Raw genomic sequence first — 60948 nt, 5'->3', positions numbered from 1 at the left:
TGCATCTCTTGCTGAGGAGAGCTGGTGCCCTGAGCACACCCCAGTCCATCTAATACAGTGACCTGCCTCCATTTACTGAATTGATTTGGCATATGAATGTTTACACTGCTGAGTGTATTTAAACTAATGGCTGCTAAAGCAGCTTATGTGACTTTTTAATCTAGCTTTTCCATAGAGTCATTTGTGGAATGACTGTTTGAAAGGGAAACAGACAAGAAACTGGGGCAAAACATACACTGACAGACTCTGAAAATGGGATGATGTGGCCACAGCAGCTACACAGGCAGATCTCTGGCTTATTCGTTACCAGCAGACTGTTTCCCACAGCTGAGCTTTTCTACAGGCCACCTGACCAGAGGCAGAGCCCACTGCCTCAGGCAAGCCCTGGACAGTCTGGACTTTACAAATTTAATTTCATCTTCTGAAGCAGAAAATAGAAATTCCCCTTTCTCCCTGAGGAAAGGGGCTGGTGGGGAATGTGACCAGTTAAGAGAGGCCCAGCTGGGTGGCTCATTCCCCTGTGCTCTCAAGGGTTTGACTTAATGATCTCCAAGATCTTTTCCAACCTATTTTATTTTGCGACTCACAGTTGGAAAAGAATTCTGTGTGACTTACAGTGGACCTCAAATGTTGCCACAGATAATTCTGAGTGGCTGTCATTAAACACTGAGCCAAAAGGACCATTGGTGCCTGAAAGATAGTTTCAGGGGCTGCTGCAATGTACAGAGACTGGCTCTGATCACAGATTACCTGATTTATTGAGCAGGTGTAATATTCTGTGTCACTGTATGATGGAAGTTTCTTTGTGCCATTTTCCCTTAAAGAACATAATGTTGATCTCCTGCAAAACACTGAGATCTGTTGATCTGTCACCAAATACATCTGTATCATACTATTTTCCTTTCCAAAATCTTCCAAACCTTTTATAGTTATTAAGCATGCCACATCAAAAATCAAATCTGTGCAAATCATACTGACCCCCCAATACGTCAGACAACTCACGTTCTTTCAGCATATGATGGAAAAAGTGAATCAAGGGACACAGTCTTTACAGGTGTAATAATTAGATTTACTTCTCCTAATTCCTTGCACATGATCTTCTGATTTGCACTGCAGGTTTATCTACCCACCACACTACAGACCTGCAGACAACACAGGACCAAGTCTAGGTATTCTATATTACCCAAAAATCCTTCACAGGCCCTCTTTTAGGCATTGCCACTGCTGTTTCATATATGATCAATAAATTGATATAATGTTCATTTTAAAATGAGCACTGTCTAAGCCTGCTATTCTGACACTGATATATCCTTACCAACATTTGGTACAAACATTGCCTCAAAATTAGGGACAACAAAACCAAAAAATTCCTTTAAGAGGACTGGTGCCTGTCCCATCAAACATCTCCACCTGCAGATGTCCCCACAAGGCCAGGAGCTGGGACTGCTCTCACAATCACAGATCCCTGGTGACTGTCCCACTGCACTCACAACTCTTCTCAAAGCAAAGTGTTGGTGATCCAAGATACAGCTATAGGAAAATGAGATGGGAAGGGATACATAACACAATTATGGTTCCCATCTTTAGTTTTCTGAAGGAAACTCTATTCCGTCTTTAAAGGTGAAGAGTCAGTTCCCATCACCTGTCACAGCAAGAAAAGAAGAAATCACCTTTGGGTAATCTCATCCTGTGGATAATCATGTCAGCTCAGCCTGACAGCCACTGCAGATCTGAGAAGCAGGAGGAACACATGCAGCATGATGTGGCCAGCCAGGCTCTTTATGAAAGCCACCTTCTTTCCTGGGTGGTTGAAGCCATGCTCTGAGCAGGGATTCCACTTTTCTGGGTATCCCACCTCCCCACAGCAATGGCAGCACCTGAATTTTGCCACAGCATACAAAACTTCAGAAGGAAATGATCTCAAACCAAGATCCAGTGGATTTCTGAGTGATTATCACACACCTCAGCTGCCCCCGGACTTTAATCACCCAGGAAGTGTGATAATCCCCAAAATACACACCCTAGAGTGTCTTATCAGTGGCAGAAATTACAGTGGTGCATGAACAATGAGTTGTGCTTTCCACATGAGCTTGGTTCTGCCATGAATCCCCAGAGCCAGCCCAAGCCCTCTGGCTCAGGAGAGGAAATCCCTCTCCTTCCACCACTGCCAGCCCAAAGGCACTCCACAAGGTCATCTTCAAACACAGCTCATCAACAATTTGCTGGCTAGATAGTGGGATTCACAGCTGGGAAATGAAAGGTCATTCAGCACTGTGCCTGCTCTCAAGAAATAACATTCCTGGGAAGAAAGCTGCTGGATGCAGATTGCCAGCCCCAGCCTGATGGCACAAAGGGGCAGAAAGAGGAGCAGTGGGAAGGGAAAGCCACAGCACCCTGTCATAATTATATCTTCAGTTTCAGAAAGTGCTTTGATGTTCTCTCAACAGGGGATAGCTTCCATTTCCTTCAGTCTTTGCTGAAGCTTTAGAAACATGGGCTGTTTCTGTTGGATTTTTAATTAGAAGTGGACTATACAATTTCCTTCCTCAACACCCATTCAGACTGTGTGAAAAGAGAGGTTGGATAAGTAAGACCAGAGCCAAAGGGGTGCCTGAAATTACAGAAAATATTCCCTGGAAGAAGCAAAGACACAGAGGTGCATTCAGGCTGTAGTTACAAAACAGTGGAAATCTCTAATAGCCTGGCCAGCTGCTGCATGCAGCACCTTGCCTAAGGAGGCAGGCTGTGGCTCAGCCTGTGGTTTATTTTAGGCTGGCAGGATAGAGCTGGCTGTGACATGGGAGGAGCACTCCTTAGGGGTCTCCTGGGGCCGATAGGCACTGGCAGCACACACTCCCTGCAGCTTAATCAGCTCCCAGCAGCCAGACAGCAGCTGCCACAGCTCTGTGCTCCTGCAAAAACACTGCAGATCTCTCTGAAAACAGCATTTGACAAACTGGGAATAAATAAAGATAGCTCATGGTGATACACAGCCATCTGAGCAGACTGCCCATAATGGTAGCACTCAATGGTACACATACTCTGCCAGGAAGAAATTTGTTTCTTGTAATTTTAAGATCAATATTTTTTGCTTGCTGTTCACCAAACAAAGCATTTGAACAGCATTAATCTCCTAACCCATCTTCACTGTCATAACCTTAATGCATTACTGGAGTTACAATACACAGAAATAGGAAAAAACAAAAGGCAATGTCACAAGTGAATTAATATTTGACCCACTGATCATAAAACACAGTGCACACATCCTTGGAGAGAGGAAGCTTTTATCAGGATCCTCTTGAAATGTTTAGAGTACAAAACTAGGACTTCCTCCTGCAAAATGCCTGTTGAAGCCAACAACTTTAAGGTAGCTCCTAAGTGAGGAAAAAGTTGCTAAATGTTCTATCAAGCACGAAGATACCAACATTACTCAAGGAATGTTTTCCTTTTTATCTCAAATACACTGCCTTGTACTTCTTAATTCCTTTCAAACAGTTTCAAAATCCTTTCAAATACCACCACATGCACCATTGGCCTATACATAATCTAGTGAAAACAGATGACATTTATTAGCAAATTGTCTAAACATATAAAACTGCCACCAGAGTCTGAGAGAAATCAAATCAGACAGCTGATGTTTGTGTGCAGAATTCAGTGTCAGCATACACCAGCCAAGAACACTTGCTAAAGCAGGAAATCAGGGTTTATAGTGGCAACAGAGAATAAAGTTTATATATCAAACCCTCTAAGAAACAAGGGGAAACATTAAATAAGGGCACTGTGTCATCCTGAAGGTGGAATTAATTTTTTTGTATGCCCCAATAACTAAGTCCCTTCTCACTTCAGAAAAATGTGTTTTTTACATGCAGAAGGTGGCATCAGATCTTTGTGAAAGGAATAAAAAGGCAAAAGTTGCTCCATAGCTCAAATGAAATGAAAACACGAAAATAAAAATTTTCCACCAAAAAAAAAGACTTGCAGAAATGTTGTGCTGTCAATAACAATAAAAATACTCTCTAGAAAATAGAAATGAGCTACAGTAAATAGAGAGAACCACATTCCCTGCCACGCTGCATCTCCTGCAGCAACTGGCATATGTGCAAAGTGAAATTAGCCCAAAACCAACCAAAATCACAGGAAAAATTGTCCAAAAACTCCTAAAATCTGTACTAAAACACCTAGAATCTGCCAAAATTCCAAGAATTGCTGGGAAAAGCACCAGGGAAAATCCAGGATAAATTCAGCATGAAATACCAGAGAAGTTCCTAAATATTTGCACTAAGATGCACAAAAATCACTTAATAATCTCAGTAAAAATGGCCCAAAAACTCCTGAAGTCTATACTAAAACATGTAAAATCTGCAAAAATTCCAAGGATTGCTGGGAAAAGCATCAGGAAAAATCCAGGAAAAATTCAGCCTAATAAAACAGAAAAATCCCTACAAATTCGCACTAAGAAATGCAAAAATCCCCTAAAAATCTGCACTGAAAATGGTCCCAAAAAGTCCTAAAATCTGCACTGGAACACCCCAAGCCTGTCAAAATTCCAGGGATTTTTGGAAAAAAAAAAACACCAGGAAAAATCCAGGATAAATTCAGCCTATAAAATCCAGAAAAACTCTCAAAATTCACAGTAATTAGCCATTAGGAAAATTCTATCAGATAATGCTTGTCCACCTGCTGACACTCTGCATCATCCATGTTCTTTCTACTCTGTGGTTAAAAGGTTTCCTAGTCTCTAGGCACTGGGTAAAGAGATGTGGGGCTGAGCTGCAGAAGAAAAGGGTTTTTTCCCCCAAAACACACGCGATCTTTGCACCCTCTGCTGGCGAAACAGCCACGAGCAGATAGAGTCTCACACGGAGATCTTCCTGCCATCTCCCAAATGTAACCAGAGAGGAGCAGCTTTAGGTCATTTTTCGTTGTTTTTTTGTGGAGGGGTGAGGCTTTGTTTGGGCTTTTTTGTTCTTTTTTGGTTTTGAATTTGTTTTTGGGTTTTTTTTTTTTTTTTTTTGTAAGGAAGGAGTCCCCTTGTGCTGAGAAGAAAGGCCATTTAAATACCAAAAAAGCCCTAGTAGCAATATATCACTAAATAACATGTCCAGGGGACAAACAGTTGCTAGCTACTGAAAATGGAACCTTTGTTACTGGTACACAGAAATGTGGCAGATTTTCTGTAGTGAGGTTGGCGAGCCCTTGTCCAGAACCTTGACTCTCTAAGGTAAACAGCAGATCACAATATAATATTTTTGTTCTTATCCTTATTATATTTTTCACTAATATAAACAGCAATCCAAGGGAAATTTTTCATGTCACTCGGTAGAAAAAAAATGATAAAATAAAGTTATCAAAGAAAGCCGCCAAAAAAATTAGGTATTAGCTATGCCAGTTTATCCAAGGCAGCAATAAACCCTTTAAGAGCAGCTCTGCTGTTACATTTAAAACCAGAAGGTGGCATTGAATGGCCACAAATCTGCTCCCAGTGTTCTGAACTGCTGCCTGCCAGAGTCGAGCAGGGAAGGTGGGTGGGTCCTGGTCACTTCACGCAGATTAAATCCGAAATTTAGGCTCCCATAAACTCCCTGGAACAAGAACGATGTAGTCAGGAACTAATTCGTGTTACAGTAGCAGGAAAAATACTTTATTTCTTCTCTCCTGTCTCCTCCCTTTGTGCAACCAAGCCAAGGCGTAGCTGCTGTGGCTTTTTGAAGTCCCCTGAGAGCACAGGACTCAGAAGGATCGCGCTCCTGTTAGCGTGTACAGCGTGTGCAACACTCTCATGTGGAGCGGGGGAGCAGAATCACAAAAAATCGGGAGAATTTCAGAGGAACGGGCTCGCTCATCCACATCACCTCCCATGATAAAGGTCACACTAGAGACTGGGGTGTGCCTGAATCCTCAGCTGGTTTCCAGCAATTCCGAAAGCCTTTCCGACAGGGTTTCTGAATGACTTCAGAGATGCGCTTCTATCGATGGCCCGGGCAGCATCTTGCCAGGTTTAACCTTGGACAGTCCTCTCAGGAACTGGTGCACGGACAGGAGCCATGAGAAAGCTCCCCAGTGCAAGGGGTGCACATCGAAAGCATCTCTCACCTGGCTGTAATCTCGGGAAAACAATCCGCACACGCACAGCGGCACAGAGAGCCGCAGAGCCCGGGTTCCCTGCGCCGGGTCAGCGGAGCAGCAGCTCGATTCCCCCGCCTGCTCCGATCCCTCCGCTCCCTCCGGGGACACGGGCACACCCTGGGCTGGCACCGCTCCCTGCACCCCACCTGGGCGGCACGGCCGGCAGAGCTGGCCGCGACTCGGCACAGCCGAGGGTCAGGGGTGCTGAGAATAGTCACTGAATGTGCTGCTCAGAGCAGCCCCTGAATGTGCTGTTCCAGAACAGCCCCTGAATGTTCAGCTCCAGAGCATCCCCTGAATGTGCTGTTCAGAGCATCCCCTGGATGTGCTGCTCCAGAGCATCCCCTGAATGTGCTGCATCCCCTGAATGTGCTGCATCCCCTGAATGTGCTGCTCCAGAGCATCCCCTGGATGTGCTGCTCCAGAGCATCCCCTGAATGTGCTGCATCCCCTGAATGTGCTGCATCCCCTGAATGTGCTGCTCCAGAGCATCCCCTGGATGTGCTGTTCAGAGCATCCCCTGAATGTGCTGCTCAGAGCATCCCTGAATGTGCTGCTCAGAGCATCCCCTGAATGTGCTGCATCCCCTGAATGTGCTGCTCAGAGCATCCCCTCAATGTGCTGTTCAGAGCATCCCCTGAATGTGCTGCTCAGAGCATCCCCTGAATGTGCTGCTCCAGAGCATCCCCTGAATGTGCTGCTCAGAGCAGCCCTGGCCCCTGCAGTGCTGGGGACACAGCACAGGCTGCCTGGCTCTGAGCTGCCCCTCAGCACAGCAGCAGGATCTCCAAGAGGACTGCAGCAAACAATTATCTCAATGAGCTTTGACCTTATCTCAAACTTTATGTGTAGCTTTGCTTAGGAAAGAAATTAAGATAAAATAATATGTATTTTATTCCTCTATTTCAGATAAATAATTCAGAGGTTTCTGAGTGTTTGGAAGTTTCTTTGTTTTGAAGAGAAGGGCTCCAATGATGGACATTTAAAGAAGAGATCAGCTTTGTCAACCCTCATGGCAGCCCAGACAAAATGAATATATACATGCAGAGGGAAAGCAGAGAAATAAAATTCAGGGTTGGAAGAAACCTTGCCATTTGGGCTGCCAGTCATCTGGATCAGCAGAGCCCCCTGACAGCCTACAAATCTGCATTTCCTTTTCCTGGGGCTTGGTAGCTGAAGGACAGAGAGAACAGACTGAAACCAGCTCCCAGCATGGCATGAGCTCAATGTGGTCCTGAGTCACACCTGGATATACAATATAAACGTGGTGTGTGCCTCTGGGGGGTGCTTAGGTGTGAGCTCTGTCATTGCTGCCTCACAAAAGGTAAGGCAGGGAAAGGCTTGGAGTGAACAGTGAACAGGTCGATCCAATCAAAAGCACAGTGATGCTCAGCTCATAGCACATGAAACTGCTGAAAGATTGAGTGCTCAGAGAGACTGAGGGAAATGCAAACAGAGCCCCCGGAGGGGAACCATTTTTCAGCAGGTCATGAGCAAGCCAATAATGATTTCCACTTCATTTGTATGTGTGCTAAACATACTTGGCATTACTTCAGAGACTGGGGTCAAAAGTTCGATGATTGCTGAAGGCATTGTGCTAGAAGATGCAGCTGGATAGCTGCTAGGAGAGGGTAAAAGCCAGGTTTGCACTAACCCTTACCCCTGCCTTGTCCTGGTGGGATTTCCCAACTGAGATCCATTATATATGCAAGTGGCACACTGAAAAATGGCCACAAAGTTTATCTCGCATGGTACCTCACTGCCAGGATGCTTCAAAACAGCAAGCAGAAAGCAGAGCAACTAGGGCCAGCATTCCTTTTGCATCTCTCAATAGCCTTTCCATGCTGCTGGTCTTCTGGGCCAGCCAGAGTCTTGCTTTGCTCATGGCCCTCTTCAGCATGTCCACCAAAAACAAATCTAAGCACAGCACACACAAAAATTGAGTCATGCACAGATGAGCTGGGGCAGCAGCTCCTTCAAGCAGCCATTGCCACAGCCCTCTGGCAGTGGAGGACTCTGCACCATCAGCTGCTCACTGCTGGCTTTGCTGTAATGCAGCAGCAGTGCCAGTCCCAGAACTGCCTGATGTGCCTCAAGCCAAGAGACACACTTAGCAAAGGGCTGGACTGCCAATCACTTAATTTATTGGAGGCACCACGGCGGCATTTAGCATCTCTTCAGGCTTTTTTGGTCTGGTGGGCTGACAGTTGTCAACATTACACACTCTGAGATACATGGTGGAGTTTGTCCCCCACCTCCAGAAAACTCCTTGAACTCTGTGACCTCCTCATGCTGCTCCTCATGGTTCCAGTAACTCTTCACTGTGTTACTTGGGGATGAGTGGAAAAGAAAACAAGCACAGGTTTCTCTGCCTGAAGATGATAACAAAGCTACAGAAAAGAAAAAAGAAAAAAAAAGGTCAAGTACACAAACACAATGCTGCAAGTACCCCTTTCCACCAGCTCTCAGTTTCTTCCTGCCTTTCTCAGAAACATACCTGTGTGGCAGAGACTCTCACACCTCCCTGAGTTTCAGCATACAGTTTGACTTTCTTTGCACTGAACTGGCAGGAAAGGAGGAGATTTATGTTGGTCCCAGGTACATTACATTGACTGTGTTTTCCAGGCACAAGTAGCCCCATGGAAAAGAAATCTTCCAGGAAACAATGAGCAGACCCAAGGGAAATGGAGGAGCAGAGGCTTCCACTAACACATAGGGTGTGGCTGAACTGCATTCAGGTACTGAGTATAGGCTGGGGAAAGCAGAGGCTCAGTTTTCAAAGCCCCTGTGCAACTGTCTTGAAGTAGCTTGCAAGGTGTGCTCTAAGACTGTAAGCCTGATAAATATGCATTGCCAATTTGACTTTTCCCAAGGTGGGGAGGAGTAAAGGAAACAAACCCATATCTTTTTTTAGCAACTCTCCCCTGCCTTTTTCGTAATTAAATTCACCATAATGACCACTGTACTAAATCTAATAAGAAGTCTGAGTTTCTGGTTTCCACTGGCAGCCATTTGCACTGCTCAATTTAGGCAACTCACTAAAGCATAAGGACAGTACTGCAAGACAACCTTCTTGAGTCAGTAAGTAAGAAGAAAAGCTTACCTAGACAGTATTAAATCACTAAAATTGATTGCACCCTATTGCTTATGCTCTGATTCCACTGGCAGGAAGGCTCTGAGCTGGCTTATTTACACATGCACTAGTGAACTCATTCACACACAGCTGCTTTCCACCTCAGAGTGATAAAAATTAATAATAAAAATAATTAAACCTCATCAGCCTTCAAGCATTTGGAAACCCCAGAGTCCCATTGCCAGATCCTCTGAAAATGCAGCAGCCCTTCCCTGAGAGAGACTGGGGCTCAATTCCTGCAGGGACTGGCTGCCAGAACTACCATGGCGCCTGGGCGTCACACTCCAGCAACAGATTATTCCCTGCTATGACCCCCCTGCTCTGGGTTAATTCTTTTAATTGTCTCACCACATCTTTTCCCATCAGGCTGATGTAACTTGTTTAAGCATACACAGATTGATTTATGCCAGCACTAGGGATGTTAATCTGATGCCTGCTCTCCAGTTAATGCACGCTCGGTGAGAGATGCAGGACAGCAGTCTCCCATATGGGAGCTCCAGCCTTTTGCCTTGAAATCAAAGGCAGCCTCCCAGCAAGAGCAGAATTACAGCACTCCAAGAACAGTGGCTTCCACTGGAGCTATGGGTAAGGCAAGGTCACTGTGTCCTGCTCTCAATTCTCAAGTGCCATCTTCTTTAAATATAGCAGCAATCAAGGAAATGGAAAATCTCTTTAAAAGTTCACTGTTAGGAAATTACTGGAACTCGCTGAATTCCTAAAATCTTGTCAGGAGGTAAAGAGTTCCCTTCAAATGCAACCTCATTTGTCTCCAATTAGAATCAGTTTCCTTCACAGTGTATGTTCAACATCCTTTAGTTCATTGCTGCACGTTTCCTGCATTTCCCTTTTACTCAAGGGATGTGCACATAGTACAGAAACCTGCAGAGAGCAGCCTTCTGTTCTACACATACAGTTTAGGTCATTAAATGAACAGAATACATATTATATATGTATTCAACTCATATATGTTTTTCATACTCATATATATGTTTTTCAACTCACATACTATGAGTTGAAAAACAGAGTTCTCAACAGTACCAATAAACCAAAGTACTTTTCCATTATCTTGCCATGTTCACAATTAAAACAATTGGGTACATTTTAAAAATTTAAGTTCATCTGCAGGTGACACCATCTAATTGTAAATCAAAGAAAATTTTCCCCATAATTTTGTGCTTCTGGGACAAAAAAAACCACAAAGAAACAAAACAACCACACAAAAAAAAATACCCACACATCCACTGTGACAAACTTTAAGAAAACTGAAATTCTTCTTCTGAGTCTAACCTACATAACCAAGCATTCTTTGGGATTACAACTGGGACACCACCAGTCCCATCACATTTTGACAGCAAATCCCATGCATTCTCCCACCAGCAGGAGGGCTCAGAGCAGGAGCTCTCTCAGCTATTTCTCCCAAGTGTTCCTCCTGCTACCCACTTGGTCCTGCCTTGGTTAGTAGCAAATGGACTTCATCTCCTTGGGTTTTCAAATCCTCCAGAGAGCTTTCAGTACAATTTCTAAACACAAACTTATTAGATGTGCTGTCAAATCTCACCACTTCTTATGAAATTTATCCCACTTATGATCTATTCTTTGCAGTTTGGGGGGCATAGACATGCTCAGGCTGAGACACTAATACTAATTCCATGTGCTAATTCCAAGCAACATGAGGTGCTCCACCCCTGAGAGCCAGTCAGTGGAATCCAGATTTCTAATGTCAGGCATCTCATTCTTGCAGCAATTTCTTGGAGAACAACCTTCATGCTAAGAGCAACTTACAGTATTTTCAACCATGAGACAACTGTACAAGTACCTTCAGATGGTTCGTGAACAAAAGGAAAAGAAATAAAAAAGTCTAATTATTCAACTTTATTCAAAAATAGCAAAGGCTGCCTTGATAGATCTAAAAGCACCATCAGGAGTCACTGCCCTTTGCACCTTGCAAAAAGCCCCCAGCTGGCAAAGGCCACATATGGACCATCCACTGCTCTGAAGCTGCAGTGGCAACTGAGACTTCAGCAGATACTCCCAGTGACAAAAAGCACCACAAAATCACTAACTTCACTCTTCTGCCTCTACTGACAACCAGTTCCAAGTTTTCACTCCAAGAGCAGCTTCACAGTGACACCAGCTCATGCCATGCCAAGACCAGCCTCAGGCCAGCAGGCTAAGAATCAGTCTTGTAACCTCCAGAGGTGGGAAGCATGATGCAGCCCCGATTTCCCTTCCTAAATCTGTGTGAATACTAATCCCACACACGTGTAAGGACATTCAAGGTGGCTTCAGTCTCCACTGGCTTTGTCTATGCTACAGAAAGGAGGATTTCTCCCCTTCTTTACCAGCAGTTAAAATGCCAGAGTTGTTAAAAATGTTGGCAGAGGATGAAAGCTACAGAAACATAACTTTATGAACTAAACAGTACACTGGGAAGAGATGGGCAAGTCTGGTGGCAAATGCTGCCACAGACAAACCTAGCATATAATATATGCACATGAGTAAATATCTAAAGTTTAGCTATTTAGATGCATCAGAAGAACATGAGTAATTATCTAGGTTTATATTTCTGATTTCCTTAGATCACATGGAAAATTAAGATCCACTACAGGATCCTACTTAGCAGGAAAAAAAAAACCAGGAAAAGAAATTTCAGACTGAATATTGGGAGACTACTACTCAAGCCCTGAATTTTATTGGACAGATAAGTATTCTCCAAGAGGGAAAGTGGAAATTCCATTCACTGAGCTATTTTTATGTTCAGAAATGACTTTGTCATAGAGAATACCCTGTACTTTTAGAACTGGAAGACACACCATCATTTACTAGCTTTCTTTTAACTCTCACTGAAGAATTGTTTGTTACAACTATCAAGAATAACAACACTGCTAGGACTGACATAAACTTAGACACAAATCCTTCAATTGCTCTTTCTCTTATTTTTCCTATCTTCATCTATTTTTCCTTTCCTTGAGAATTACATTGACAACAATAACTTGTTGGCTGCCATTTGACAGCCTGACCATTTTCTGCACAAAAATGCATTTGAAATTTAGTTTTTTAAAATGGACCTTGACTTCTATCCCTTCTTTTTTCCTCTACCACACTTCCAAAGATTGTAACATACTTGTCAAACTAGATGATCCTCTTTTATTTGGCAGAATCAGATTAGCAGGTCTTTTAATCAAAAAAGAAACACATAATTAGTTTAGGACTAAGTGCTAAAAAGTATTGCCATATACTGAAGAGGGCAAGCTCTCTACTGCAGACACTAAGTACTCAGGCTATTAAGAGTATTAATATCTTGCAGACCTGTAGGACTCTTAACTGTGACTCACTGTGTTTGGACACCTCTTATGAAAAACTTTTTCTCCTGTGAAAGAAAGGTTCCTAAGGATGCACAATTAACTCAGTTTCATTCCTGACAGCAGAGTGCATCACAGCAGTTGCTGCTTCTCTCCCTCTCTCTCTCCCTGTAAAAAGGCCCTGATGCAGCATCAAAAACAACTGTGTCATTTCAAAGCACCAGGACTATCAATTCAGTAGGACAAACATGAGCAGGCTGTACAAAAATAATTTTATCTGTTTAACTACTTATATATGTTTTGATGTTTGGAGACAAACCTCTCTCATTTTTCCAAAATTTCCAATGTAGGTAGGTCTTCCTTTTTAAATGTTAAAAATGTGATCAACTGGTCATACCAACCCCCATTTTACCCTTATATTCAACTTAAACATCTGCAGACATGAAGGTTTGTATGCTCATATATGTTATATATTTTCTAGAATTTTTTCTGAAATCTTGAAGGTCCTAAGTATAATTTCTCTGGGACATGGGTTTTTTTTGATTCAATAATAAATTCCTTTTTATTGCCAAACAGTCATCCTGAGCTACTTTTGCTTCATCTACAGCCTCTAGAACAAAGAAAGTGGTAAAAGTCCTGGTGCAGTCATCTCTGTTGTTTACACAGATCCAAAGTCTTCTCTATCTCCTTGGCATTAATGGTGGTTTTCCAAACCTGCATGTTCTGCACTGGAGGACAAACGAAGCACATCCCCTCCTTGGCATTCCTCCTCTCAAACTAAATAATCATCAGCACTCTGGGCTTTGGGATCAAAGCACAAAATGTTTTTTGTCATCTCGTTTCACCTTAAAGTCCCTTCCCAAATATAAATTTCTAAGCCAAACACCAGGGACACTTTTTTCTAACTTTAATTTACTGTGGGTCCATCACTTTGATCACACTGGAAGGTACATTTTCTCCCCATTAGTTCTGTCCAGTCAAAGAAACTCACGTAGCGATGACGCATCTCTTGCAGATAAGGGTATCCGCTGATTTGATTTACTAAGGAAGCTAAATTTATTATGCAACATTTTACAAGTATAATTCTGCTTTCTCTTGATGGTAATAAATTCGATATCAACTCCCATGAGACAAGAGAACCAGTCCTTTTATTATCCAGACATGACCCCCAGAGCCAGATTCCATTTTAGAGACGGGAAATGACCATATCTCTGATTAAAAGGGAAACTTTAATCAAATAAAGTGCCTCATCAAGCGAGAGCCAAGATTCCAATACTCCTGACTGCAGCACAGCAATGATCCAAAGTCATATCTGCCCCCAACCCATTACTGCCTACTGCAAACGTGATGTCCATCCCAAACAGGAGGCGCATCCTTCAGCCATTTCCTCATCTTCTGGGTACTGCTCCTCCCATGCTCACAGTCCTGTGCAAACACGTTCTCAAGAAGCTGCCCCAGGGTCTGTTTGAGGAATCAGAGGAGGATGGACTTTGTAGTGTTTGGTTTGATTTTTTCCCAACTAAATCAATCTCACAGGTGACAAGCATCTTGACACCGTGCAGGCAAGTGCAGCAGCCTTGGCTTTTAGCTCAGTACCCTTCCTGTTAAACTCTACTATTCCTTCAGACACTTTCCTTCTACACCCTGAAATTAGCTTTTGAAGCATTTAGGATAATAGCTTACTTAGAATCCCAGGTCAAGAGCTTTATCCCGATTTGTCAGTGGTGCATTTCTGCAGTTTTACAGCAGGTAACAACGGTAAATTAATGAATAACAACGGTAACAATGACAGCATGAATGTCTAGGGGTATTGTTATTTTAAATATGCTCTAGGGCCCCACTTCTGTGGATCTGTATGCTACTCCATGCAGGGATCCATCTTAAAGCCTTTCTGGCCATCTAGAATGTTTTCTTGCAACAGAGCAAGATACAGCAACTGACAGACAATTCATCTCCCTTTCAGCTGTGGAAGCCCTGCTACGCAAGCAAATGAAGTTGCCCAAACTCCACATCCACTCAGGAACCGCTCGGCTGAGAGATGGGATTATTCCACACAGCCTTCTGCAGAGACCCTCCTTGGACCAGCCCACACGTCATTTCTGCTACAGGAGTAATGATGCGCTGCTCTATGCTAAGGAACAATTCCAGAGCCTGTCACCGAGCGAGTCCCCTCGCTCCGCAGCGCTTCCAGCCGCCGCACCGACCCGGCAGAAAGCGGGCAGTGTGACACAGCCGCACGGGAGGATTATTTCCCTGGGGTTTGTCCGAGTGTTAGAAACACGCTCGCACGCAGGAAGACAGTTACTGTGATGCTCTCTGATTTCCAGTGAAACTCCCGTGGTCTCACGCCTCCCCTGAGATGGGGCAGGTCTCAGGCCAGCTCCGCCAGCCCCGTTCCCGATTAGCCCAAATCCCCCCGGGTGTCCCCACACCCTGCCCCGGTCGCTACGCGAGCGGGGGACCGAGCAGCCCGAGCAGCTCTCGGGTTAGACGGCGGCAGCACAGCGGCACGGCCCGTAATCGCCGGGCTCCGCTGAGGCAGCGGCGGCGCAGGGCTGGGAGCACACGGGACGCCCCGGCCCAGGGGGAAGCAACGGAGAGCTCCGGGAGGCTGCCAGAGCCGGAGCGTGCCGGAGAGCCGGGCTCGCTTCCAGCGCCAGCCGCGCCGTCGGGCCGGCGAGAGTTGCCGTCGGGCCCCCGCCCCGGGGGCGGTGCCGCGTCCCCACCGCCCCCCAGGCACACCCCGGGGCGGGGAGCCCAGGCGGCACCCCCGCCCCGCAGCCCCTCACGGCGGCGGGCAGCGCTCGGTCCCCGGCGGTGCGGCGGGGCGGAGCGGGGCGGGGCGCGGAGCGCGGGCGGGCGGGCGAGCGGCGGGGCCGGCGCGGCGGCGGGGGCGGGTGGGGTTTCGTGCGCGGCGCTTATTAGTGTGGTGATGGAGGAGCGGCCCCTCGGAGCCGCCTGGCAGCGGCGGCGCGGGCTGACGGCGGCCGCCCGGAGGTGAGCGGCGGCGGTCGGGGCCGAGCGGCGGGGCCGCCCCCGCCGTGCCCCATGCGGGCGGCGGGGCGGCGGCGGCGCTGAGGGCCATGTCGGAGGCGGGGGGCGCGGGCCGGGCGCGGGCCGCCGTGGAGCGGCTCTCGGAGGCGGTGGGCGAGCGGCGGCGGCAGCTGGGCACGGCCATGGGGGAGGCACGGCGGCAGCGGCGGCTGCTGCTGGGGGTGGTGTGCGTGGCGCTGCTGCTGGACAACATGCTCTACATGGTCATCGTGCCCATCATCCCCGACTACATCGCGGCCATGCGCGGCGGCGGCGCCGCCGGCCCGTCCGCGCCCGCGGGGGGCAACGGCAGCGGCGGCGGCAACCGGAGCCTTCTGCCTGCGCGGTACCCGCCGGCCTCGGGGAGCAACGAGGACGTGCAGATCGGGGTGCTGTTCGCCTCCAAAGCCATGCTGCAGCTGCTGGTGAACCCCCTGAGCGGCACCCTCATCGACCGCGTGGGCTACGAGGCGCCGCTGCTGGCCGGGCTGGGCGTCCTGTTCCTGTCCACCACCACCTTCGCCTTCGCCGAGAACTACGCGACGCTGTTCGCGGCGCGCAGCCTGCAGGGGCTGGGCTCTGCCTTTGCGGACACGGCCGGCATCGCCCTCATCGCCGACCGCTACGCCGAGGAGCCGGCGCGGAGCCGCGCCCTGGGCACGGCGCTGGCCTGCATCTCCTTCGGCAGCCTGGCCGCCCCTCCCTTCGGCGGCGTCCTCTACGAGTTCGCGGGCAAGCGGGTGCCCTTCCTGGTGCTGGCCTGCGTCTGCCTCCTCGACGGGCTGCTGCTGCTGCTCCTGGCGCCGCCGGGCGGCACCGGGGCGCGGGCCAACATGCCCGTGGGCACCCCCATACACCGCCTCATGATTGACCCCTACATCGCCGTGGTGGCGGGGGCCCTGGCCACCTGCAACATCCCCCTGGCCTTCCTGGAGCCCACCATCGCCAACTGGATGAAGGAGTCCATGGGGGCCAGCGAGTGGGAGGTGGGCCTCACCTGGCTGCCCGCCTTCTTCCCCCACGTGCTGGGCGTCTACGTCACCGTGCAGCTGGCTGCTGCCTACCCACACCTGCAGTGGTTCTACGGGGCCCTGGGCATGGCCATCATCGGCGCCAGCTCCTGCTTGGTGCCGGCCTGCAGGAATTTCGGGCAGGTCATCATTCCCCTTTGCGGCATCTGCTTTGGCATCGCCCTGGTGGACACAGCCCTACTGCCCACCCTGGCTTTCCTGGTGGACGTGCGTCACGTCTCTGTCTATGGCAGCGTCTACGCCATCGCAGACATCTCCTACTGCGTGGCATACGCCCTGGGGCCCATCGTGGCCGGCCAGATCGTGCACACCATGGGCTTTGCGCAGCTCAACCTGGGCATGGGGCTTGCCAACGTGCTTTATGCCCCTGTCCTTCTCTTCCTCAAAAATGTCTGCCAAATGAAACCCTCTCACTCGGAGAGGAACATCCTCCTTGAAGAAGGACCTAAGGGACTCTACGACACCATCAAAATGGAGGAGCGCAGAGGCGTGGGCAAAAGCCTGCAGCCGGCGGGTGAGATGGATGAGAACGGCATGGGCTCGTACCACAGAGACCTGAAAGGGGCTTCTGAGGAGGACTCCTCAGACTATGAGTACAGTTAGGTTCCCCCACGTGGCCCAGACCCAGCAGCGAGGAGAGACAAGTGGGAGAGAGGCAAAGCGGGGGATGGAAATGTTACTGCATTATGTTTCTGTACTGATGTGCAATATCTACAGTTTAACCTTTGTCATGATGTAATGGCTTTCTTCTAGACTTACGTTTAATCGGTATTTCCCTCAGCGTTCTGGCAAGGTGGAGGGGGTGGGAAATGGGAAACAATGAAAAAAACATTGGAGTAATCATTAGCAGAAATCTGAGGGGATCTTTCAAAAAAAACACCAAAAAGAAAACAAAAACCCAACAGCCTCATAGCTGTGGTAAAATTGTGCAGTGTTCTCAAACTGAAACTGTGTGTGACATACTGTATATCTCTGTAAAAAATACAAGAAAAGCAAAAAAGTATGTGTAAAATTTCAAATTGTGTATTCAGGGACTTAGTAAATCTTGTGTACATATACTCAGACTTTCAGTTGGTTTCATATATTTAAGAAGAGCAACAGCTGTCTCATTTTATTCTTCCCTGGGAATAAACTGAAGTATTGTACCTTTTTTCTTTTTTTTTTTTCTCTCTTGTGCTGCTCTCCGGTAAGTGCAATATGCTGTATTATGTTGAAGTCCAAGTTACAAGAATAATACGATCTAAATAAAAAGAATCGAAGGGGATCAATTGTCTTTTGTTTTGTTTTTGGGGGCTGCTTCAGGTTGGGAGCTGGTTGTGCTCAGTGTAACCCCTAAAGTAACGATTCCCCAGAGCACAGTTCTCACTAGCTACCAAAATGGCACAGGAGAAAACCCCAGTACAAAATGTTCTCAATCATTCTTCACAACATAATGAGTCTGAGCGAACGACATCACACTGCAACCGTGCTACTGCTTGCTTAAAAACAGCTCCTCGAATTCTCATGGGAATTCCATTTTCATGCCCCACAATCAGGAATTTCAGTTTTCTAATATTTTAAAAATTGCATTATCAGCAGCTAGAGGTATAATACTGGAAGGTGCCTTTCTCCGTGCTAAATGCTGCTCCAATTTAAAGGCACCCACCTCAGTGACTCGACAGGGATTTAACAAAAACAAAAGATGGGTGAAACGCTTCATTCAAACATTTGAAAAGAGTGGATACCTTTAGTTCATTCACAAAGAAACCTGACTGCATAATTTGCCCTATAAATTTCTCTTATTATAAAATAAAATCGTTTATTTTAATTCCTAACTCATTAGGAAACAAATTATTTGTAATCGCAAGAGGGGGGGTAAAGACATTTGCAAGCGGCCATAGCACCCATTCAAGGTCTCCCACCCGTCCCCGGAGCTCCGGGCTCCGCGGAGCAGCGGCCGCTCGGTCCCTGAGCTGCGCGGGTCGCGCCGCTCCGCAGCCCCCGGCCGGCCGAGCGCGGCTCGGGCACCGCAAAACTCATGGAGACAGCGGGATGGCGCTTTGGCACGGGGGCTCGGGAAGGAGAAGGGCCACCGCGGTGGGAGGTGAGCCCCACTTCCCTGGACCGCAGCCGCTTCTTTGTGGTAAGCGGCAAAAGCGGAGCCTCCTCCAGGGCACCGCCCGCGCTGCCGCCCCGGGCCGCTGCTGCCGCCGACCCTACGGCAGCTCCTCCGAACCGGGACCGCCCCGGCACTGCTGCTGCCGCCGGCCCCACGGCAGCTCCTCCGAACCGGGACCGCCCCGGCACTGCTGCTGCCGCTGGCCCCATGGCAACTCCTCCGAACCGGGACCGCCCCGGCACTGCTGCTGCCGCTGGCCCCACGGCAGCTCCTCCGAACCGGGACCACCCCGGCACCGGTGCTGCCGCCGGCCCCACGGCAGCTTCTCCGAATCGGGGCTGTCCCGGCACCGCCGCCGCCCCGTCGCGGCTTCCACCCCTCCCAGCCGTGCTGCCGGCAGCCACCGGCAGCGCCGCCCGCCCCTTTGGCCACCGAGCTTTCAGGAGCCGCAGAAGCGACACTTCTCGGCACTGGCGACAACCCCAGTGGCACCGCGGGTCTGCGAGCACAGCAGCCCCTTGGGGCTGCCCTTGCCGCTGCCGAGGCTGACCCCGACGGCCGTAAGAGCGCCGGTGAGCCCGGCCGTGCCCGGCTGTGCCCTGACGGTACGCGGGCGGCACGGGCACCGCGGGCGGGCGGCAGCGCCTGTTGCGCGCAGCGGGAGGGGCGGTGGGGCAGGGCCGGGCCGGGCCGGGCCGGGCGGCGCGGGGCGGGGAGGAGCCAGCGGAGCGGAGTTGAGCCGCCCTCCGCACGCCCCCACCCAGAGGGGACCTGGCCGCGGAGGAGGCGGCGGTACCTTGGACAGAGACGCCGCGACTCGCGGAGCCCTCCCGGCAGCGGCCCGAGCGCCCCGACGAGCAGGTACGGGAGAGCGGGCTGCGCGCCCCGCGATGCCGCTGCCCCGACGGCGCGGCTGCGGGAGAGCTGGGGCCGGGCAGAGCGGGAGCGGGGCGGCGGGTCCCGCGGAGCGCAGCCGAGCGAGCCCCCTCCGCCAAACTCGGGCTGGGCGGCACCCGCGGGGTGTCCGCCGCGACGGGCGGTGCGGGAGGGAAAGGGCTCCTTCGGGGAGTGAGGCTTGGGAAGGTGTCGGGACGTGCCAGCCGCCCCCGGCGGAGTGTGAGCGCTCCCCGACGGCTCCGGCGCTGCCCGGGCCCGCAGGAGCTCACTGCCGGCGGCAGGGCGGCTCCGGGCTCCGCTCGCAGCGCTCACGGCCGCGGCAGAGAGCGCTTCGCACGTGTATTCTGACAACGCATACATTCCTCTCAACTTCACGCACAGATTCCTGAGAACTTTAAGCTTATCCTCCTGATAACGCTGAGAGTGAGGATGAATGGATGAGGGCTGAATGTATTGCCCCAACAGCGTCGTATACTGCACGCTGCCTCCCGAGTCCCTCTTGTCAGGAGAACTCAAGTATAAGCACATGGGCTTAGTCCTTCTCTGCTATCTGCTAACGGAGAGATCAGTGCCTTTTGTTGTGGATTTGAGCTGTGGGGAAGGCCACCCGGCTCCCCAGCCTGCTGTGACTCGCAGCCGCAGTGCTAAGCCGCTCACCCTGGCCCTCCAGCTAAGCCAGCTGTAAATAAAAACAGCTAGGATTATTTTTTTTTTTCCTAATAACTTTGACAATGTACCTCACAGCTTTCTAGTGAGCAACTTTGAAGTCATCTTGAATTTCTGCAGGATTTTCTTCTGTGTCAGTTTTCTTGTCCTTTATTAAGCAAATACAGGATTGGGTGTGATGCTAAGCTGTCAGCACTTGAACCAGAGACAAAGCCTCCGTTCATCCCCGCAGCAGAGAAAAGCACAGTTCAAGCTATCACCTCCAAACTCCTTATCACACTGTTTTTACAGATATGCAGGGCTGTTAGCAGCACTTCCTATAGACGCTGAGCCAATATAGATTTTTAGTCAGTGTCACACCATATTGCAGTTTGACAAAAAAAAAAAAAAAAAAAAAAAGATAGAAAGAACAAAAGTCCCAGCAAAAAGAATAATAGCAGGATTTTTATTTTAAGGGTGTGCAGTTTGAGGGGCTCTAAAGGCAAAATGGCTGCTCTGTATTTGGAAGCAGGTGGGGGGCTGAGGCCAGCCTATAAGCAGCTGAACAATCCTTCCAGGAGTTACAGGACATGCATTATTTGAGGTGCTTTGGAGCTGTGTTTTAGGAACAGAGTGCATGGCTGAGTGTGGGCCCTGTGCAGCACACAGGAGGGAGTGGAGCAGTGCAGTAGCTTCCTGTGGCCTTTCCATGAGGGAAATAGTCTCTCACCTGGGTTGAAATTGTGAGCAGATGACAGATCAACACGAGTTTGCCGTGTGGCTCATTGCAGAGCCCCAGGGACATCTCTCAACCTTATACAACCTATTTCACAGCACATGGCCCTACTGACAGCCAGTGCAGGACAGGATCAACACAAGGTGTCAGTGACCACATACACATTGGCAGAGCCACACTGAAGCTGCAAGGCTGGAATAGCCAAGCTAATTCCTCAGGAAAGGAATAATCCACAGCCATCTCTGCCTATTGCTAAACAAAACTCTTCAACTCACTTTCATACACTGTAAAGTTTAATCCAAATTGTTCTTAAAAGTTGTTGTGGAAAGGATTCCTGTGCCCTGAATGCAATAATTCCAAAGATTACAGAAAAAAATATTTTCTACATAATAAACAAGTTGTCTTTTATATTTTGCATACACACAGTGGAATGTAATTAAAAGAAAACCAAAAACCTCTAATCTATCAAGACCTGGCTGAAAACAAAAATTTTCCTGTGCTTTAGCTGCACTTATGTACTGTCATAACTGAAAGGACAATTGTTTGGTGTGGTCACTAGCATATCAGAAAAAATATGTGTGTCAGATAGCTTATTCCTGCACAGAAAAGGAGCTAAGAGGCATCTTCAGAAGTGAAAACCAGTGAAGTGAAACAAGTGAATGCCAGAGAGACATGAGTGGAGATATTTGCTCTGTCACAGATTACTTTTGTGACTTTTGGCAGGTTAAGCAGTGTCCCTGGATAAGTATGTGCTATTTGGAAAGGCTGCTCTAGGAAGGTTCAAGCCCAGGCTAGAGCACCCCTGCCAGTCCTCCCACAGCCTTCACAGGCAGGCTCACAGGGTCCCCCAGCCCAGAGACCTGCCCAAAGCACTGGTACCCTGGGAGATTCTAGGCAAAGGCACATCTCCATCAAACTCCCCTTTAGATCTTCTAGCACAGCATCTCGCTGTACCCATGGTGCAGTGCCATGAAAAATGCATTTAAAAGCTGTGGTGCTTTCATATGAAATGGTAAGGGAAAAAATATAAGATCCTAATATAGAAAACTGCAGCATTAGTATTACCTGTGTTAACATAAGTACATCCAAGGAAAACTCCTCTCTTTCCTCCAGCTAACAGTAATACAAAGCATGCAGATTTTGTCACAATAAATTGCAAAGTAAATTACAGTGACAAAATAAACCATGCTGAGAAGGGACCTTTTATGAGCATCAGATAGTTCTGAATAAATAAATTTATAGCAAAATGAGACAAACAATGTCAGAGCAATCTCCACAGGGCTCAGTTCAGCTACTTTGAATGTTGTGCTTCTATTTATCTCCAGGTTTGCATTCTGAAGCTCCTGTGTGTGTTTGCACAGGGAATACTCCCCTCGTACATTTTGGTTATAAATAATGGGTACTGATAGGACTTTAAATCTCTTCTATTTCCAGAACTGAGGCATCAGGCTCCATAAGTGCCCCCAAGTGACTTCAATTTCTGTCCTCAGTGAAAGATACCAAAAGAAATGCAGGAATGCCTGACCTAGAAAAAAACATGCAGAAGAACGAGAAAGATACATCCAGTAAAGATGAAAGAGTAAGTAACTCTTTCTGGGAAAACAAAAAGGAAAAAAAAAAGGAAATGACTTAACAACTTTTAATTCTGTAAATTAATATCATAATTGTAACCCAAGCTCTGTTCTAGAGCCAATTTCTTAATTTCAGGGAACACCAGTTATTCCGCAAAAGTTTTATAGCCAGAAATCTTGATCTAACACTAGTGTTTCTCATATCCAATTAAAGTCTTTCTCCCAACATCCTCTGAAGAATTACAGTAAAATAAATATTATTATACAACAAATATTTCTATACTACAAAAGTCAGAGATGGTATGAAATTATTCATGCTAGTACAGCACTATATGATTCATTTTCAAGCTGGTTTAGAAGGTGCTGGGTGTGTAGAGTCACTAGTCAGCCTCCAGGATTTTTTCCTAAGCAGTCATGAACTGCACAGGAACCTTACCCTGAAAGGTAGGGCCAAAGCCAGGTATCAAAAAGAATGACTAGTTAGCACATCTGTTTCCAATGACCAAGAAACCAATGACAGAAGAAATATGTCTTGACTAATCATAGCTTGAAACTGTAGAATTGCCATTCTTTTATTTCTGGGTGTATTACAGGCTAAATTGGAATTACATTTCCATTAATGACAGGTAATCCTGTGACACTTATCATGAGTATCTAAAATCTTTGGTTTCTAGATAGGGAACATAATGCACTACTGACTTTTCTTTGGATGTCAAAAGGCAGAGCTTGTACTTGAGCTCAGAGAACACCCTGCCCTGGACTAACTCTGAGCAGCAGGTGGGACAGGAAACTGCTAATCCTTTCTTCCACCCAAAATCACTCTATGGCCTGCAGTCTACTAAAATTAATGTCCACTACAGCAAGAGCTAGCAAAAAGATCTGAACATTGAACTGCTTTAGGAGAGGAGAAGAAAGCAAATTAGAAAAATAAAGCCTCCCAAAGTTTATGGCCTACACTAATCACTAATGGACAAGCATAGCTGCATCAGATGACCATTTCTCAGCCAGGAGACACAGCTCCCTCCCTGAGGAACCATGCTTAGAGCATCACAGCCTCTTGCAATTTCCCAGTCTTTCATGAATTACCTCCTTGCTCGGTTTTCCCACTGCCCCCATAAATGCTCTGGCTTTTAAATGACTAATTACGCTTTACTTGGTTAATTCTATGTTAAAAAACAAAGGAAACTTAGTTGCATAGACACCATGGAATTCTTTTTTTCCTAGATACTATTGCTCTCAACAAGGTAAGGAAAAAGGAAGTATAAATAGAAATGTTTTATCAAGCCTTCCAGGGGAGTTCCAGACTGACTGCCAGCAGAGGTTTGGCAGGGTAAAACACAAGCATATTGAGGACTGTGTATAGTCAGTACTAATAAACAGGTAGACCTGCATGTTTTCTACTCTTATACTTTTATAACCATTCATATTACCAATCAGACAAGTATTTGTTTTATTAATGGTTTTATTAATCATAAGCTAAATGCTCTTCTTTACTAGTGAAATACCTTAGGATATTATTTTATTATTTTTTTATTTGCAGATTTCTTAGAGTTTACTTCAGAGTATTTCCTTGTGTCATGCCTCTGTCCTAGGATTTCTAGAATTTATACCAAGGAAAAAGTGTCCTTGATAATTTTCCACTAGTCCCCTGCTCTATCCATTTGAAACAAACAGTACATTTGCACAAAGAGTACATTTGTAGTAATCAGGCCTCTCAATTGCTAAAACAGAATAAATTAATTTTCAAAGGGATGTAACATATTAATCAGCAATAAAAAAAAAAAAAAAAGTAAAGAAAACACAAGAGGAGAGATTGGAAACAAGTAGAATTACTCACTAATATATATTTCTTTTTAATAACTAGGAAGTGCCAAAACTTCCAGTTCCACCACTGCAACAGACCCTACACATGTACCTACAGTGCATGAAACACTTGGTGCCAGAGGAGCAATTCAAAAAGACCAAGGCCATTGTGGAGAAATTTGGAATTCCAGGAGGCCTGGGGGAATCCTTGCAGCAAATGCTTGAGGAAAGAAGTGAAAAGACAGCAAACTGGGTAAATAAATGCAGTGGAAAAAATAATTGTTGTGTTGGATGATGCTTATTTAAAAGTTCTTTCTGATGTTCTCTATGCAATCACTGTTTTCTTTCAGCAGGTCAATGCAAACAGGAGTCACTCTGACAAAGAAATATTTTAGCTTTAATAGGCTAGATTTTTAAAATTCAGATTCATCCAACTCAGGTTCATACACAGAAGAGTCACAACACCTGTAGGAAACACACCTTTTGGATGTAATTTCTTCCTTTGCCTTAAATAACAGGATTTAGAATTTTTGTTAGAATGAAAAATACTTTCTGATAGGGCTTTAAAAGTGCGCAGCCATCTAAAAAGTTCTGATCCAATTATTCTGGAATGGAATACTTCATTATAGGAATCAGAATTTTAAAATTGTACTGTTTTTTGCCATTGATTGTCACACTATACCATTGAAGTTACCCTGAAGAAATTGCTCTGCCAAATATGCACACAGATGTATATACATGTGCATCTATCACTCAGACCAGGCTGCCTTTATGAAAGTTCAGCTTTCTGCTTCCCAAGGCAGGCAAATTAGGTAAGCCATAGCTAAACTAAATTTTACCATTCCACAAAGTCTTAGTTCACTCTGCCCTCATTAACCATGTTAGAATATGTCAGCTGAAAATTAGGGTTTTATTGAAGTCCTTCCATCCCAACAAGGAAAATGATTTTATGGGTTCAGTGAAATCCTGCAGGCTTGTTACTGATGTCAGTGAATTGTGGTTCTCCCTTTTGTGTGACACACCTAAAAACTCCATTGAATTGCTGCTGCAATCAAGGGGGAAGGTGTAGAGTGCTGCTTTCATTTTAAAAGCAGTGCTTAATTTCTGAGCAAAATGCTGCCCAATCTTGTTTTCATATTGTGATCACAGAACTTCATGCTGGCTAAACTAACCAGCATTTAAATAGTGTTCCTGTTAGGAAATAATATTCCAGAAGACAACTGCTCATTTGAATGCTTATAGCATGAAAATTAGAGAGGAAGGACGCAAAAACATTTTCTGAAATTGTGACAGCTTTAAATACTGGTTAATAAAATAAATACCTGATTCCTAAGGTAAATTAGAAATGGTTTTATTTGGAATTTAACTTGCCAGGAGTATATCTCTAGCATGTTCCCCTGAAGACTCCAGAGACCGTGGGGGAAGCATCTGTTCTAACAGCAATGAAATACCTCGGAGGAAAACTTTTTCAACTGATGCATGCATTTGTAATTATTTTTGCATAATTTTGTTGTTGTTTATAGTTACCATATGCAAAGCCTGCCCTCTCAGAAAGACCATTTGATGTTTTTGTGAAAGCCTCCATTTTCCAAATCATGATTCTTCAATCTCTGCTCGAACATAAAGGAATGAAGTTACCGTTCATCTATGTTTTCAGTAAAAATGGTTAGAAATTTAATGTGTGTCTGGGTCAAGAATCAGCAATCTGCATTTGTGTCAGTGGACACAAAGGGAATTCTCCAGGGGCCCTATCCACATGCCACTCTCTGCAGGACTGAACCATTAGGCTTGGGAAAATCTTTTCCCACTCTGTCTTGCTACAGGACAATATCTGATGGCCAGCACTGGAACATCTTGGCATCACTGACAAATACTTGAAGCCCCCTGAGAAAAGGTATCACTAGTAAAACCCTGGCCCTCTCTTAAACATATTCTAATTGCTATGCAGGAGCTAACATGTATTCAAACATTTTCTGGCTGTAGAGAGAAGCAAACAACAAAATACTCAAAGCACCAGAATCTGGAGCATGTTTAGTTTTTAATGGAACACACTGTAAATTGCCATTGATTGAGAAATAGGATTATGGAATTGCAGCTGACTTCTGCTGAGCTGAGGTCACGGAGCCCAGGCTGAAAATTCTCAGCAGCTCCATTAATCAGAGCCCATGGCTGACACCAAGAGCACCAGGCACTGTCCCCTCACCCCCATCCTGCTTTTCTGTGTGCTGCTGGCAGCTTGAAGATGTTGTGTCCCCTTCCCTCAGGTGTTTAACTACTGGCTGGATGACATGTACCTCAACAACCGCCTGGCTCTTCCAGTCAATTCCAGCCCTGCAATTATCTTTGCTCCTCAGTGTTTCAAGGACGTGAATGACCAGCTGAGGTAATGTGTTACAGCTTTCACTAAATGAAAGGGTATTTTAAATGCACTGCTTTTGCAAAAAGACAATCGACTTTCACTAAAAAATAAGGGCTGTAGCCATTAAAATGCTTTCTTATGAGGCCTGATGACTGAGGGCAGTGTTTCTGGGGTAACTCATACTGATATTCAGAAAGAAAGATGCATTACTATTAAATGTATTGCATTAAAAAAATGCCATGGGATTTATATTTTTAAGGAATATTTACCAAACTTTTTACTGTACGTGATTCAAGTAAACCACTTTGTGATAAAAAATAAACACTAATTCCTGACACACAGTTTAAAGGAAAATAATCTTTAGCATGGCTTCGCTATGACTTGTAGCTACCCTGCAAGCTGAAAAGGCCAAACTGGCATTAAATTGTCCCTCTCAGATGCACAAAAGGGCACCACAAACACGGGGGATCTAAGAATAAGAATTCAGAAATCATTCTTCCCCATGAACACTGCTTCCTTCAGGCCCATCAGTCCCAGCCCTGAACAGATCTTTCTGCTTTGAGCTGTTGTGGGCAATTACTATCATTTAAAAAGTGAGAAGGTAAGCATGTAGCCAAGCATGGAATATACCTCTCCAGACACCCTTAAAACAGGATTCCATTCTTCAGCCCTTGCCAAGACATTCTTCCTTTTAAAACAGTAAAAATCTACCTTCATATAGTGCAATTTTCCTCTTTGCTTTTAGCACTCTCTAGCTGCTCATTACTGAAATAATTAACTGCACGTGAATTTATGTTATTATTAAAAAGCCAGAACCTTGAAACCAATATGCATTATTTTAACATTTTGCATAGACAGCTAATGCATCTTTTTACTTTACTTTAAACATAACTATAAATGCTTCCATTCATTACTGAATAAATTTGTTGTGCACACAGCTTTCAAAAAAACTCCACTTTGCATTTTCTAATGCACGTGCTTTAACAAGGAAATATTTTTCTTAGAGCCTCCCATTCTGACACGGTGCAAACAGACAATGTCAGGAAATAATACACCTGTCCACAGCTCTGCAAAAAGAATATTTGCTGAGGACAGGAAGTACTGCAACACTGGACAGGTTATGAGTATTGATAGGGAAACCCATGTGAGGATTCTATTTAATATTCAGTCTCTGCTCCCATTCTCTAAATAAGCACTTTCAGGCTTCCTCCTGTGGTACTCTGTTTAACCATTTGAAGGGACTGTCTCTAGGATTTCATATTTCTCTTGACGTGAATTAATTTAGGTTTTGGGTGGGGGTAGGGAGCTCTTCTTGCCAAGCCAGAAGACTTTCATTCCTTATGCTGTGTCATCAATCATCCAGGCTTTCCTCTGTCTCCCAGAAACAGCCCAGTATTGCCAAATGACAGAAGACTGATGTCACTTCTCTCTGCTACTTGCAGGTTTGCTGCCAATCTCATCTCAGGAGTGCAGGACTACAAAGCTTTGCTGGACACGTAAGTAGCTTGGAAGGAGAGCTGGGGTATCCACAGGGCTTCTGATCCAAGGCTGCTCTCAGTACAAAGCCAGGCTGTGCTGCACCTCTCCACCATGGGGAAGGGCTGGAGCTCCAGCACGCTCCAGGGCAAGAGCTTCGGCAATTTTTATGCTCTTTCTGCTGTGTAAGAGATGGGAGAAGGATCCTTTTTGATGGCTGTCAGTCACCACTCTGGCAGGCACGGTGCAGCCCAAAAGGACACACACAATTTGCCTAACAGAGTTACTGAGAGCACAAGAGGAAGCTTGTGCTCCCTACACCCAAAGGGCAGCAGCACTGTGGTTACACAGCCTGCACACATTTCCTGGCACTCTCCACATACTGCACTCTCCACTTACAGCAGCACTGTCCCTCCTCCTTCCCCTCAGAGAAATAACATGGAGGGAAGTCTCACCACAGAAAGGCTGGCTCAGTAGCAGCAAAAATAAGCTACCTATGCTCTTGTTGCTTTCTGAATAAAAACACAGGGGAAATACAGGATTCTTCAAATTATGTATTTATCATGCACCTGTGCAAGTGGTACAGAGAATTTGAGCATTGGCAACTAAAGCAAATATCCCTGGTTTAGACCTGCAACAGTTCTAAAGACATAGTTAACCAAGATAAACTAGCATAAAACATTACCCCTCACAAGCTGCATGAGAGTAAACCTCCTTGCCTGCTTCTTCACCCCTGCCTCTGCCTGACAGGTTAGATTATTCTTCTTTTGCAGAAGGAAACTGTCTGCACTGTAAGATCTTCCTCCTGTGGTCTCTGCAGCCTCTCCTGACCAGCAGCACCATTATTTCCTGCTGCAGTGTCAGTGGAGTATTTTACAATCTATAATAATAATTGTGACTGTAATAGTTCTTTTTTTTTTCCTGTCCACTAAAGAAGCCTTTTAAGAGATGCTTGTTTCTTCAAATTAAAAAAAAAGAACAAGTTTTCATCGCATACTACTCCATAGGTCTAAGTAAAAATTAGCACAAAAGTGAGGACCTGTGGGAAACAGATATTTCCACTGTACTGCCCCAGTCCTGTTTGTCAGGCAAGGCCCTCTCACACACTCTCTAACCAGTCAGCACAGTAAAGGGCTGCTGTGATTTGCAGGGAATTTCATCAGTTACTCTCTTCAAGGTGCTGGTCTTTCCCAGCTCTTCTGCTGACTTCCATCCTGCCAGGTTTCAGGGGTCCCATCTAGGCAGGTTTCCTATGCACATTGCAAAGCTGCTTGTGACCTGCTGTTTCCATTTCCACTAGATAATAATGCAGTTGCTTAATGAATATGCATGAAGCTGCCAGAAATGATGTATTTAACTTTGGCATAGGAATTCATCTATTTCCCTTATACTGTAATCTCATTTTATTATTCAATTTGCGTTATACCTGATCTAATTGTACCAGAACAAAGGACAGATTAGATTTCTTTTCCTTTCTGTCTCTCTCCCCTCTTTTCCTCTGGCTTTGTTTTTCTCCTTCTCTGCAGCCATGCTTTACCTGCTGATTTTTCTCGTGGACAGCTGTCTGGCCATCCTCTCTGTATGAAGCAGTACTACGGACTCTTTTCCTCCTATCGCCTCCCAGGACGTACCAAAGACACCCTGGTGGCCCAGAAAAGCAATGTAATGCCAGAACCAGAGCACATCATTGTTGCTTGTAACAATCAGGTAAATCAGTTTTCTTTTTTCATACCTTTCCATATTCCTTAACTTGCTTAAGTTCATTCCAGAAGAGCCTAACCTAATGTCTGTTCTGAAATGCAATTAGCGTGCCATGTATGAGCTCACTCCTTACCAAGGGTTTGCAGTCAATATTTCCAAAAGATGCTTCTGCAGCATTTTTGTCCTTGACCCACATTACGTTCCAAGTACAGTGATGCAGAAAGGAGGAATGTGGCAGAATTCATTTGCTTTCTCTTTCAAACAAAGATGTTTAATAAACAGAGATTAAACCACAGAGAAAAAAACAATCCTATTAGAGTGCATTTGCTGGAAATGCTCTTCTCTTGACAGTCAAGTATTGGCATGCAGTTCATGGCAGCTATACCATCACACCTGTGCGTGGCATAGACACCAGGTAGGGACCCTAAGCTGTGCCTGAAGAGTCTAGCACAGATGCAGGCAGAAATACTGAAGTGTTAGGGTGAACCTGCCCCAGCCAGTAATTACCAGGGAGCAGCAGAGTTTGTTTCCTGGGCACAGTACCTTATAGCCCAGCCTTATGTGCAGTACTGGAGCCATGCCTGCAGGCACTATTGGAATGAGAAAGTAGCTTCTAATGAAGTGTTTTCTGCTTTTCTAGGAAGTGCAGGAAATTTTCTAGGTTCTCTAAGTTATGTTTAAACAAATAATACCATGAAAATTACTTACATACTGCCTGATTTTATCTCTCCAAGTTCTTTTAAGCTTATTCAAATACCTTATGTTTTGAGTCAAACACACAATAAAAGCTTCCTATGATAACTGGCATTACATTGGTGTTAAAACACAGGAGGGGTGAGCCCTGGGCCATTCCCCAGTGGTTTTGTGTTCCATTGCATGCAGGCCTGGCTCTCCAGGCAGGACTTCAGCATCTCAACACCTACCCAGGTGACAGAAAAATGTTGGACCACAAAGGGCCCCACCCACCTCTGACTGATCTGACTTCTGTCATTTTTTTGCAGTTTTTTGTTTTGGATGTTGTCATTAATTTCCGTCGTCTCAGTGAGGGAGATCTTTTCACTCAATTACAAAAGATAGCAAAAATGGCAGAGAATGAAGAGGAGATGCTGCCTCCAATTGGCCTGCTGACAACAGATGGAAGAACAGAGTGGGCAGAGGCCAGGATGATCCTTATGAAAGGTTAGCAGCAGACCCCAGCTTTCTCTTCATCATCTTCCTCCTCACCATCACTGCCTTTCTTTGCTGAGAGCAAACATCACAGCAAACACAGGACTGAATGTGCAGCCCCACTGCTGAGTTTTTCCAGCAGTAGGAGCCTCAGTGTGTGTGTAAGGTGTGTGTTGCCAGGGGAGCAGCAGAAATGGCTTGACCCTTTGGCTGTGGATGTTTAAGTGTTATGCCATGTAATAACTCTCACTCCATTCTTTGTTTTTCATCACATAAATTACATTACATCAGATCTTGTGATTTGTCTCTTTCTTCATATCCATTTTGTACCAAGAGGAATGATGTATCCTCTTAGATTCTGGCAACTATTTGATATTATTGATCTTATCCAACAAAAGCATCTGCAAGTTAAACACCTATTGAATCTAGTTGTGTACTCTCTCTAGTCAATGGAGAAGTTACCAGGGCCAATTCTTAAGTAAAATCTAGGAAAGATGGCACCATTTATTATCTGGGGACCACTCTCTCTTTTCTAATAGGCAGCATTTAGCTGTCTCAGATTCTTGTATTTCAAAGTTGGAAACAGTTGAAAATAAAGGGTGGGGCTAGTGATATCACATCACACCTTATGTAATTTACCCTGAGGCTAAGTATTATAAATGCCCTCTTTTTGACATTTTACATGTCTTAAGTATTTACTTTTTCATTCTGAAGAAAACATTAACTCATCTCTTTATCTCCAGTTCAGCAATGCCACGGAAAATATTGCTGTTTTACTATGCCCTGGAATATACAAGAGATGCCAATAGTCTCAAAATAAGTTTATCATTCTAAGGAGGATTTCCCTTTTCTTATTCAAGTTTATATGTGCTTATAAAAACTCATTACAGATACACACACAACACAGAGTCCTGGCCATTATTTCAGCAATATTTTATAGCATTAGTCTTATGTTTAAACTTTCTCCTCCTCTTCCCATCATTTATTTTAAAGGAGGAGAGAAAAAAATCCCCTTATTTTAATGAAAATTGAGGTGAACACAAATCATTTATTTTCATGCCATACTAAGTAAAACAGTCAATGCCTTGAAACTTACAGCAAAATTATCTTTGTTAACCTACATCATCCAAAAGAAAAACAAAAAGAAAAATCAACAAAAACTAGGAAAAACCCTCTCCATAATGTTTTTAGATTGCCTGGCATATACCAAAATATTTATTTTAATCAGAAGGCAAACCAACTCAGTTATGTAGCTGAAAAAAACAGATACTGCACTAGTAAATCTCATAGCACCATGATGTCAGCCCTCTCTAAACTAAGCAAGAATCCCATTCCAGACCATCCATGTTAGCACAGCTCTTCTATATAGGTGAATTAATTGCTGTTACACATGGGTATGTGATCATTACAGCCCAAATGTTCCTGCAGCAATAAATAAAAGAGAAAGAGAGAACCTGGAAGGCAGTGGGAGTGAAAGGAGCACTCCACAGCTGGTTTGTGCTGGGCAGGGCAAGAGAATGCTTTGGGACAGGAAACCTGTGCAGTGCTTTGCAGAGGCTGTGAAGGAGTTATATCCATGGGCCTGCAGACCTGCAAATACAACATAGGTCTTCTAGGTCAGAAAATGTCCAAGCTATGACTGATTTATAAACACACTCAGCATTGTGACTGCCTTCAGGCTGCAGAACTAGCTCACTCTTCCAAAGTACAGGAAGTGAATTCTGTATGAAGTGACTGGCTGCAGTCCCATGCATACTGCATCTGAATTTGATTCAAAACTGTCTTCTCATATTTTCATTTTAAAACTAACTTAAAAAGAAACCAAACTAACCAACAGTCGGCTGGCCAATTCAGTGCAACTGTGCATTAGACAGGAAGAAGTGACTTGCAGGCTTTAGGCTTGGTCTTACTCTCCTCTGTTTTTAGCTCTTCCTGCAGATATTTTCAATCCCAAGTCATGGTTCATGAATTCTCGTGCAATTTATTGCCTGCTTCACATGATAATTTTTCAGTGTTTGATCAGCCCTCTGGATATGTTTATTTCCTTCTGTAAAAGCATCTTTCCCCTGCTTTGCTGTTCCTGGCACATCTTAATTTTATTCACTCTAATACCTAGACTCCAGATACCCCGAAGCCATATGTCAGACTAAGGGCTTCATATCTGTCAAAGATGTGTGGGTAGCAGCCACAATGAAATATATATAAACCTATCAACCAGCGTAAAGCAGAATGCTGAGCAAGCTGAGAGCAGTTTGTAAACCACTCTCCAAGCTGTTTTTCCTCAAAGATGCCTGTCTGCAAACACCAGAAGCTGATGTACACGGGGCAAGTTCCATTCACAAGGATCTTTCAGCCTTTGCACCCATGCACCCAGAACAGCAATGAAAAAAGGACTGCAATTACAGTCAGCCCTGCAAATGTGAGATACTGGAAAAGCTTTGCAGCCAAGTGCACAGGGATGTGCCTGCTCTCTTAGAAAGCCTCTGAATGCATTTGAAGACACTGCAAAGGGACACTGGTGTTCACATTTTGCAGGGCAGCCACCTCTCTGCACGCCCCATCGAGCACAATCTCTCGGCTCAAGCCTTTGTAGGAGCTGGCAGGTGCTCCAGCTGCCTTCCCTAGGACTCTTCTGTTGGCAAGGGGACACAACTGCACTCCACTAGGTCCCCAAGGAGCCTGCAAGAAGTCAGGCTGACCATCTCTGTCCCTTGGGCCCCTGGCTGCTAATGCTGCCTGCAGGAGCTCCCAAACAGCAATAGCAGTACCTTACATAACCTGCACAAGGCCAAAGCTCCCCCTCTTCCTTCTCACTGTCATTGCCTCTCCTTCTCTTGACACACCTTTAATTTCTTGCATATTTGGTCTCCTTTTCACTACACAGCATCTGGAGAATGAACCTGGATGGTAACAAGTGTCTGGGTTTTTTCTAGCTCCTGACTAACCTATGTTGCTACTCCTGGAAAGGTACATTATTTCTTACTATGAAAAATGCTATTCTTTCAGACAATCAAGCTACTTTACATACTTGCAAACCTTGAAAACATGCACATATTGAAATGGCCCCATATGTCAAATGAAAATCAGAATTGTTTAATTTTAAATATTTTTTCATTCTTTTAGCTAAAATAATTATCTGAATTGAGCACATATTTGTTGAACTTAGCCTAGACTTGAAAGAAGTTTTGATCAATCTGAATTAATATCTTTTGTTGAGAACATTCTAAAAAAAATTTACATTTACACCGAATCTAGCAGATGAAGGCTGATCTGTTAAGAGCAAGGGGAATTATGTTGATGCTTGAAAGGCTTTTTTCCTTTGATCTTGTTAACAACCATATAACAGCAATTAATAATGTTACATGTTTTTACATGAAAGAAGTTCTTGTTAAAGGCTGCACACTTCTATCTTTTCAATGAGGAACTGTGGAAAGTTCTCACAATTAAGTATTTCCTATGTTTCAAACTGGTCCTTGGATGCAAACAAACCCTTAACCATTGTAATATTTCTGAGTTAGGCAAAGAAACTGAGAAACACATAAATACACCATAAATAAGGAGGAAACTGAGGACAAGGTAAAAATTACCCCAGTAGTCCAACTATATAGAAGAGTGTCAGGATAGGGAAAAGAAATAGAAAGAGATGCAGAAAAGTCCATTTTATTCGGCAGCACAGTAGTGACAGGAGGAGCAGTGCAATGTGGCAACCCATGGGTTTTGCAAAACCATGTTCAAAAACTAAACCTCAAAACCTCATCCACAGATGTTTCCTCATGTGTGTAGGCAATATAACCTAATGACCAGACACTGGAGAAACAAGAGGGTTTTAATACAAAAAGACAAAACCAACGTAGACCCTGCTGCTCCTTGTTCTGAAAAAGGGTTTTCATGGGAGAAAACACAAAAACACTTGAAACAGAATACTGCAGCAATAGCGTGAGCTCTGAAATTTTCTATTTTCTACCTGTCCTCTGTAACTGTTATATATAAAATAAGTAAGCAATGCTGGCTTTAAGAGTAAAATAGATCTGTTTTGTAATATAATTACTACAAGGAAATGAAAGGCAGAGAAAGAAAGTGGTTATTATTGAATCATGTGAGAGACACACAGAGTTACAAAAGTTAACACAGGAATTAATGCCTTGGTGCAATGTGCCCTTGCACCGAGATGATCTGCTGCAGAGAGAAGCTCATTGCAGAGTCAGGGTGGGATCTCCAAGGCAGAGCGTTCCCCAGGCAGTGCTGGAGCTGGAGCTAGATGTGAACACCTCACCCTGTCCTCCCCAGACTCCACCAACCGCGACTCCCTGGACATGATTGAGCGCTGCATCTGCCTGGTGTGCCTGGACAGCCCCAGCAGGCTGGAGCTCAGCCACACCAGCATGGCCCTGCAGCTGCTGCACGGGGGAGGCTGCCACAGCAACGGGGCCAACCGCTGGTACGACAAACCCATGCAGGTAAAGACCTACAGAGCATCGCTTGCACCTGCCTCGGGGTGGGGACAGCCAGAGCCAGTGGGAGAAAGTGGTGCCAGCATCTGCCAAGGCAGGTTTGGGGTGAGCATGGCTGTCCCTTGCACGGCAGAGGGAGCAGGGACACCTTTTCCACCTTTTCCTAAGCTCCCTTTGCCCCTGAGATAACATAGACGTGCAGATGTCTGAGTGAGTAGACATCAGATATAAAAAAAAAACAATGCATTTTTATACACCAAGTCAAATGAAATAAAAATGCTGGTCTAGTATCCCAGAATGAGGAAAAAGCACAGTATTTTTCTTTTTTTTACTCTTCCTACACATTTTCCTGACATCCTAGAAATGTTACTGCTTATAATTTGGCATGTGTTTAAGTCCTCACTTAACAGACTGTTTACTCATTTAATGACATCCTTGTTGAGCCTTCCCTTAAGTATTGACTTCTCCAGCCTTTTTCCCATCAGATTTTGATTGTCATATTTTAAAGCATCTTATTTCCACACTTTGCAATAGACCCAGAGTGAAGTGATGTATTAATCTCCAACTGTCAACAATGTTGACACCTTATGAAAAATTGAAAAAACCCTGACTGATACATTGCTTGCATAATGCTTGTTGCTCTTGCCATATCTAAAAACAGCAATATGAAAGAGAAACCTCTAAAATAATTTCACTTGCACCAACTTACCCAAATACATTTCAGTTATCATTCCTGATTAATGCCACTGCAAATGACATTATTAGCAGACTCTTTTGAAGAACAAACCATTTTTCTTTAGAACAATTAGAACCTTGTTATTTGCAGGATCAAGTGTTGAGATATTTTAAGCAGATGAGAATAAACATTTTCTTTTTGTCTACTATCATAAAGCAGCAGAAAGCAAATAAAATTGTGTAGATTGTGAGAGAGCTTAATTATTCCAGATGTATTCAGGTCAAAATAGTCCAAAGGTAAAGAGAAATTCTTAGGGAAATAAGATCTGATTTCCTTTTATGCAAACACAAATTATGTAGGAAGCCATTCTCACAGCAGAATTTGTTCTTTCTCTCCATATTCTCCCTCAGCTTTGCAGTAAGGCTTCAGAAAATGTCCAGGTGAACTTTTTCATCATGGCCCCTCTCTGAAAACCTCATGGGAAGCAGGGAGGTAGGATGTGTATGTGATACAAATGTGCAAGAGAGAGCTAAGTGGGTGAGGTCCAGCCAAATGCACTTCAAAACAAGTGTGGGGAAAAGCCCAGAAAAAGGAGAGCAAAGCTGCAGTATGGGCCTAGACATCTGCTTTTGTATGAGATGGAGAAATTACAAATTACATGGGTGTATCACAGAACTGGACTGCAGCAGGTTGTCACCAACAGTGCTATGTGTACACAATGGCATTAAGAATAAAGACTAATTACAGGGGCATGAAATGAAGAAAGCAGCTAAAAATAAAAGATTCCAAATAAGCTATGAGAAAACTATCAAATAAGGATGAGCTTTGTAATAAAATGAGGTCCTAGGGATTTCACATTTTATTGTCCTCAAAACTGGAAGGAGAGCCCTGGTCTTTGTATTGATGGGTTTTCTGTACCACAAAGCAGATACTAAATCAGATTTTCAAATTCCACTGGGAATTGCTAAAATATACATTCTCACAGGATTCAGTCCCAAACAGCAGCATGAAAGTGCAACACCTATCCCAGGACAAGCAAGTCTCCTGCAGTAAATCTGTAAATCACCCACTGATTTAGGGCAAGGAAGTTCCTGATATGAGTGAAAAAACCACAGGGAAATAAGAAAACCACCTTTGTCAGGTTTCCATCATGGACAGCTTACCCAGAGCACTATCCATTGCCTGTTTATGTTGCACTTATTCTTTTCCCTGTTCAGTTTGTGGTGGGAAGAGATGGACTCTGCGGGGCCGTGTGTGAACATTCTCCCTTCGACGGCATCGTGATGGTGCAGTGCACTGAGTACCTGCTCAGGCACATGTGAGTTCCCTCTCTGCACATTTCATACCATCCCAGCCCCTGGGAAACCTCTGCCAGTGGATTTCCCCTGATGCACGGGGGGCACTAAGACACATAAAACTGTTGAAAAGCAGTAATGCACCTGCTAAAAGAGCAGAGTTTAATAAATGGATTATTCCTGTGAGCTGAATGACTTCTGTCCGATTTACCAACAGGAAAGAAAGTTCCAAGAAATTAGTCCGAGCTGATTCGGTGAGCGAGCTTCCTGCCCCACGGAGACTGAGATGGAAGTGCTCCCCTGACATTCAGACACATTTGGCATCAGCAGCAGAAAAGCTCCAAAGGTAGAAACAATGCTTCATTTTTCTCAGCTGTGACTGCAAGCTGGGAACTACCCAGCACATTGTATGGGCTCCCTCCTGTCTTCCTGCTCCTCCTCTTCTTACCAAGCTGCACATACCTAGCATCTCTCTGCAGAATAGGACCCTTATGGGCTGGAGATACCTGTCCCTATTCAGGAATTGCATTACCATTGCTTTCCTTCCATGTAAATATTAGGAACTCTAAAAACCACTGGAAAAACAGCTTACCCATATTTGCACAGGATGCAAACAATGCAGGTCTTCTGTTTTTGTGGATGTCTGTTATGGGTTTGAGCTGACTCAATGTGAAGCCAGGGCAATAGGGGTACATTGGAGGACAGTAGAATACAACTGGTTTGAATAAACAATTTGAATTTAGGAAAGTAATATGTTTACATTAATATTGCTTCAACAAAATCTAGTTTTTCTGACTCTGTTTCCAGGCTGTCAAAGATTTGCATGATCTTTGAGGATCAGGGCAGCAATAGGAATTTTTTCTCAACATTCAGGCCTGTGATCTCTTTGTAAGAAATCAACTAATTGTCTGCATGATCAGCTGTAAACATGTCCAGTGTGGTTGCATTAGATAAGACCTCAAAGTGTCTAGAAAGACACATAAGAGTGAGAACATTCAGGATGCAGAATAACTCCTTTGTGTTTTTAAACAAAGGTAGTAGTCCTCTAAAATGAATCTTGCAAGGAGCTTAAGGCCTTCATCAGATCCTAAATGCACTCAATTCTCACACCAGTAAATCTCTCAGAAATTTGTCAAGTGCAAAGGACACCCTTGCTTAGGCTTCAGGGGTGGAAACACTAAGGCTGGGAGAAGGTTGCTGGATTTTGGGGATTTTTTGGTTGTTGTTTTGGTTTGTTTTTTGTTTATTTTTTTAAGGTATCTTACTCAAATGAACAGACAAGTGCCACAGTTAAGGCTGCAGATAACAGGCCTGGTGTAAAATCTGTATGAATAAAAGTTACTGACTAGGAAGAAGTTACCAAAGGCCAGGACTGTCTGCAGAGCAGGAGGACAGAGGCCACTCACCTTTAAGAGGGTACTGGCAGGGAAAGATCTCTGGGTTTTATCTGCAAGCAGAAATGGGACAGAATATGGTTTAGTGGTGAACAAGGTAGAGTAGATTAATGGTTGGACTTAATGATCTAAGAGTTCTTTTCCAACTTTAGCAATTCTATGAGATTCTTACATCTACCCCTGCAGTAACTGCCTTCTGCTTGTTTTCCAGGACAGTGGAGAATCTGGATTTTATTGCCTACAAATTTGAGCACTATGGAAAGGAATTTATTAAGAAACAAAAGATTAGCCCAGATGCCTACATTCAAGTAGCACTTCAGCTGGCATTCTACAGGTAAGGTTAGTTCAGTTCATAGGAACAAGGTACACAAGGTAGTGTGGTTTTATACAGAGGGTTCATTTTTAGCTCAGCATTCAAACAAATGCCTGCATGGAAATCTTGCCTAATGACTGTAGGGCAGACAAGATAGAAACTGATACCTGGTTCTGGGAGAGAGTACTCCTTTTCTTTGCTCCCTTTCCCTTTTCTTGCTCTACCCTCCCATCCCTGTGTCCCACACATGCCATTCCCAGTCAGTACTCTCCAAACAGCTGTCCCTGTGCTCGGCATAGGGAAGGTGAGGGAATGTGGCAGGATGTCTGCAGCAGCAGCAGCTGGGCAGCCCAGGCCCCTGGGGCAGAAACACCACTGCCTTTCCTCGTGGGTAGCTTGGGGGTACCACAGCAGCAGCCACACCTGCATCTCTAGCACCACAGGCTGAGGAGCATCCGCTACAGCACAGCACATCAGTTACAAAACAGTAACTACTGCTGCTCCCTTCTTCACAGGCATCCCAGATTTGATAAGATCCCCCTCATTTCCATGGTCTCATCAAAGTAAAAAGCCCCTTTCTACATTGCCAGAACTCCAGGGTAGAGAGAGGTTGCAGGGTTTCCCACAGAACAGCCTATTACACTAATAATTCTTTATCACATCAAATTAAATCCCAGAGTGGTCTTTACCTGGTCAAGACCAGAGATGCTTAGCACATTTCATGTACTCTTTTAACATCTGTTGATCACCGATTTTGCATATTCTAGTAATAAAACTTCAACAATGACCTAGCCCAAGATTTTCATCTAGATCCCAGCCATGATATAAATCCCATGTTTGCAATAAAAACCTTAAGAAATGGTTGTGTTCTGAGACCACCTGCTTCGACTGAAAAACACAGTCTCTCTCCTGAAGCAAGGAGTAGTGTCTGTACACCTGGACCCAAATGAAACAACAGCTTTCATAATCTGTCCTAGTTGCTGTGAGGGCTTCCAGCTCACAAATAACACCCCACTCCTCTTTTACTCATTCTTTTCATTCACACACTCAGTGCATTTTCTCTTGTTTTAAATAAAAAATATTTCAAGCCCATAAGTAAATGATTAATTACACAATTATTTTATGATGCAGTACAAATAAAACATTCTTTGAGATCTTTCAGTAAAGTTTTGTTTTATTAGACTTGTTTTCACACAACAAGTCATTTTTTACTGGCAATGCATAACTAAAACATATACAGCTGTATGCAGCTCTTCATATTAGAAAGGAGTGAGCATCCATCTTTTTTAAGCTTCTTACAGAATTCTATCAACATTGAGATGAATACTGTGCAAGAAATAAAAGTGTGGCTGTAACAACAAAACGTACCAAGCCTGTATTTCTCCTAGTCTTTATGACTCTTTGAAAATAACCACTCTTTGTTCTCCTTCCCCCTCTCAGGTGCCACAGGAGGCTGGTCCCCACCTACGAGAGCGCTTCCCTGCGCCGCTTTGACGAGGGCAGGGTTGACAATATCAGGTCTGCTACCTCTGAAGCATTTGCTTTTGTCAAAGCAATGGCAGGTGACAAGACAGCTGTGTCGGTATGTTGGGCTGCCTCCCTCTGTCTTCTTTGCCAAAACACTGCCTAAATAATGCATTTGTGGTCCCAAGTCTGTCACTTTTTAACTCTTAACTGAGAGCATAAGGGCAAAGGGCAGGGTGGCAGGAATTACAGGATTTTGCTTTTTGTACAGACCAACCATTAAGCAAAATATAAATATTCCCTTATTTTTATTTAAGCATCCAAAAGATTCAAAGGTGCCTAAACATGGCTTTGTAAGAAACACAATATCTAATTTTAGATTTAGTACTGTCTTATGAATGTTCTATCATCAGGTCCAAATTCAGCTCCCTGGAGAGATCTAGGCTGAACATGCAAAGTTCAGGATCATTAAACTGCCACACCAGGGGAATTGCCTGGCAGGTCTCCTGCAGTGCTTAGTTCTGCTGCAGCCTGCAGTATGTGATGTAATACCTGTGCTTTCATTTCTGGATATGTGGACATGTTCTGGCTGATCTTTTTTGTTTTAAAGGGATATTTCTATGAAATTGACTAAGTCTTATGGGATCCTCGAGGGAGCTGAACCTTAATGATGCAAAGACTCATCAAGCTAATCAAACAACTCTCCAAATTGTCCTGCTATCATACTGCATAAAGAAAAATTAAAATTGCCTTTCTTTGAGACATCACCATCTGTTTGCCAGAAGCATGAGCTCTGTACAAAGTGGATGGGGATGCAGAGAGGTACAGCTGAGGGCAGAGCTTCACAAGCAGCCCTGTGCACTGTCCTGCCCCCATCCCTGGAGAGTCTCCCCCAGTGTCTCTGTGCCACTTCCACCCACTGCACTGCTCTGCTGTACAGGGAATTTCCAGGTGGCTCTTCAGATGCAAAATGCTGCCACAGTACAGTTTATTTTTCACAGTAAGCCCATTCCAGTGGCAACAGCCCACATGGCTGTTCTTTAGAATTTAGCATAACGTTGCTAGAAGCATTGCTGGGCTGTAGGTTAGATGCAAATTAATGAAATATTATAAACCAAGATCTAACATCCCAGAGGATTATGAAAATATGCCCAGATAAGTCCTCTCTTCATCCACTGCTTCTTCAATTTCCTTAAGGTTATCATGCCCAGAACTTAGCTCCTGATGAACAAAGCTCCAATAAGTCCCTTGGTAAAACAACTCAACAAACCCTCAGTACCTCCCTGTGCTGGGTGGGTGACTCACAGCACACCATGACCATGCTATTGCACACAATAGTGACTGCCACACTACCAGGGAAGAAGAGGCTGTTTCTATTTGCTGTCAGTGTCCTGTCTGACAGAGGGCTCTGGGTCCCATTTCAGCAGCAGTTCTGTTTCCTGTGCACGCTCCTCTGCAGCTGGGGCACTCAGCACAGTCCCAGCCCGTGCTGTGGCACACTGGCTGTGCTCCTGGCAGGAGCCAGCTTGCTCCTACCATGTTGTTTCAATGGATCTTTCTAGACCCCTGATCCTAGATCCCTTTCACAGCACCCCAAGTGTCCTGTTTCATATAAGCAAGCTGAAGGATGCCATGTGTGTCTAAATGGAGCTCAGTCTCAGCCCCCATATCTTTCTTCTGCATGCCTTGGCTATACAGAATTAGGGGGATAATGGTTTCATTTCCCCTGGAAAACCTCTAATCACAGTGCAAACCAACCATTCATAGTTTTCATGGCCTCCTTTCCACCAAAAGACATGAAGAACATTTATGCTGGTCTGTGACTGTTCTTTCCAACACACAAGACATTAATAAATCTTTGTTTTGATGTGAACATCTTCATCTTTCCATGCAAAAGTACATATATACATATGTATTAGTATCACAGAAACAGTAGAAAATTAATTGAATACAACACTATTCCAAGGTGATTTCTTTAGACCTACACACTGGTTTGAATGTGAAGGGGTTAATTCTTTTTTCTGGACAAAGAGATGCACCACTTGGTATAAGTAGCCTTCAAATCCCCAAAATATTGTTAATAGACATTAATTCAAATCCAATTAAAAAAAAAACCACTTTTTTCTTCTGATACAAATAAAAATTATCCTCAAACGATAGCTTGAGCAGTCACCAAAGATTGATTGAGTCAGATTGATTCTTCAGCAGGAGAAATATCTCATGCATTTGACACTTGCTGTAAAAGCAGCAGCTACTGACACCAGAGATTGCTTGAATAGCTGTAAATTAATCAGATTTAAAGACTGCATTTGGTAATTTAATCTGTACAGGGAAACCTAGCTCTAGCCTTGTGAAAAAATATCAGAGTTTGTATTTTGAAGGTACCTGATGGTGACCTTGACTTGCTTCTAAAATTAATTCTTTGTTCAAAAGATCATTCATCGCCCATAGGAGCTGAAGGTCTCCTGTTTATCTGGAGATTCAGTCATTTCTGGCTGTTTCAGGGTCTCCCAAAGTTGCAGTGTTGGACTTGATGTACAGCAAAGCAGCTTTTCTTAAGATCCTTCCCTTAATATAAAAGGCTGCCATTTGACAGGAGTTAAAATTTACTAGCTTGTTATCTGAAATGTGAGGAATCTGTGGAGGGTAGAGCAGCCTTGGAAAATTCTAGATGCTCTTTCACACATGGGAGTAATTTTTTGACTGGCTAGTAAAATACCAGTAATGGTTTTCATTAATATCACTGTCATTGTCTAGATAAACCATTCTGGAGAAGGTACACTGCCTGTCTGTTTTGAAAATACTGAATTACACTAGGCAATTATTTTCCCTACTTCAAACACAGTGATTCTGTTGGTAATGATCTACACCCCCAAAATCCATGCAAGGAATACACAAAAGGACCTGCAAGGCTTTTCTTGACTTCAAACAAACCACCAAGAAACCTGTTCACCCTGGCAGGACCAGGTGCTGGTGTTGACCAGGACATTGATCCCTGGGGATTTTCATGTGTCAGGGTACTTACACCTGAGCCAAGAGCAAAGGACATTTTTTTTTTGCTTGCTGTTTGGGTCCTGGTTAGTTGGTGAAAGATGCTAATTCTCTGGGAGCTGATTCAATAACATTTATTCTGATTACCCCAACAGGATTCTGAGAAGATACAGAAATTTAAGGATGCAATTGCAGCTCAGACTAATTACTCTGTTCTGGTGAGTAAAACACTGCCTGTCTGAATAATAACTAGTCATCTTTTTCAAGAAAAGTATGAAGACACCACCATTAGCTATTTAAACACTAGAAAAATTTAGGTATCTCCAAACAGGAAAGTATCTACTATGTCACACTTAGGAACATATCTCATGGTCCAAACAGCCAACTAACCTCAACTTAAAAAAACTAATCCTGAAACTAACCACCTATGCATTTTCTTATATTTCTCTTCACTAGAGGATAGAGGTCCCTATCTAGAACCTGATCTCCAGATGGACTGGTATGCTGGAACATGTATTCTGGTATTCCAAATTGCCCCTTCTAATGAAGTTCCTTAACAATGAGGGAGAGATTACAGTAAGTGTTCTTTTAAAGACTTGAATGCAGTGTCTAATAAAAGAGAGAGATGCCCTCCAGTGAAGAAATCAGTTTAATATCAAATACAACTCATTTTCTGTTGATTAAAAATGAGACAATCCAGTCTGGGTAATGCCTTACATCCCACTGTGCCAAGACAAAGCACAGACTTGTTCTATAAACAACTTAGTCATACAGCTCTTGAAATTAATAAATATTAATAACCAGCAATGATGTGAAGTTTCTACTTACGGTTTTTGCCTCAGACCATTGCCTATAAACCTATATTGTTGATTACTCTTTGGATATTCATAATATTCAAGAAATCATTCACCTTCAGAGGTGGTTTTAAAGGTATATCCAGAGCACTGAAGAAGCAAATTGTTGCTTTCAGGCAGGACTGTGAAACAAAAGAACCAGGGAAGAAAATTCTGCATTTCAAGCCTTGTGCTGAGAACCCACATCTTAAAAGCTGAGACTTCAAATGTTCTGAAAAGCAAAGTCAAGTCTTACTTCAGGGCAACTGCCTCACCTGAAACCCCTCTCAGGGTAACCTCTCGATGAGCACAACACACTGCAGGTCTGCTGGCTGACAACCAGAGGAATTTTTCTACAACAGTTCTCAGGGAAAAAAAAGAGAAAGAGAAAAACGCCCAGTAATTCTCCCCTCCAAGTTATTTATTCAGCCTCCAGTGTAGCTCACGGGAAAATATTAAAGCTGCCATTGGAAAAATAATTTATCTTGAAATTTTAAATTTATCTCCAGGTATTTTTACTTACCAAGCTACCCTTCCTTTTTCAGAATAGCAGAATGTAATCATTGGGTCTTTAAACTCTGGGTAAGACTTAGATGGTCTGACTACATTGTGCATAACAGACTGAAATGTAATAGCTCCTAAGGAAAACAAAAAAAAATCTACTTCATAAAACAAAAAGCAATTTAATGATTTTATTTCCCCTTGTTAAGGCTTACTAGTAGCATTGCTATCTTAAAAGTGGAGCTCTAAAATTCAATTTAGCCCAGTTTTTTCCTATGCGTTGACTCACAGTTTATTTCGTTAGCCTGTCTCGGCCTCTCTTCAGACATGACATTGATCTATGTTGCAAAAATGTCATTGCTAACAGCCTTATAAATCTTGTGTGATAGCAAAATATTTCCTTTGATTATCAAGTCAGTTTCCCTGTATGGGAAAAAGAACATAAACACAGGGCTGATGTATGCTACCTTTTTGCAAGCATCTCTGTCTGGGGTGATGAACAAATTGCTCCTTTACCAATGGGTGCCTAGTTCCTAATAAACCAAATCAGGAATGCACTCCCAACCCCCAGCTTCAGGCATTTATCAGTGGTTAAAATTATTCTCCTCGTAACAGAAGAAGTAAACTAGAGCTTTTCTTTTATTATTTTTAATCCTTAAGAGGAAAACCAAGCTCATGCTCTTTCATTAATCCTGCCTTCTCTCAGGCTGTTTTTTCCCCTGGTTGCAAGGGTCCTGTGCCACAGGGATGTCAGCTCTGCTCTCAGGGCAGTACAATGTCCCTAGTTCAGAATTCCCTTCCTACATGGCTTCAGCCTGGGCCACAGAAGAGCTACAGGTCAGCCCACAAAATCAGTACTTTCACCAGCAAGGACAAACCTGGATTTTGAACACTTTTTTTATCTCAGGCAATTCCTGCCTGGTTGGACCAAATTTTGGTTTGGTTTCCTAGAGAAACAAAACTCTGTAACTATCCTGTCTGCCAAGCCCCCAGTGCTGACTTTTGATCCCATGAGCCATCTTCAAGCACATTTACTAGTAGGGCAAAGCTCTTAAAGCTAATAAATGCCTTAAGTCTCTAGGCTGGTAGCTGGACAGAGCAGACCTGAGCATGGGCAGCTGATGGCAGGGACTTGCTGCAGGCTCATAATCCAAATAGCAAAACATGCTCAGAAATTTCTGCTGTCCCATATGCTCCCCTCACCATCTTTGGAAGCCCAGCCCATGATATTCAGCTCTGAGAGACAATGAACACACAGATAACACCAGCACATAATACACCTCAAGACTGGCTCCTTCCTAATTTGTAAATCTTCAGAGCACCATATGAATTTCTAGTTACTGATCTTCAGCAAGGTACAAGCTCAGAGTACCATCTGAACATTACAGATTTACATCACTCAAATCAATTCATCAGCTCTGACCAGAGCCCTAGACAGTATTAGTCAAACTGCCTCCACACTCAGTTAAAAGCTGTTGTCTTTCCCATCTTATCACAGGCTGTTACTGGAATGGCAATAGACAATCACCTGCTAGGGCTCAGGGAGGTGGCACGGGAGCACTGCAAGGAGCTGCCAGAGATATTTACAGATGAGACCTATCTGACAAGCAATCGATTCATCCTCTCAACCAGCCAGGTGAGTTTCTCCTCTTCACTGGTCTTGCCAAGCAAAGGATAATTCATTTGTGTTCTGCCAGACCTTGTAGCTCACAGTGAGAACGATGTAAAAAAGGCAAGAAAACAAAAGCAGTATCATCAAGAAGCCTGAAAATTGCTCCACTTTTTCAATCCAGTTTTTGTTCATCAGCACAGTAAATACTGACTGTTATCACTTCATAGGCAGAATTCCAAAGTCCTTCGCAGAAATTCTGGAAATGCACACAAACAAACTCAGCAAAATTCCCATGAGGGCTCAGTTTCCTCTGCTTCCAAGCTACATGTACACCCATTCCCCTCTTCTCCTCCTTCCTGAGATAAACTCTTGTGTCCAGTGACAGTATGGCCACAAGCCAGAAGGGCTGCCACTCTGAGAAACAAAAAGCCAAGAGCCATGAGGAAATTTTTCTCTTTAAAGTTGCTACATTTAAGATCTTTGAGATCCTTCTGTTATTTGCTTTTAGACAGCAACCCATGCAGACATGCAACTTACAGACATTTTGGACAAGTACAGAGACAAGTACAGACATTTACAGATTTACAGTTATTTGCACATACAAAGGTACTCTGAGTCAATACTTCCTATATTTAATGTTCTGAATAAGGGAGCATCTTTATGGCATACAGCCTAAGGATTAAATGTTTCATTGCATGTAGTAGCAGTCCTAATGAAAAAAATATTTTTTGTAGGAATTCATTAACTGAAACACTAACCCCTCTGCAACAGATTGGAGCTATGCAACAAAGAGACTTAGAATACCATGCCACAGCATAATACCTTAATAAGTAATTTGATCTTGTCATAATGTTTGTAGACTTTCAGACATGAGTGGATGTAACCAACATGCTACTACATAAATTCTCCAGGAAACTATCCATGAGCAAAGAGAGCTTCTGAATAGCTTTATGGCCTTTGGCTGTTGCACAGCAAATTCATCTGACAATTCCATGGCTCTATTAGCAGGACTAATGGCCTGTTCTACACCATTAAAAAGGCAAATGTCGTTTGAGAAGGCCCAGTCTGAAACACACAGATTTCTAACACCTCTTATTTTCTGCAGAAGAAAGTGTTTCACTGCCATATTATGCCATGATTAAACTGGGTGCAATAGAATGCCTAGTTGCATTAAAGTATTTTTATACAGCATCACAATTATAAAGTATTATTAGAAGTGGACAATGCTAATTTCTCTAATTAAATGCACAGTCTTCACATTACAAATTTAACATAACCTTAAGAAATTAAAAACCTTAGAGAAGTTTCACTTTTTTCCTAATTCCTAAGCAGCTGAATTTAGATGCTCTGATTAATCAGAGACCACTCCTTCCCTTCTCCCTGCAACCAGGTTCCTACTACTATGGAAATGTTCTGCTGCTATGGTCCTGTGGTGCCCAATGGATATGGGGCATGCTACAACCCTCAGCCAGAGCACATACTGTTCTGCATCTCAAGCTTTAAAGAATGTGAGGAAACCTCCTCAGGCATGCTAGCCAAAGCTGTGGAAGAAAGTCTCCTAGCAATGAGAGATCTGTGCAACAAATGCAGCTCCACCACAGCAAAGGCACCTGCTAAACCAGGTGCAGCCACGCAGCTGCAGTGACCAGCAGCTCCAGGAGGCTGTGGGGATTTTCCTCCTGAATCCACCTCATGAGCAACATGGCAGAGCTCTTCAAAGGCAAGCTGGTACTAGTGATGTAATAGTGTAGAACCAAAGTGTCATTTGTTTCTCATTGTTGCCAACATTTACAGCTCTGTGTACTAAATCTACCATTTCTTGCTTACGGGTCAGTGAAAAAGATTTGGTGCCACTGGCTGGAATGAAGGAGAAAGTCATAAAAGTATGTGTGATACCACCATTTCTGACCATAATTATCTTGTGCCATTTTATCACCTAAAAAAATTAGTAAGTTTGTATATGACATAAACTAAATACTAAGGAACACCAATTAATGAATATCTCCTGAAAGTAGTTCTAAAATATTCAAATCTATTACTACAAGATTTGCATGTAAAGAACAAAAGAAATTTCCCCTGTTGGGAATTTTGAGAGTAACACTGTAAATAATAGATTAATGCCATTATATCCTGAACTTTTGCATGAAGATTATTTAATACTACCAGTCTATTTGCTATATAAGAAAACCTGATTATTTTTAGAGGAGTGGCCCCTGTGCATTTCCACAGAATTTAGGAACATAATCCAAGTGTTTGCATGTTTCCCCCAATTTAAAAATGCTGCAGAAATAATTTAGCTTTTATTCTGGTTTGCACTGGTCTCAAGCACAGTCCTGTTCTGAAAGCAGCATATTGGAGACATGATCCATCACAGAGAACTGGGAGAATCTTGTCCCTAATGAATTGACTTAATTATTTCTTTCTATCAGTGTGCAAAATCCAGCCTGCCAGAGTGGCAAAGCACAAAACATAAGTACTTTTCAATCCTACTTAAGACTTTTTCTGTTTGCATTGGCATTAATTTAGTCACTGTGACTGGCAGGAGAGTGAATGTAAACACACAAAATCAAAGAGCAATAACTAGAATGAAGAGGCAAATTTGCAATATAAGGAAGTCTTCAAGCTAAAATTATAAATACGAGTACTGGTACTCATATCAGCTTTGCATCATCCTGCTTGGAGGGATTTCTATTTTATATTTTTAATAGGAGTAGAGTATCATACTCTGCAATATACAGTAAATTCAACCAGGAAAGTGGTAATATATAGTGTCAGGTAATTCCCATTTTATGTGAGTGTTATCCTGAGGTTTTTCTCGTTATCTCTTTCATTCCCTATAAATCCTGCCACAGACTGATATTTTCAGTTACTTTCTCATGAGGTGAAATATGCTGCCTTACTTGGAGGTGTTCAGTGTCATTGTTAGAACACAACTTACTCACTGACTGAAGACAATTCCAAACTCCAGTGCAGATCCTGTGCTGCCCAAGCTGGAGCACTCTGAGGCCTGGCCAGGGATTGCTCCCTTGCCTGTACAGAGGTGGAGATGTTCTCTCCACTTTTGTAGACTGAGCAATCACGTGGTGAAGCACTCTGAAGCCTAAAAGCAGAATAGATTTATTGCAATAACTTGGAGAGGCAGACATATCCATATTTAAGAACTCTAGATACAAATTCAGGAGATTCTCCATGTCCATGATTATTTTACTCCCTCTTTGGAGTGGCATATGTGCAATTAAGCAGTTTGCTGGATAAAGGATATCCACAACCCCATATATGAAAGCACAGTGGGCCTGATAATCAATTGCAGCAAGTAGCTATGTTGAAGTAAATCAACCATGATGATTTGCAGACATTAAGAGCTGGGCTAATTTTTTTAAAGTTATTATATTTCACTGAAAAAATCTATGTTTTATTACTCCATGAGCTGTAGTTCAAATCAAATATGAAATTGGTTTTAGATTACATAAATAATATAATAGCATAAAAGCTGCCCCAAAGCTATCATAGAATGGTTTAGGTTGGAAGAATCTTAAAGATCATCTTGTTCCCACTTCCCTGCCATGGGCAGGGACACCTTTCACTAGATCAGCTTGCTCCAAACCTCATCCAACCTGGCCTTGAAAACTTCCAGGATGGGGCATCCACAACTTCTCTGGGCAACCTGTTCCACTGCCTCACTGCTCTCACAGTAAAGAAGTTCTTCCTAACATCTAATCTAATTTGATAGTTAAGATGTAAAAATACATAAGCAAAACTCACAAAAACTGTTAGTCAAACCAAAAGTTTGCTTGAAGAATACACAGTTTAAACTAAAACTTTAATTTTTACTATACTGTAATTATGAAAATTACTTGAAAACATTCCTGGTAATTTTGCTTTGTCTCATTTCACTACAAAAGCATTTTGCATTTCTAACATAAATGTAGCACTACATATTTTTTGTAGAATTTATGTTTAAAATTGTAGTCATATTTTAAGTGTATAAAAATACTGTGAATAGTTATTTGATAATTTGCTAACTTTCTTCTAATTAAATATATATTTTTATTTTGTAATCCTAGCTACATAAGTACTGATAGTTATTTGCAAATATTTCCTGTTTCTCATTTTACTTTTTTCTCTGGAATGTTAACAGTAGCTCAGACCCTGTGCTCAACACAGTCACTGAGAGCTCAGGATGCATCTACACCCACACTGGTATTTTATACCAATTTATCATTAAGAGTCCCTTAGTTGCCTACAGCTGCTGCAATGGGTGTTTTACATTCTCCAGCTCTGGAAAATGCCACTGGTGGTGGAAAATACTGACACTATATTTTTACTTGAGGACCAGTGACCACCCATACTTCCTATTTATTTAGCTAACCATTCTGTACTTTGATCTAGTTTTAGTGCTCAGCCTGAATATCTGAATGAGCAGCTTTGATGAGCTCAGTCCCTGCAGAGGAAGTGTTTTGTGTAGCTGTTTTACCTTTGCCACTACCTGTGCTAAAAGCACTTTCTGCAAGGTGCCTGACTATGTGCAGGCTGTGTTCAGGTCTGTTTAAACTGGAAGGTTAGATTACAGATGGATAAAAATTCACAGGCATTACAAACTGACAGCAGGAGCTTCACAAGGGACTGTACTGCTCCTATTCCCTATACCTGTGTGGTGGGAGCCCATTATCTATCAAGGATATCAGGAAATAGGTTTTCTTAAGTTCTTATTTAAAATTATTTGTGTCATGCAGATGAAGTTTCTTCATGAAGTTTAAAAATGCACACCATTATGCACTTATGGAAACCAAACATGAAGCTTTTGAAATGTTTCTAACCAGAATACTGTGGAATAGATTGTTCAGTATGAAAAGAGAGAAAATTTTGATTGACAAACTCAGTGTAATTATATATATGTAACAAGTGGCTGTGATATAATGAGCCCTCTTGGTGGGACCCGGGGCACACAACCCCTGCAAGAGAACTTTCAGGAGATAATTGTTCTCTCTCCCCGTGGGTGTACACCAATGTACACGCAGTGCAGGGTGCAGAAATGAAAAAGCAAAATTTTTAATGAAATTCCATGTTCACAGTGATCAAAAGTAAGAGATGTTCGACTTCAAAACAGGGGTGTTTCAAGGGTGTAAGAGCCCGACCTCACTCCTTTGACAGGAGTGCTGCCAGAGCCCCTGTGCCACAGGGGATAGCAGCACACGGCTGTGACAACACAGCCAGAGTTGCAGAAGACAGAGAAATATTTTAGTGATACTTTTATTTTTATATAAAAAGTATATATTTATGAAAAATGTAAATGTGTATTTACAGTATATGTTGTTCCTGTTACGTTCTGTCTCTGTTGAAATACATTTATCTGTCCATGTCCGTATATACGCCCTCAAGTGCACGCTGCTGAGGCGCATTCAGCTCCTTCGCGGGCACCGTAAATAAAAGCCACCAGAGGAAAGACCGTGTCTCCTTTTTGTACCGGGCAGCCCGGCCCCTGGAGCCCACCTGGGCCAGCCGCCGGGGCTGATCCAAGGGGAGGGAGCGGGAGCTGGAGCTGGAGCTGGAGCCGGGACTGCACCGCCCGTGGCTCCCCTGCCCCGATGTGTGAGGACCCTGCCCTGTCCTGCCCCACCCGATCCTACCCTGCCCCACCCCTCCCTGTCCTTCCTACCCTGCCCCACCCTGCCCTGCCCCACCCTGCCCCTCCCCGCCCCGCCCCACCCTGCCCCGCCCCGCCCCGCCCCGCCCTGCCCGGGGGAAGGAGGCGCGGGCGGTTCGTGCAATATCAAGGCTCGGAAGGGACTCACAGGGATCAGCGGCTGCTGGTCCTGCACAGGACAGCCCCGACCATCCCAGCATGTGCCTCAGAGCGTTGTGCAAAGGCTTCTTCAGCTCTGTCGGGCTGGTGCTGCGATCGCTGCTCCGGGGAGGCTGTTCCAGTGCCCGAGCATCCTCTGGGTGAAGAGCCTTTCCCGATCCCAGTCTGGATCTCCCGTGAGCAGCTTCGGGCCGTTCCCTCGGGTCCCTGCTCGGATTCCCGGTGTTCCCGGAGTTGCAATGCTGGCAGGATGCGAAGGGGGCTCCAGCAGCTGTGCCGTATGAGACAGAGGAGAGGGCTGCTCCTCAAACACCTCCATCCTCTGTGTTTACTAAAATAAACTAGCATTACGGTAAGTATATATTTTCCAGTTACACAAACGTCGTGAAAACACAGGCTGAAATAAACACACAAAACAGTGATGAAAACATTTAAACCCAAATGTAGTTGCAAAGTGAAGCGCTTGGGAGTTCCGTTTGCTGCTCAGAGCTCAGCTATTATTTCCAGCAGCCAACACAAGGCTGCAGGTGCCCCCGAGGCGGGGCAGCTGTGCCGCGTTTTGGAGCAAAGCTGCTCCGACCTCCCCGTCCGCAGGTGAGGACCGAGCCAGCTGTGAGATAAAGGACCGAGCCAGCTGTGAGATGAGGGATGGAACGCTGTTCAGTGAGGGACCGAGCCAGCTGTGAGATGAGGGATGGAACCAGCTGTGCAGTGAGGGACCGAGCCAGCTGTGAGATGAGGAACAGAGCCAGTTGTGAGATGAAGGATGGAGCCAGCTGTGAGATGAGGGGCCGAGCCAGCTGTGCTGTGAGGGACCGAGCCAGCTGTGCAGCTCTGGGCGCTGCTGCAAGGCTGGAGATGGCTCCAGAAGAGCACAAGGCTCCACAGAGGCACAAGTGCAGTGCCTCGGGGCTTCACAGAGCTTGCAGGTGCTGCACAACTTCTCTATCCATACCTGAAGTTGCAGAGATGCATTGCCCACAGAGAAGGGTTGTAGCTGGTTTTTTCTCGTTCATCTCATTAAGGGCTGGTGCCATCTATTTCCTGTTTATGAAGGAATGGGCAGCACTTTTCCTCTGCTCCAATGCTCTCCAGCTATAATAGTTTTTCTATTTTTCTACTATTTTTCTATCTAGCAAAATTAATCTAAGGTTGCAGGACAAATCAAATTGAATGCATGTGATCGCAAGTATTCAAATAAGTAAAACTTTGTGAATTTAAAGGCTTTAGATAACACAGAGGCGCCCCGAAAAATAAAAGAATAAAATAAACTGAATATCAAACAAATCCCTATTGGCTTGACACTGAAAATTTACAATGAGTCAATGCAATAAGGGGACTACTGACAACTCACTTCAATTTTTTTCACTGGGGCTGGTAGATCATTGCAATGTACCTGTCATGGCCCTAACCCGGGGAAACTAATCAGGTGGGCTTTTTAATTTAGAGCCCACAGTACAGAGGTGTCATCTCTCTCACCCATTTTATAAGTGTGAATTAATTGTCTGAGATTACCATCAAAGCTTCCTAAAAAGCAGTGAGAGCTGTCTGATGAGAATGGCAGAACAGCAGCAAAAGCTGAAGGCATGCTATTTATGAATCAGCTTTCCTCAGCCACTTCTGCTTTTTCAGTAAGTCGAATTAAAATGCTGAAACAGCACTCACAGGTGGACACAGTTAGATTAAATGTTTGAGAAAGGCTGACCCTTTCAAGTGGACAGCTACAGTGGAACTGGGACAGAAAATACCTCCACCCACCAGAATAACTGAGATGTCAGTACAGCCTTAACACAGCTGAGAGAAACCTGGAAAGGTGAGACTCTGAATGTTTGACTACACAGCAATCTGCTTCTGCCTTGTAATACAACTCAATAGAAAGTGATGAATTTAAATAAATTTAAATCTGGGGAGTGCCCAGGAAAGTACTTGACATTTCTGTGCTGGAACTGCATTTTCAGCCAGTTTTCTTATTTCCCCAGTTCTGATTAATTTAACGTTATACAATCTGCCATAATAAACCTGAAAAGCACCTAATTCATCTAAAAAATATGTGGATCAAGAGATTATTTTGTCCAATCTGATTTGATTCCCAGCTTCACAAAAATTTCAAGTCTTTAATGTCCTGAGAAATTACTCTTTCAGTAGAAGAAAGATGAATTATGCATCAATGAACAATTGGGTTATCAAGGTTGTTCACTTAATGTTCCAGCTGTTCTAAAACACCATCTTAATGCTTATTGGAGAATTCTTTTGAATTTAGCCTTACTCTGTAGTACTTATAAATGCATTGTGTTTCTTACATCTGCTCTGCCAGTTAATAGCAAATACAAGCACGAAATTAATTTCTTGCCTTTTACTCCTAAACCTAGAAATGACAGAGGGTGGAGGCTTCATTCTAAGGAGATCCATTAATGTAATAATAGTGAAGATGGAGATTAAAGCTGATAGGCTTTGTGGGGAGTTTTGTACAGCACTTAACTACATTAACACTGGGTTTTTCTTCTCAGTGCTAAAACTTAGATATACTCAAAATTCACTGGGAACCAAGCAAATGCAGTACTGCTCCTTTGCCCTTTTCCAGCTGGCCTGAAGCAGATGGACACCACCTTATTCTGGAAGTGGTAACAGACTGGAATGCCTTAGACCTGGTGGTCGACAGGGAAATTGTATTTCATTGCAACTTCTATGACCTGGACTTTGGTAACTCCTGAATTTTATTATTTGCATTTTCTCCAAAAGCACCTGCATTTTGAAATGAGCGCTTCCTAAGGCATAAACAGTCCAGGTTCTATCAACATTTACACTTTTAAGCTCTGTACTGCTTTATATTCAAGCAGTTTGAAAGGCACAGGACAGAGAATGGCTTGGGAGTTAAGACCATGCTTGGGAGAGCACTGTCTGGGGCAATCCCATATACACCAGCACAAGAAAACCTGCTAGGTTTTGCTCCACAGAGGTATTAGGGCTTCCTTCTGCTTTCAAACTAGCAGTTTTTATTTTTTGTTCGAGCTGAACCCATCTCACATTACAGAATTAACCACAGCAGGGCCAAACTGGGTCCAAGTGAAGGAGAGCACAAAGGACTATAGGTGTTGGGGTAAGAAGTAGAAATTTAGAAAGTAAATACATTTATTTGCAGGTATTTTGTAAGTTGTAGTTTTCTCCTATAGGAGGTGATGGCAAGTTAGATCCACTTTGTGAAGAAGCCAGAAAAATGGTGTTAAATACTTAACAATTTACAGGGACATATTCCCTTTAGGCTTGGGTTTCTGTCAGGCAGTTTACTTGCATCCCAAAGATATTACCAATTGGTTCTTTACACTTCCAGATCTCTCAATGAAGAGGATAATCTTTTTACACCCTCACATCAATCAAATAATCACTCCCCTTCCCTAGAGGTGACAGAGGCATTAAACCAATATTCCTTAGCAAGAAGAGCAAAGCAGGAATTGTACTGTCCCTTTGGAAGACTGAAACAGTTTTCCTTTCTACCACTGACACAATAAGATTAGAAATTGGGAACATTCAGACAGAGCTGGACTGAGAAGATCAGTACAGCTGAGCTTGGCACAGCTGAACAGGGGCACTTTTTGCAGGAAAGCAAACTGGGTTTTCAGCACCTGCCCTGGACAGGGGAGCTTGTTCCCACCTTGCTGTCACCCTGACCCTCCCTGCTGTACTGGGCTGATTGTCCTGCCCATAAACCAGCTCCAGTGCAGCTCTCAGCAGGGAAGGGCTTCCCCAAACACACCTACCATCCATCACTGGGACACCAACAAATGGCTTTCTGCACTGGCAGCAAATTGTTTCTTGGCCTCTTAGGTAAATGCAAATTAATTAGGGTAAATTAGTTTAAATAATGCTAGTTCTGGGCAGGATTTACTCCCGAAAATAGCAGAATAAACTCCCCAGATCTCTTGAGCATGAAAAGCTGTGAACATCACTGCAAGCAAATGAGCTTGCTAGTGTTACTAGTCTTGGGGTAAATATTTTTTTTCGTTTGTTATTTTGTTTGTTGGGTGGGTTAATTTTGGTGTATTTGGTGCCCTCTCTAACATCACTCTGAGGACATTTCTGACATAACTCCAAGTCAGAATAACAGCAGTTTTGTGGGGAGATATTATGCCTTAATAAACCAACATGTTTAGCTGGAGTGAATTCAAACAAGCTTTGAGGAACATAAAGCTGCAAGTTTGAAACAGCAAGCTTTTGAGACAAGCATGGGTGGAGGACGACTGCTCTGACTTTGCTTTATATGTTGACCAAATTGTGAGAGTGAGACAAACATTTAGCTGCATCTAAAAGAGATCTCATAGCTCTACATAGAGACCTCAGGCCCCATTACTGTGTTTTTGTTACAGAAGGAAGAAATAAACACAAATTTTCAGCAGCCCTTTCAGTCTGGTACCTGCCCCCAAACACTCCTGCAGTTGGTGCCACAGCACCAGCAGGCAGCTGGGTATTGAAAGGCACTACAGTAGCCACAAGGACAAAGGCATGAAATTTTTTTTTGTAATTAAATTCCCACTTTTTCCCCCTCACTTTTTTCCTCATTTTTAAGGGGATTATCTGCCCTATGGATAATCATGGCCATTCAAAACTGAATTTAGCCTCCAAGTCTCTCTACAGTAACTTTCAGCCAGAATATTGTGATCAAGTCAAATCAGGAAGAAGAAAGCAGCCGCAGCAAATTACTCCAGTACTAACACCAACTAAATTGCTGTGCAGCTTTTATGGTTTGACTAATTGTCTCATTAAGGCACATTTCTGATCACTGAAATGGATCTCAAGTATTATTAATCACTGAAAAAATGGTACCACTAAGAGCCTCTCTCCCCCCTGTCCCTGGCACTCTCTGCCAAGGGAAAGGCTCACAGGCTCCTGTTGATTGGAGCCCCACTGCTGCACAGTTGGCAGCCACACGGTGCTAATGGCACAATAACCCAATATAACTAAAATAGTTGTGCCTTTCACAGTAACAATCTCTTGTAACATGATTAAGCTCCATCATGTGCGTTTCCTTGTGTTTTGCAAATGGCTCCAAAAAATCTGACAGTTTTTCCAGTAATTTCTTCAGAAGGAGAGGAAAGATATATATACATATAAAATGCATTAGCTATCAAGGAACACATTAAAAACATTTGATACATTTCAAAAAAATGAAAACTACTGCAGCAAGCACAGGCTGCATGACAGCATGGTTGTGTGGCACCCAGTTCACTCCCCTTGCAGAACACACCTCCCAAGACTGGTTTTGGCTCAGTTATTTGCAGGCATTTCAGTAAACCCTAGTTTAGGAGTTGGCTTGCCCTGGGCTACCTCTGTAACTGATGGAGGGAGGCACCTCCACAACACAGTTCAGATCTCTGGGCTCCTGATCTGGGAACTTCATTGGTGTTTGGTTTGAAACAATATTAGGAAAGATGAAGCTTCTTCCTCATATAGGAAGCACATTTAAAAAGGAGCAAACTTGCATTATCCCATTCAGCAGTGATGGGCTCTCTTCATTCTCAGCAAGCAGGAGGACTTTGCTCTTGGCCATCACTCCCAGTGGCTGCACAAGAAAAACACTGCAGCAGGACAGTTCTCCTCACCAGGGGAGGCCTGCAGGAGTTTATCCCATGTATTATCACATACTTAATTTCCAAGCAGCTAATTTTCAGAAGCCCCATGCAAAAGTGGCACAGTTATTGCTGCAAGACATACAGACTTTCATGGTTAACAGTTTGACCAAGCAGAAAAAAGACCTGCAAAGGTCTGAGAGCTCTTTTGTGGAGATGCAAGTGGTGCATTGGAATGAAATTACAATGGCAAACCTCAGTATAGGCTCCTTCAAGTGAGGGACAAGTGTATCACTAATTTAAAATTAATTTTAAATTAATTTTAAATGCAGCCATTGCTCGCTACAGCTTTCAGTTTTGGTCAGTTTTGCAGGGCAGTTTTAAGGAAAGACAGGATTGTTCTGCACCAACACACAGGCACTTTTAAGGCACATAAATATTTGCTAGAATGTAGAGTATATGCAAATGTGCCCAGGAATGAGCCACTGAGGTTGTATGAAGTACAACCAGAAACATCACAAACAAGTGGTCTTTGTTGTAGGCTTTGCAATTAATTCTGGGGAACAGAATGTGGCTATGGAGTCTCCTTCCCTTTGGGCTTTGTTACAGAGAAAGGCTCCACAAAGTTGAAATCTGCATAAATCTATTGAGCTCCTGAACTGTGCAATATTATGCTCACTATGACAAATATTATTTCACTGATGAGTCTAATGAGGGACTTCAGGGTTGTGATAAATGAAAATGAAATAAAGATGGAAGTAACAAAAATAATCACACTTCATGTAGCATGTCCCTAATTTTTTAATGTACATAAATATCAGAACAGCAATGCTGAAAAGAAGGAAAAATGCTGATTTTTTTTTTCCTGGCAATCCCTTCAGAAGCTATTTATGAGCAGTCATAAACTGACATGCACATTCAGATATATTTTCCTGAAGCCTGTAGAGTTTTGTCTAAGCAAAAGCTCCAGAATACGTGTGTGTAAATAAATTAAAGACTGTCTGGTTTATAATGAGAAGGGTGTATTGTGGTATAAATATTGCAGAGCACATTAAATAAACATGGTCACATATGACCAGGTATCTATTAAATGAGCACATCACAGGAGAAGTTAATTATCTAAGAGTGTAACTAGGAACCGTTTAGAACCACTGGAGATTAAGTTGCTTTATTTCTGTTTATCTTTTCTTCTGAACAGGCAGTAGGTCGTTGCAATGAAGAGTCCCTAAGCAGCACAGAGCTTCAGCTCTTCATCAACCCTAAGATGGCAGTTTTGTCAACACCAGTTTGAAGTCAGGATAAGCCAAAAATTTTACTCAGTGTAATTTTGTGCAAAATGAGTTGGCACAGAACAGTATTTTAAGATGTAAAAGTGCAAAATATTTACAGATACTTCATGCTGTTCAGGGGAAAGAGGAAAACTTTAATGCTAACTATATATTTATCTCACATACTGCAGCCTAAAAAAGTATATAAGGACTGCTTCAAAACTGATTTGTAGCATCAGAGGCAGTTATCCTGAGAGTAGCATACAACTTTACCATACTAATAAGATTTTCCTAGACTTGACAAGTTACTGTGTTTCAGTTCACACACAGAAACATTAATGTTGATGGAATTTGATTTTGCTTGGGCCATGAAACTCACAAAGAAAACTATTCACAATTCATCCTATGTAAAATAACCAACATTGCAAACATATCCTAATTAGGAATATGTTTGGGCAAACTGCTGTAGCAAAAAGAACAACTGATGAAGGAGGATTTAATCACATAAAATTACTGAAAGCAAGATGAAGCCAATCCCCTTAAATTACTTAAGTACTCTTAAACCCTGTAATTAACATATAGTAATAAATATTTCATCTTTAACAAGTCCACTGGGAGCAGTTTGTTAAACATTTATTTCTAGTCATGGGGAATTATGTACAGTCATTTTGTCATGATCGATATTAAACAATTTTTTTATCCTCTTTATTTTACCCCCAGCAGCAGGTACATTAATTTGGGGAAATATAATTGTTCCTCCAATGTGCATGAAATATGCTCTTCCTTCATATGTCTTTTGGCTATTACTAATTAACTTTACCCTTGCAGAGTGTTGGCCAGCACACAGTGGCTGCTCACATCTACTTCCCAGATTTCTGAAATTATAATTCAGGGTTTCATGCAGCATCTTTAGTGATGACTACAACTATTTCCCCTCTAAACAAATTAAATTTCCATTTGCCATTAATGGCTGAATCACTTAAGTATCACAAAGGAACTGCCTGGTGCTCTTATTAATAATTGAAAACTTTGAGGAAATCCTTGAAACATTTTCAATCAAAGCTACTAATTCTCTAAAATATTATTTTTCCTGAATAATTACTCCTTTTGTTCTTTTATTCCTTTTGGATAATAGGTGACATTTTAAATAACAGCATTAAAAAAACCTGAAGTAACTGTTAAGAGGTATCTAAAACCAGAAGTGGTTTCCATGTTAAAAAGCATGAATTAGATAAGAAAAAATATTCTTCTGTTCCCTTCCAGCAAGTATGTTGAATTTCTATTTTAGACTGCATGCTGTCCCCCGATATCTTACACCAATGATTAAGAAAATATACTCACTTAATCTCTGTCCTTGTTCTGTATAAATATGAAGAAAAACTTTCAATTATCTTTTTAATCAGTAGAGTCTGTGAAATCAAGACTCCTATGGCTACACAATTGAACTTTGCAGAACTACTCAACAGCCAAAAGGAACAAAGGGAAAAAAAAAAACTCATAAAATTTTTTTATCAGATCTAATAGAAATCTTGAATGCCATATTGTAGTTATTCTACTCAGTAACCTTTACTATTCAGAAACAAAGGCAGAAAGATATATGCAAATTTACCCACACCTGTTAGGATTTTTTTGGTGTCTTAAATAAAGTGTTTTCATCAGCACAGAAAAGTTGTATGACAAGTACTGACAAAATCTCCAAGACCTGCAG

The 60948-nt window shown here is 43.5% G+C and overlaps 2 protein-coding genes across 2 annotated transcripts; both read left to right on the top strand.

Annotated features, from left to right (window-relative positions):
• Window positions 1-15522: 15522 nt before the first annotated feature.
• Window positions 15523-17883, top strand: SLC18A3 (solute carrier family 18 member A3). Its single transcript, XM_079312700.1, has one exon. The coding sequence runs from the start codon at window positions 15645-15647 to the stop codon at window positions 17226-17228; it is 1584 nt and encodes a 527-aa protein (XP_079168826.1). The 5' UTR covers window positions 15523-15644; the 3' UTR covers window positions 17229-17883.
• Window positions 17884-19495: 1612 nt separating this feature from the next.
• Window positions 19496-48253, top strand: CHAT (choline O-acetyltransferase; the record flags this gene model as incomplete). The annotated part of the gene is made up of 15 exons (XM_079312695.1): window positions 19496-19584; window positions 22436-22580; window positions 24437-24628; window positions 26640-26758; window positions 28177-28230; window positions 29737-29917; window positions 30913-31090; window positions 35366-35535; window positions 37423-37523; window positions 37718-37846; window positions 39106-39228; window positions 40648-40789; window positions 43818-43880; window positions 46495-46632; window positions 47999-48253. The coding sequence occupies exons 2-15, from the start codon at window positions 22518-22520 to the stop codon at window positions 48251-48253; spliced, it is 1908 nt and encodes a 635-aa protein (XP_079168821.1). The 5' UTR covers window positions 19496-19584; window positions 22436-22517.
• Between the last annotated feature and the right edge of the window lie 12695 nt (window positions 48254-60948).

The sequence above is a fragment of the Erithacus rubecula genome, assembly GCF_903797595.1.
Source record: "Erithacus rubecula genome assembly, chromosome: 9".
Classification (NCBI taxonomy): Eukaryota; Metazoa; Chordata; class Aves; order Passeriformes; family Muscicapidae; genus Erithacus; species Erithacus rubecula.
Note: the sequence above shows the minus strand (reverse complement) of the source record. Positions and strands in the feature narration are given on the sequence as shown.

Coding starts and splice junctions, on each gene's coding strand:
- SLC18A3 (XM_079312700.1), top strand. CDS start 15,645: ATGTCGGAGGCGGGGGGCGCGGGCCGGGCGCGGGCCGCCGTGGAGCGG.